Genomic DNA, 59,987 nt, shown 5'->3' with positions numbered 1-59,987 from the left:
CCTAGCTATTTAATTTTCTGTGTGGCTCTCATAAATGGGATTACTGTATATTTTTTTCACATTGTTTACTGTTAGCATAAAGAAATGTCACTAAATTTTACATGTTGACTTTGTATCCTGCAACTTTACTAAATTTGATTATCAGTTCTAATAGTTTTCTTGTGGTGTCTTTTGCTTTTTCCCAATATAAGATTGCATCATCTGCAAACAAGAATAATTTGACTTTTTTTTCCAACTTGGATGCCTTTGATATTTTTCTTTTGTCTGATTTCTCTAGCTAGGACTTCCACTAATATGTTGACTAACTATGGGGAAAGTGGGCATCCTCATCTTGTTCCAGATCTTAGAACAAAAGCTTTCTGTCTTTTCCCATTCAGTATGTACTAGTCGTGGGTCTGTCATATATGCTTTTTATTATGTTGAGGTATGTTTCTTCTATTCCCGGTTTTTTGAGAGTCTTTAGCATGAAGGGATGTTAAATTTTATCAAATGCTTTTCAGCATCAATTAAATGATCATATTGTTTTTATTCTTCATTCTGTTGATACAATGTGTTACACTGATTGATTTGCATATGTTGAACCATTTTTGCATCTCATGAATAAATGACTTGATCATGATGGACAACATTTGTAATGTACTGTTGAATTCAGTTTGCTAGGATTTTGTTGAAGATTTTTGCATCAATGTTTATCAGTGATATTGCTCTGTAGATTTTTTTTTGTATGAATCTTTGATTGGCTCTGGTATCAAGATAATACTGGCTTCCTAGAATGACTTTGGAAGTATTCCCTCTTCTTCTATTTTTTGGAACAGTTTGAGTAGGACTGGTATTACTTCATCTTTAAATGTTTAGTAATATTCAGCAGTGAAGACATCAGGTCCTGAGCTTTTCTTTATGGGAAAACTTTTTATCATGACATTGATCTTATTACCTGTTACTGATCTGTTCAGGTTTTGGATTTTCTCCTAATTCCATCTTGGTAGGTTGTTTGTATCTAGGAATTTTTCCATTTCTTTTAGATTTTTAAATTTATTGGCATATAGTTGGTCATAGTAGTCACTAATGATCTCTTGAATTTCTTAAGTATCAATTGTAATGTTTCCTTTTTCATTTCTGACTTTATCTATTTGGATCTTATCTCTCTTTTTTTGTTCATCTGGTTAAAGGTTTGCCAATTTTGTTTAAGTTTAAAAAAAAACAACTTTTTGTTTCATTGATTAATTTTGTAAATGTGTAAATTTTGTAATTTTGTAAATTTTATTTTATTTATTTCTGCCTCAATATTTACCATTTCTTTTCTTCTATTAATTTTGTGTTTGGTTTTCTCTTTTTTAGTTCTTTAAGATGTATTGTTAGATTGTTTATTTCAAGTTTTTCTCTTTTTTGATGTAGGTGCTTAATAGCTACAAACTTTCCTCTTAGTACTGCTTTTACTCTATCCCATAGGTTTCTGTATAATGTGTTTCCATTAACATTTCCTTCAAAAATTTTTGAATTTCCTCCTTAATTTGCTCATTGACCCACTGGTCATTAGGGAGCATATTGTTTAATTTACACATCTATTTGTATAATTTTCTAAATTCCTCTTGTTATTAATTTCTAGTTTTGTTCCATTGTGGTCAGAGAAGAGGCTTATTTTTTCAATTTTTTGACAACATTTTAAGGCTTGTTTTGGTACATAACATGTGGTCTATTCTTGGAGGAGACTGTATTAAACAAACTTATGGCACATAAGGAACACAATATGCAAACCTGAATGGGAGATGGAATTCAGTGAGCATAAGGAGCTATATATCATTAGGATTATATACATTGCTAGATAACTAATGGCAATGCTTGTGCAAAGGTATGTCCTGTAGAGATATTATCATATTTATTTTAAATTGGTCAGTATAATTATTTCTAAGCTGTTTTATAAGGAAAAATTAAGTTTTTGTCAAGACTCCAGTTACACAACGTTTAACCCTCATGTTTTAAGGACTCTGATAACTCACAGAGAATGTTCACACTCATTATTTCACTTTTGATTCTCTCAATTACCTTCACCTATGGTAAAATCATCCCCATTTTAAAGAAGAGGAAATCAAGACTCAGGGACTTATCATCTTAGCCAGGAACATGGTGTCTGCAAGTTGTAGAGCAGAGGCTAGTACCCATAACCTTTGCACCTCAAAAGCTTCTCTCTAAGTAAATTGTTCAGTTCAACATTCATGATGGAGTACTGTGATACACTGTTTCATTATTTTCTCTAAACAGCAACTTTCAAAATAAACATTGAGTTAATCATTGCAGCACCAGTTGATTAAAAATGGGGTGAAGAAAGTTTGATTTGGTAACTTTTTGAACTTGCATGAACCCAGGTCTTGGTGAACTTTTATACTAGAACAAAGATAAGCAGCAATTTGATGCCCGATTCACATTGCTCTAAATTCTGAAAGAAACACACTCCTTTATTATGGTTAAAATGAAAACTGGCTCTCTTTAGATCATCAGCTTTTTTCCCTAAGAGATGCAGGTGTCTACTCTCCTCCTCCTTCCTATCATAAGACTCCCGCCTGTATCATTTTATAAAATGAGAGAATTACAGATAACTGGAGATAGAAGGAACCTCAGTGACCCACCCTTCTAATTCCCTACTTTATCTTTAGGAGTAAGGAATGCATGTCTCAGTGAGGCGAAGTGTTACCTATGAATGAGAATAAGACATTGTTTTCAAATCCAGGTTTCCAATTCCCTGTTCAGTGACTTTTCACATCAGTAAGATTTTCCATCACTGCCTAAATGAATGGACAAGATGTCATTAGCGCAAAGTGCTCCACCAAAAGAATCATCAACCTTGCTTGACAAGAGTTGTTTGTTTCTTTGTTTAAATTTTTTTTTAAGTTCCAGGATACATGTGCAGAATGCACAGGTGTGTTACATATGGGTAAACATGTGCCATAGTAGTTTACTGCATCTATCAACCCATAACCTATGTATTAAGCCGCACGTGCGTTAGTTTTATTCTGATGCTCTCCCTCTCCCCACCGCCCCTGACAGGCTTCAGTGTGTGTTGTTCACCTTTCTGTGTCCACATGTTCACATTTTTCAGCTCCCACTTATGAGTGAGAACATGTGTATTTGTTTTTCTGTTCCTGTGTTAGTATGCTGAGGTTAATGGCTTCCAGCTTCATGCATGTCCCTGTAAAGGACATGATCTCTTTGCTTTTTGTGGTTGCCTAGTATTCCATGATATATATGTACCACATTTTATTTATCCACCCTATCATTGATGGGCATTTGGGTTGATTCCATGTTTTTGCTATTGTGAATAGTGCTGCAATAAACATATGTGGGCATATATCTTTATAATAGAATGATTTATATTCCTTCAGGTATGTGCCCAGTAATGGGATTGCTGGGTCAAATAGTACTTGTGGTTGTAGCTCCTTAAGGAATTACCACACTGTCTTCCACAATAGTTGAACTAAATTACCTTTCCGTCAACAGTGTATTTTTCCACAGCCTCACTAGCATCTGTTGTTTCTTGACTTGATATGAGTGGCATGAGGTGGTATCTCATTGTGGTTTTGATTTGTATTTCTCTAATGATCACCAATGTTGAACCTTTTTTCACATGTTTGTTGGTTGTATAAATGTCTTCTTTTAGGAAGTGTCTGTTTATGTCCTTTGACCGCTTTTTCATGGGGTTATTTTTTTTTCTTGTAAATTTGTTTAAGTTCCTTGTAAATTCTGGATATTAGACCTTTGCCAGTTGAGTATATTGCAAAATTTTTCTCCCATTCTGTAGGTTGCCTTTTGCTGTTCAGAAGCTCTTTACTTTAATTAGATTCCCTTTGTCAATTTTTACTTTTGTTGCAATTGCTTTTGGTGATTTCATTATAAAATATTTCTCCATACATATGTCCTAAATGGCGTTACCTAAATTTTTTTCTAGTGTTTTTGAAGTTTTGAGTTTTACATTTAAGTCTTTAATCCATCTTGAGTTAATTTTTGTATAGGGTGTAAAAAAGGAATCCAATTTCAATTTTCTGCATATGGCTAGCCAGTTCTCTCAGCACCATTTATTAAATATGGAATGCTTTTCCCATTGCTTGCTTTCATCAGGTTTGTTGAAGATCAGATGGTTGTAGATGTGTGGTCTTATTTCTAAGATCTCTATTCTGTTACATTGGTCTATATGTCTGTTTTAGCACCAGTGCCATGCTATTTTGGTTACTATAGGCTTGTAATGTAGTTTGAAGTCAGGTAGTGTGTGATGCCTTCAGCTTTGTTCTTTTTGTTTAGGATTGTCTTGGTTATACAGGCTCTTTTTTGGTTCCATATGTATTTTATATTAGATTTTTCTAATTTTGTGAAGAATGTCAATAATAGTTTGATGGGAATAGCATTACATCTATAAATCATTGTGAGCAGTATGAACATTTTCATGACATTGATTCTTCCTATCCATGAAAACAAAATGTTTTTCTGTTTCTTTCTATCTTATTTCCTCGAGCAGTGGTTTGTAGTTCTCCTTGAAGAGGCATTTCGTATACCCTGTTAGCTCTATTTTTAGGTATTTTATTCTCTTTGTAGTAATTGTGAATGGGAGTTCATTCATGATTTGGCTCACTGCTTGTCTACTGTTGGTGTATGAGAATGCTTTTGATTTTTGCACATTGATTTTGTATAATGAACTTTGCTGAAGTTACTTATCAGCTTAAGGAGATTTTGGACTGAGTCATGGAGGATTAGGTTGTTCAATTTACATGTAGTTGTGTGGTCTTGAGTACTAATTTGGTTGCACTGTGGTCTGAGAAACTGTTAGAATTTCAGTTCTTTTGCATTTGCTGAGGAGTGTTTTACTTCAATTATATGATCAATTTTAGAGTAAGTGCCATGTGACACTGAGAACAATGTATATTCTGTTGTTTTGGGGTGGAGAGTTCTGTAGATACCTATCAGGCCCACTTGATCCAGAGCTCAGTTCAAGTCCTAAATATTCTTGTTAATTTTCTGTCTCAATATGTCTAATATTGACAGTGGGGAATTAAAGTCTCCCACTTTTATTGTGTGGGAATCTAAGCCTCTTTGTGGGTCTCTAAGAACTTGTTTTGTGAATCTGGTTGCTCCTGTATTGGGTGCATATATATTTAGGATAATTATCTTTTCTTGTTTAATTAATCCATTTAAGATTATGTAATGCCCTTCTTTGTCTTTTTCTCTTCATTGGTTTAAAGTCTGTTTTGTCAGAAACTAGGATTACAACCCCTGCTTTTTTCCTGCTTTCCATTTGCTTTGTAAATTTTTCTCCATCTTTTTATTTTGAGCCTGTATGTGTTTTTGCATGTGAGATGGGTCTCTTGAATACAGCACACCAATGAGTCTCGATTCTTTTTCCAGTTTGCCAGTCTGTGTCTTTTAATTGGGGCATTTACCCCATTTACATTTAAGGTTAATATTGTTATGTGTGAGTTTGATCCTGTCATCATGATTCTAGCTGGTTATTTTGCACACTAGTTAATGCAGTTTCTTTATAGTGTAATTGGTCTTTGTATTTCAGTGTGTTTTTGCAGTGGCTGGTACCGGTTTTTTCTTTCCATGTTTAGTGCTTACTTCAGGAGCTCTTGCAAGGTAGGCTTGGTAGTGATGAATTTCCTCAGCATTTGCTGTCTGAAGAGGATTTTATTTCTCCTTTGCTTATAAAGCTTAGTTTGACTGGATATGATATTCTGGGTTGAAAATTCTTTTATTTAAGAATGTTGCATATTGGCCCCCACTCTCTTCTGGTTTGTGGGGTTTCTGCTGAGATGCCCACTATTAGTCTGATGGGCTTTCCTTTGTAGGTGACCTGGGCTTTCTCTCTGGCTGCACTTAACATTTTTTCATTCATTTCAATCTTGGAGAATCTGGTAATTATGTATCTTGGGGCTGATTTCTCATGGAGTATCTTACTGTGGTCCCCTGTATTTCCTGAATTTGAATGTTTACCTCTCTTGCTAGGTTGGGGAGCTTCTCTTGGATGATATCCTGAAGTGTGTTTTTTAACTTGGTTCCATTCTCCCCATCTCTTTTAGGTATTCCAATCTGTTGTAGGTTCAGTCTTTTTACATAGTCCCATAGTTCTTGGAGGTTTTGTTCATTCCTTTTCATTCTTTTTTCTATAATCTTATCTGTCTGCCTTAATTCATCAAGATAGTCTTCAAGCTCTGATATTCTTTCTTCCATTTGATCAATTCAGCTATTGATACTTGTTTTTGCATTATGAAGTTCTTGTGCTTTATTTTTCAGCTCCATCAGCTCATTTATCTTCCTCTCTAAACTGGTTATTATCATTAACAGCTCCTATAACCTTTTATTGTGGTTCTTAGCTTCTTTGCATTGGCTTAGAACATGCTCCTTTACCTCAGCAAAGTTTGTTACTACACACCTTCTAAAGCCTACTTCTGTTAATTTGTCCATCTCAATCTCCATCCAGATCTGTGCCTTTGCTGGAGAGGTATTTCAATCATTTGGAGAAGAGGTACTCTGGCCTTTTGAGTTTTTGCCATTTTTTCATTGATTCTTTCTCATTTTCATGTGTTTGTCTAGCTTTGATCTTTGAGGCTGTTGACCTTTGGATGAGGTTTTTGTGGGGACTTTTTTGTTGATGCCATTATTGTTGCTTTCTGTTTGTCTTTCTTTCAATAGTTAGGTCCCTTTTCTGTAAGGCTGAAGCAGTTTGCTAGGGGTTCATTTCCTGTCATATTCCTCTGGGTCTCCAGTACCTAGTGATGAAACACAAGGAGGCTGGAGAATGGCAAAGATGGGTGCCTGCTCCTTCCTCTGGTATGTCTGACCTCAAGGGGCACCAACCTGATGTCAGTAGGCACACTCCTGTATAGGGTGTCTGATGATCCCTGTTGTGGGGTTCACCCAGTTGGGGTGAGTGGGAACCAGGACCTGTTTAATGAAGCACTTTGGTTGTCCCTTGGTGGAGTGGGTGTGCTGTGCTATGGGGAAACCCACTCATCTGGGCTGATTCCTTCTCATCTCATGCAGATTCTTCAGAGCTAGGAGGGGGAAATAGTAAGTATACTGGTCTGTGGAAACCATAGCCACCACTCCTTTTAGAGACTCAGGCCCAGGGATATCAGAGCTATGTCCCTAAATCCCTGGCTTCAGTTGCTGGAGTTCCTGCAGGGAAGCCCTGCCCACTGAGGAGGGATGGGTCAGGGTCCAGCCAAAAAGGCAGTCTGGCTAAGATTTTCCACAGCTGGTGTGCTTCATTGTGAGGAAATACTTTTTTGGAGCCAAGCCATTCAGTCTCCCCAGCTCCAGCAGGAAAAAAAACACGGCCTGAGCTATGGTGATGGCTGCTGCAATTCCCCCCAAGGAGTTCAGTGTCTTAGGCAGCTAGCAGCCACAGTTATGGCTGCCATGTCTTCCCCAGGGAACTCAGTTTTCTTAGACAGTCAGCAGTTGCAGTGATGGCTGCCAACCCTCCCCGAGGGAGCTCAAATGTATTAGACAACAGGCAGCTGTAGTGATGATGGCTGCCCCTCCTTCTGGGAACTTGGTAATCTTAGGCAGGTTCCAGCTGAGTTGCTGTTGAGAATCTGTGTAGCTCTGTGGTTGAGACCCAAGGCCCTGGTAGTGTGGGATCAAAAGTGGGGTCTTCTGAACTGTGGGTTATACAGACCAATGGAAAAAGCACTGTTTCACAGGCTTGGTAGCTTGCTCACTAACCACTTCCCTTGGTTGGGAGTGGGAGTTCCCCTTGCCCCATGTAGCTCTCAGGTGGGGCAACCCACCACCCTGCTTTTCCTGGCTCTCTATGGGTCATGTCAACTGCTTAGTCAATTCTGATGATAGAACTTGGATGCCTTGGTTGCAGATGCAAGATTCTCATGCTGTTTTTGTTCCTCTGGTTGGGAGCCTCTGACTGCCACTGCTTCTATTTGGACATCTTGGCTCCACCCCCTGTCAAGTTGTTTATTTTTAAATAGCAATTTCCATTGAAGAATAATATACATAGAGATTGTTGTACATGTCCTAAATATATAGCTCAATGAATTATCACAAAGTGAATATGTCTGTTTAGCCAACCAACATGCCAAGAAAAAAAATCCCAGGACCACAGACACTCCCTTATACTTCCTGTTAACACTTATGATTGCATCATGAAATTTTTGTGTGTTTAGTTCAGCTCTATCAGGTCATGTTGGTTTTTTTTTTTTTTTTTTTTTTTAATAGTGGATATTTTGTCCATCAGTTTCTGTATTATTTTATTGTAATCCTTATATTCTTTGGATTGGGTTATCCTGAACCTCAATGATCTTTATTCCTATCCATACTATAAATTCTATATATGTCATTTCAGCCATTTCAGCCTGGTTAAGAACCCTTGCTGGGAATTAGTGTGGTTATTTGGAGAAAAAAGACAATCTGGCTTTTTGAATTTCTGGAGTTTTTGCACTGGTTCTTTCTCATCTGTGTGGGCTGGTATTCCTTTAACTGCAGTGTAAACTGAGCACAGTCAGTAGACTTCTTTTCTGAATGTTTTAACAGGGCCAAGGCTTTGTGCAGGGCCTTATTTGCAGCTGAAAATTTGTCCTTGGTTTCACAGGGGGTATTTTAGCAAAGTATTTTTGGTATTGAAGTTTTGGGCTGTGACCCCTTGGTGCAACTTAAGTGTGATGGTCAGTAAGCAGATTCTTGCTTGGCCACATGGCTTCTCTATTTCCTCATGATTGCAGCCATGCTCCCTCTCACTGCTCTGAAAGTGTGGGCTTCTCTCCCAATTGAGAGTTTGATATGACAGCAACAATTTTTTTGAGAAAAACACATATTCCCCCATTGACTTGCCATTAGGGAATAATTTTAAGTCTAGGTTATCTTTTATAATTTGTGATATGATTGGGAGAAATATGTTATTTTGTGGCTAAAGTAACTTTAGTGTTAACCTTGGCTAAATCTCTCCTGCAATTATTAATTCTTTCAAGACTTTCACAGACCATCTAGAAAATGCTTCAACTTTCTCACTTGTCCTAAACATGCCTCTTTTTAAACAACCAGTTATTCTCTTTAGGACAAGAATTTACCCTAAAAGATCATTTCTTATATAAAATCTCTTTTCTTTTTAACCTTCTTTGCATAGCTAGGGTGTGACCAAACTCAATAAATATTCTAGCAAACTCAGTGATAGTAAAACTTTCATGCTTCCTTTTTGTTGGTAACTATTATCTCTGCTATAATGATAATAATTAAGCAAAATACTACAGCAATAGAAACTGTCTGATTTTCCAGTTAGAAGGTGCTACAGTATATAGTCCCCCTGCAAATAGTAGAGTGAGTATAGCAATTTCTGAAAGTGTGGTGTAGTAGATAAATTGCATTTAAAATTTTACTCACCAAGACATAGCATTTCCCTTTGGATGTGTATGAAGTTACAAATGCAATTCCACTAATAATTAAAAATCTCCCTGCAAGTATGTATGAAAAAATGTTTTAATACCTGGCAGTGACTCTCATGAGGAAAAGGAGAAATGACTAAATATATCTGGTAAGGTAAACATGGAACTAAGTAGGATGAGTAGCCCTTACGCATTTACTTATCTTTTATGATTTTCAGCTTGAAATCTCCTATTTCTTCACATTAATATACAGCACATTCCTTTAGGTTATCAGGGGTTGCTCTCTCAGCTTTCCAGGCTTTGACTTCAGTATGATGTATCCAGGAGCTGATATCTGTAGCTTTTACTGTTGAGGGGATTGAAAGAAAAGCAATTCAGGGCCCTTCCTAGATTAGGCATAGGGAAGTAGAGAGGGAAGGGAGAGCTTTTACCAATACCAAATCTTCTGGGTTAAATAAAGGTGGTCCTATTTCTTGCGGTTGGGCTTCTGCTAGTTGAGTTAATTTTCACAGTAGAGCCATGGGAAGAATAGTGACCCAATGAAGGTGGGTTTCATGGGACAGTTTCCCGAGGTGTCTTTTGATGATATCACTTGTCTTCTCTAACTTTCCTGAGGACTGAGGTCTCCAAGCACAATGGAGATTATACTGTATGTCTAGTGTCTTTAAGATGCCCTGTATGACTGCTGCCTTAAATGAGGTGCTGTTGTCACTTGGAGGTACTTAAGTGGACAGAACAGGGAATAATTTCATTAATTAACACTTGTATTACCTCAGAGGATTTTTCTCTGTGGTATGGAAGTGCTTCTACCTAGTTAGTGGAAATATCTACCAACACCAGGAGGTATTGGATGCCTTTCATTTTTGGCATGTGGGTGAAGTCTATTTGCCAGTACTCCCCTGGGTAGTTTCCCATCCTTTGGGTTTGAGAAGGAAGGAGCCATCTGTCAAGGGAATTATTTTTAAGACAAACTTCACAACCATTAACATCCTGTTTGACTGTTCTTAATAAGCTCTTTCCTGGAAACAATCTCTGGACACACTGATCAATTTTATCCTCTCCCAAGTGAAAAGCTTGGTGAAGGAGTTTAGGGATTTTCCATTGGCTGGGGGCTGGCAGGGCTGGCAAGTGGAGCTTGCCATCCTCTGATTGTAGCCATTCTGAGGACTGGAGAGTGCACCCTAATGAAGTGCCCCATTCCATTTTTTCCAGGGCAGTACTGAGGTTTAATTTATTATGAAGCCTCCTCAGATTAAAGGGTCTTGAAGTGTGCTGATATCCTGAGGCTTCCTTGCTACTGACTTGGCTGCCTGATCAGCTAACATGTCTCCAGAGGTTACTATATCTACTCCTTTCTTATGTCCCTTACAATGCATCACTGTAAGCTCTTGTGGAAGGAAAACTGTTAATTTCCTGTTGGTATTTTATAGAAAATCTATTGGCAGTACAAAAGTGTCCTTCCTTCCAAATGACAGCATGAGCATGGAGAACTAAGAAAGCATACTTGATGTCAGTGTAAATGTTAACTACCTTTCCCTTGCTTAATTCAAATGCTCTTGTAAGGGCTATCAGTTCAACTAGTTGAGTGCTTAGGCCTGAAGCAAGACGCACTTTCAATAACATAATTCAGAGTGATTGTTGCATATCCCACCCTATGAACTCCATGCTCCACAAAGGAGTTTCCATCTATAAAGAAGGTTCAGTCTGGATTTTCTAGGAAAGTTTCTCTGAGATCCTCCCTGGCTGCATAGGTCTGTACCACAACTTGTTCAAGTCATGCTCAGGTTCCCCTGTTTCCTCAGGGAAAAAAGTGGCTGGGTCTAGGCAAAAGCAAGTTTTTACCTGGATGGTGGAACTCTCTAACAAGACAGCTTGATATTTAAGGAGCTGGCTATCTGTTAGCCAAAGGTTCCCCTGGAGGACAGTAATCCTGCCACATTATGTGGGGTGTAAACAGTGAAATCCTTTCCCAGGGTTAATTTAGAGGCTTCTGGGACCAGTAGGGCCACCATGGCAATATCTCAGAGGCATGCTGGCTATCCTTTAGCCACCAAATTAAATTCCTCACTCAGATAAACCTCTGGCTGTTGAGCTGGTCCTCAGGCATGCATTAAAACTCCCAGGGTCATTCCCTTCCTTTCTGATACATACGGAATGAAGGCCCTATGAAAAGACTGAGGACAGATGCCTTAAGCAAGCCTTGTTGTAACTGGTTACAGGCCTTTTGAGCTTTGGGTTCCCAGTTTAAGAGATGAGTTTTAGCCACTTGAGTTTCTTTTATGAGGTGATATAGAGGACAAGCTATCTCACCATACCCAGGTATCCATAGCCTGCAAAATCCTATAATGCCCAAAAATCTTCTTAATTGCTTTAGGGTTTTGAGGAGGGAAAAGGAATAAATAAGGCTTAATCCTTTCTTCCCCTAATGCTCTGGTCCCTTCAGACAGCACTACACACAAGTACTTCACTGAGATTTTTCAAAGCTGGGCCTTAGATTTTGAAACCTTATATCCTCTGTCAGCTAATAAATTAAGAAGAACTTCAGTGATTTTCTTAGAAGCTTCCTCAGTTGGGGCACAGAGCGGTATATCATCTACGTGTTGCAAGACCCTGAACTGAGGATGGAAAACCTCAGAGAGGTCTTTTGATAGAGCCTGTCTAAACAAAAGAGGATTATCTCAAAATACCTAAGCAGCACTGTCCATGTTAACTGGGCAATTTGGTCAGAGGGATCTTCAAAGACAAGCAGGTATTGAGTCAGGATGTGATGGTATACAGAAAAAGGTCTTTTTTAAATCTAGGACTGGAAATCATTTAGTTCCCTCAAGTATTTGGGTCAGCACGGTATAGGGATTAGGTACTACTGGATAAATTGGGACTACCACCTCATGAATGAGGCAGAGGCCTGAAGTAGTCTCCATTCCTCATTGGGATTTTGCCTTCCTAATATTGGGGTGTTGCAGGGGCGTTACAGTGTTTGAAAAGGTCCTGCATCTTCAGGTTATTAATAATGGCTTCTAGCCCTTTCCTAGCCTCTGGCTTTAGGGGGTATTATCTTTGGTTGGGAAAATAAGTGGGATCCTTAAGATGGATCTGGACTGAACTCGCGGTTACTGCTCAACCTACTCTTCCTTGGGTTGCTCACACTTCTGGATTGATATTAGCTTCCACCAGGGGGAGACAAAGAGTTTGTCCTGGAGCTATAAGGATGCTGGCACCCATGTGAACCAAAATGTCTCTACCTAATAAAGGAGTGGGACTTTCAGGTCTGATTGAAAAGTCATGTGTAAATAATAGGTTCCTCCCAACTGCAACTAAGGGGTTGAGAAAAAATATAGATTAGAGTTTTTTCTGAGATGCCCCTCACAGTTATGGGAAGATGGGAAGCCTGGATTAGAAAGGAGAAGAGAGAGGCTTGCTCTAGTGTCCAGAAGGAGGTGTACTTTTCTTCCTTCAATTTCCAGAATCACCTGGTGCTCCTGTGCTGTAGTGGCAGTTTGAGCTCCTGGAGCCAGAGGTTTGAGCCCCAGGACACATCAGCCCAGTGAGATTGGTTCTGAACCCAGCGACCTTTATCTCAAGGGACAATCCAATTTCCAGTGATCCTTGTCACATTCTGGACAGGGTCATGGTGGTTTCTTCTTGCTGCCTGGGCACTCCTTAAAGTGCCCTGACTTGCTGCACTGATAGCCACTAATGGATGCACCTCAGGGATTCTGGACTTTGAAAGTGTCCAAAGCAGTTACTAGAGCCTCTTTTCTTCTCTTTCACTTCCTCTCTTTCTCCTGGACCTCCTCCTGGTCCCTATAATAAAAAACCTCCTCAGGAGGTTCTTCAAGGTGCTATCTGATCCTATAACCTGCCTCTGTAGTTTCGTTCTAATATCAGGAGATTCCTGTATAATAAACTTGTCCTTTAGGATGAGCTGTGCATCAACTGAATTGGGGGTTAAGGAGGTGTGTTTTATTAGTGCCTCTCTGTCTTTCCATAAAGGCTGTGGGATTGTCATCTGGCTTTTGGTCTATCATGGACAGTTCAGAGTAATTAAGATCTTTGGTCCTAATTCTTTGTAGGCCCTCCAATATGCACATTAGAAACTGTTTTCTTTTTCATTCATCTGTGGTGTCACTGAAGTTCCAATTAGGGTTGTCAAGACATATTGCCTCTCTTCTTATTGGGAATGGTTTTTCCCCTATTTCTTCACCTTCCCTATTCTCTCTTTTCCTTTTTGGCCTACTATAGAAGACATACTGCTAATCTCCTAATTTCTCTGCTGCCTGCAGAGCTTCCTGCTTTTCGCTGTGGTTAGGGTTTGGCTTAGGAGCAGCATAACATCCCTCCATGAGAGGTCAAACACCTGAGTTAAGTTTTGGAAAGCTTCTATATACCTAACAGTGTCACAAAAAATCTGCCTAAGTCTCCCTTTATTTGCCTAAGGTCCTGCAATAAGAAGGCAGCTTGAACCCTCATGACATCACTTCTGCTGGGCATTTCCTGTAGGCATAAGTGTGAAGATGAGGAAATGGGGAATTTTGAAGATGGTGGGGGTGGAGGAGCTGGTGATGCAGTATGAGGTTGCCCCAGGTAAGGGGGTTGGAAGGGTTATAACACCTAATAGCTGCCTCAGATGATTTCTCCATGATATGGTTTGGCTGTGTCCCCACCCAAATCTCATCTCGAATTCCCAGGTGTTATGAGAGGGACCTGGTGAAAGGTAATTGAATCATAGGGTCAGGTGTTTCCTGTGATGTTCTTGTGATGGTGAATAAGTCTCATGAGATCTGATGGTTTTAAAAATGGGAGTTTCCCTGCACAAGCCTTTTTGGCCTGTTGCTCCTCCTAGCCTTCTTCCATGATTATGAGGCCTCCCTAGCCACGTGGAACTGTAATTCCATTAAAGCCTCTTTTTCTTCCCAGTCTCAACTATGTCTTTATCAGCAGTGTGAAAACGAACTAACACAGTAAATTGGTACCAGTAGAGTGGGGCACTATAGAAAATATACCCCAAAATGTGAAAGTAACTTTGAAACTGAGTAACAGGCAGAGGTTGGAACAGTTTGGAGGACTCAGAAGAAGATAGGAAAATGTGGGAAAGTTTGAAACTTCCAGAGGCTTGTTGAATGGCTTTAACAAAAATGCTGATAGTGATATGAACAATAAGGTCCAGGCTGAGGTAGTCTCAGATGGAGATAAACTTGTTGGGAACTGGAACAAAGGTGACTCTTGTTATGTTTTAGCAAAGGGACTGGCATCTTTTTGCCCCTATCTTAGATATTTATGAAATTTTGAACTTGAGAGAGATAATTTAAGTTGCCTGGCAGAAGAAATTTCTAAGCAGCAAAGCATTCAAGAGGTGACTTGGGTGCTGTTAAAGGCATTCAGTTTTAAAAGGAAACAGAACATAAAACTTCAGAAAATTTGCAGCCTAACAATGCAATAGAAAAGAAAATCCCATTTTCTGAGGAGAAATCCAATCCAGCTGCATAAATTTGCATAAGTAATGAGGAGCCAAAAGTTAATCCCCAAGACAATGGGGAAAATGTCTCTAGGGCATTTCAGAGGTCTTCACAGCAGTGCTTCTCAACGCAAGTCCAGAGTCCCAGAAAGAAAAAGTGGTTTTTTGGGCTGGGCTTCAGTTCCCCATGCTGTGTCCAGCTTAGGGACTGGTGCCCTGCCTCCTGGCCACTCCAGTCATGACTGAATGGGGCCAATAAAGAGCTCAAGCTGTGGCTTCAGAGTGTAAACCTCAAGCCTTGTCAGCTTCCACATTGTGTTGAGCCTGCCAGTGCACAGAAGTCAAGAACTGGGGTTTGGGAACCTCCACCTAAATTTCAGAAAATGTATGGAAATGCTTGGATGTCCAGGCAGAATTTTGCTGCAGAGATGGAGCTGTCATGGAGAACCTCTGCTAGGGCAGTGCAGAAGAATAATGTAGGGTTGGAGCCCACACACAGAATCCCTACTGGGGCACCACCTAGTGGAGCTGTGAGAAGAGGTCTACTTTCCTCCAGACCCTAGAGTGGTAGATCCACCAACAGCTTGCACCGTGCACCTGGAAAATTCACAGTCACTCAACTTCAGCCCATTAAAACAGCCAGAAAGGAGACTTTACTCTGCAAAGCCACATGGGTGAAGTTGACCAGACATTGTGAACCCACTTCTTGCATCAGTGTGACCTGGATGCGAGACATGGAGTCAAAGGAGATCATTTTGGAGCTTTAAGATTTGACTGCCCCACTGGATTTCAGACTTCCATGGGGCCTGAAGCCCATTTTTTTTTGGCCAATGTTTCCCATTTGGAATGACTGTATTTATGCAATGCCTCTACCCCCATTGTATCTAGGAGGTAATTAACTTGCTTTCAATTTTACAGGCTCATAGGCAGAAGGGACTTGCCTTGTTTTGGATGAGACTTCAGACTTTAGACTTGTACTTTTGAGTTAATGTTAAAATGAGTTAAGACTCTGGGAGACTGTTGGGAAGGCATCACTGGTTTTGAAATGTTAGGACATGAGATTTGGGAGGGACCAGCAGTGGAATTATATGGTTTGGCTGTGTCCCCACCCAAATCTCATCTTGAATTCCCACATATTGTGGGAGGCACCTGGTGAGAGGTAATTGAATCATGGGGGCAGGTCTTTCCTGTGCTGTTCTTGTGATAGTGAATAAGGGTCATGAGATCTGATAGTTTTAAAAAGAGGAATTTCCATGCGTAACTTCTCTTTGCCTGATACCATCCATGTAAGATGTGACTTGCTCCTCCTTGCCTTCCACCAGGATTGTGAGGTCTCCCAAGCCACTTGAAGCTGTGAGTCCAATTAAACCTCTTTCTTTTGTAAATTGCCTAATCTTGGGTATGTCTTTATCAGCAGTGTGAAAACAGACTAATACACCCTGGAAGTTGCTTTTCTAGTCTTGGGGAATCATTCCCTTTGGGCCTTCCTGATATGATTGCTAGAAGGACTGGGTGAATTGTGCAATGCTTGCAAAGGTCTGGGTTTTTCTCACAGGGCAAAGAAATCCTGTATATAATGGACCTTGGGCCATTTTCCCTCCCACCTGGAGAAAATATCTAATTGTTGGATAATATTTAAATTAAAGGTCCTTTCCACAGGTCAGGCTGTTTCAAGTGGATAAGAAGGCCACACCTTTGTGGAAAAAAAAAATCCACTTTTCTTTATATCTCAGGGTAAAAGGAGTCCCAGTGTTTTGGAATGTACTCCAGAGGAGTACAGGCCAAAGATGATCTGTTACTCATCTAGAAATGAAAGCATGAAAAAGATGTCCCTTTATTCTCCTTCCTATTGGTGTGACCCAGGGTGGAGGGGAAGACAGTGGTGGCATGTCCCACCTACTGCTTTTCCTCCTTGGCTCCTGGGTCCCGGCACCTTATTTTAAAGTGCTGCCCATGGCTGCATGCTTGCAACCCTGCAGCCATTTAAAAATACAGGACCAGAGGAACTAAGCAATTAAAATTAGTCATGCTTACCCATGTGACTCTAGTCCTCTGATTGTGATTTCCTAGACTTATGTGACCTGTGTGGCTCCCAGAAAGATGGATCTCAGGAAAAATTATAATATTTGCATTTGAGCAAGGCTCCTTTAATGGATAGTGCATGTTAGATTGAACTCTATATCCTGCTATTATGGCCCATGCTAAAGCGTTTACGCTTAGAGAATGGTTCCGATTAACTTCCGAACTTAAAATCCCCTTACTATTTAAGTACCATTCTAATTGGAGGCAGAATAGGTGCCTTAAAAGAACATAGGGACAAAATGACAGTTTTCTAGCTGATGGGATAGTATCAAAACTAAAATTTGTCTTTGGAGGACATTTTAGTCCTAATTGTTGACAGTTGAGTTTTCCTGTTCACAGAAGGAGCATGAAGCCTGGTCTCTTGTTGAGGGGCACAAAAAGGGACAAGAATTGGGAGGCTAGAGTGTTTCAGCAGAGGACCAACCATGTGCCTCATGGAGAGAATTCCCATTCCACTAGGTGGCACTGTTGACCTTGAAATTCCATGTGATCTCTAAGAGAACAGAGTGACTTTGACATGTCATGTGCTCTCCATACCAAGGGCAGAGAGTGAACTTCAAATGCCATGTGTTTTCCAGACAAGGGTAGAAAGTTACCTGGAAATATCATATGCTCTCCAGACCAAGGGCAGAGAGTGACCTCACTGTGATGAGGGACCCTCTGTTCCTAGAAAATTACGATGGCATTCCTTTGAGCTATGCCCTCAATTACTATGACATTTCCTGATCTTACCTAACAGGATTACTTTCCCAAAGTGTAAAATTCCTGTAGCATTGCATACAGAGAGAGGATGTGAGACATGGTGGTTGCAGACAGGAATGGAGGAAATTATAATATGAAAGCTGGAGATCCTGTTGCTGACACTCCCAGGCAGTCAGAGGATGGGGTCAGTCCAAATCGTTTGGATAACACCAGGGAGTAGCTTCAGCCAGAAATCCTCAGCTGCTTCAGGACTTTTTCCAGACTCATGCGATTGCTAGGTCCTCTGTGAAAGAAAACTGGTTCAAACATGGCCAATATGCCTAGCAACATGTGGGTACTGGGGGATTCTAAATGTTTTCCCCAGCAAGCCTCTCCCCCAAGTCTTGTAAAGCTGGCAGCCATGTAATTATTTTGAAATGGCTGAAGGGAGCCCAGTAGTTGGTATGATTTGATTCTAAAATGGAGGCTGAGAGCCTTGAAATGAAAGGACAGAGTTGAGGTTCACTCCTGTATTCAACATTCCAACGAAAGTACCTTGGGATCCTGGACGAGCCCCCAATATGAAGCTTCATTGTTGTCTAAGGTAAATACCTGAGGTTCATCGTCTTGCAACAATAAGTCTAAGGGCATGGACACATACAAGGAGTCAGTTTAGGAGTAGAAGTTTTATTTCCAAAAGAAAGAGAAAGGAGAATGGCTCTCTCTCTTGTGAGAGAGAGGGGCATCCAAATAAGAATTCTGTCCTATGGCAGAGTGAACCAGATTTTATAGACAGGCTTGAGGAAGCAGTGTCTAATTTACATAGGGCCCACAGATTTGTTGGACCAGGTGTGAAGTTTACATAGTGCATGGGGAAGCTGGCCATCCCATCCTAATCATCTTATTATGCAAATGGGATCTTTGCTTGACTAATGCCATGTTCCCTGCTCCTTACTGTACATATGGCTGGCAAAGAGAAGGGAAGATGGAGCTGACATTTTGAACATGCCCAGTCCCAGATAGCTTTTCCTTATTGGCACGACTGATGGCATTCACTGGTGCAAGCTTCCAGCTTGTTTCTCTATGTCTGCAAGTCCATTTTATAGTCTTTTATTTGCTGGAAAACAAAAGTATTTGGGGGCTGCTTTTCATTAAAAGGAAAACCTTACTGAGGCCTGCTGTGCTCTCACTGTCTGCCTAAATAATTTTTTTAAATTTTTTTTTATTTTTGTATTATTATTATACTTTAAGTTCTAGGGTACATGTGCATAACGTGCAGGTTTGTTACATATGTATACTTGTGTCATGTTGCTGTGCTGCACCCATCAACTCATCAGCACCCATCAACTCGTCATTTACATCAGGTATAACTCCCAATGCAATCCCTCCCCGCTCCCCCCTCCCCATGATAGGCCCCGGTGTGTGATGTTCCCCTTCCCGAGTCCAAGTGATCTCATTGTTCAGTTCCCACCTATGAGTGAGAACATGTGGTGTTTGGTTTTCTGTTCTTGTGATAGTTTGCTAAGAATGATGGTTTCCAGCTGCATCCATGTCCCTACAAAGGACACAAACTCATCCTTTTTTATGGCTGCATAGTATTCCATGGTGTATATGTGCCACATTTTCTTAATCCAGTCTGTCACTGATGGACATTTAGGTTGATTCCAAGTCTTTGCTATTGTGAATAGTGCCGCAATAAACATACGTGTGCATATGTCTTTATAGCAGCATGATTTATAATCCTTTGGGTATATACCCAGTAATGGGATGGCTGGGTCATATGGTATATCTAGTTCTAGATCCTTGAGGAATCGCCATACTGTTTTCCATAATGGTTGAACTAGTTTACAATCCCACCAACAGTGTAAAAGTGTTCCTATTTCTCCACATCCTCTCCAGCACCTGTTGTTTCCTGACTTTTTAATGATCGCCATTCTAACTGGTGTGAGATGGTATCTCATTGTGGTTTTGATTTGCATTTCTCTGATGGCCAGTGATGATGAGCATTTTTTCATGTGTCTCTAAATAATTTTTTGACTCATCTATCACTAACATATGTTGCATCTTGGAGAAGTTTCCATATACATTGAAAAAAATGTATTTTGTTACTTGTGTGGAGTGCTTTGCATGTGTTTGTTAGATTCCAACTGATTATAGTATTGTTCAAGTACTGTATTTTCTTATTGAAGTCCTGTCTGGTTTTCTTTTCTTCACCATTAAACAATATTTTTTCTTTGCTGGATACAGTATTATAGACTGGCAGTTATTTCCTTGTAGCATTTAGATTGTATCACTCTATCATCTTCTGAATTTCATTGCTTTTATTTAGAAGTTAGCAATAGTATTGCTACTTTGAAAGGTAATGCTCTTTGTTCTCTTTCAATTTTTAGGACCTTTCTTTAATATTTATTTTATAGTTTTTTTACTACTTTCTCCCTTAACATGTTTTCTTATATCTTGTTTCAGACTCGTAGTTCTCCTCCAATATGTAACTCAATATCTTTAGTCTGCTCTGAAAAATCACAGGTGCTTATCTGTTCAATAGCTTCTTTTCCATTCTATCTAATCTCTCCTTGGGAAGTCTAATTTCACCCTAAGCTCTATAAACTTCATTGCCTTTTCTCTATATTTTTTCTTAAGATGGTGTGTTGTTTTCTCATATATTTTCCAATTTATGAATTATGTAGCTATGAAATATCTGGTGTTAAACCCATTCATTAAGCAATTCACTGTAGTTAGTGTATTCTTAGTTGCAAAATTTTCATTTAATATTTTAAAATATTTTATATTGTTATACTGGTATTATTTATCTTTGAATTTATTTCTATAAATATATAGTAATATTTACTATTATACCACTTTCAGAGAACTCAGCTTCCCAAGAAGCTAGGGCATGCATCACTATACTTGGTATGCCATTTTTTTTTTTGGCATATCTAGTTCTTTCATGTTTTCTTTTGCACTGTTGAAATATAAAATAAATGCAGTTAAGAGCAATGATATTAAGTGTAAACATTAATGAATATTTACACATGTATAAACCTTCATAAACACCATTTACATCAAGATCCAGAACACTTCTAACATACCACATGCTCCATTATGCCTGTTACAAGGACTTTTGTCATTTTGTCAATGAGGCTTATATTCTACCAATGTAAAAAAATGGAGGATTTCTGGCAAAATGGCTGAATAGGAACAGCTCCAGTCTGCAGCTCCCAGCAAGACTGACACAGAAGGCAGGTGATTTTTGCATTTCCAACTAAGGTACCTGAGTCAGCTCATTGGGACTGGTTGGATAGTGGGTGCAGCCCATGGAGGGTGAGCAGAAGCAGGGTGGGGCATCGCCTCACCCTTGAAGTGCAAAAGGTTGGGGAATTCCCACCCCTACCCAAGGGAAGCCATGAGGGACTGTGCCTTGAGGAATGATGCACTCTGGCCCAGACACCGTGTTTTCCCCATGGTCTTCACAACCCCCAGGCCAGGAGATATCCTCCAGTGCCTACACCACCAGGACCCTGGATTTCAAGCACAAAAATGGGCAGTCATTTGGGCAGACACTGAGCTAGCTGCACTTTTTTTTCATAACCTAGTGGCACCTGGAATGCTATTGAGACAGAACCGTTCATTACCCTGGAAAGGGGACTGAAGCCAGGGAGCCAAGTGGTATGGCTTGGTGGGTCCCACCTGCACAGAGGCTAGCAAGCAAAGATCCACTGGCATGAAATTCTCGCTGTAGGCACAGCAGTCTGAGGTTGACCTGGGAAGCTCAAATTTGGTGTGGGGAGGGATGTCTGCCATTGTTGAAGCATGTGTAGGCAGTTTTACCCTCACAGTGTAAATAAAGCCACTGGGAAGTTGGAAATGGGAAGAGCCCACCACAGCTCAGCAAGTCCACTGTGGCCAGACTGCCTCTCTAGATTCCTTCTCTCTGGGCAGGGCATCTCTGAAATAAAGGCAGCAGTCACAGTCAGGGGCTTATAGATAAAACCCCCATCTCCCCAGGACAGTACCTGGGGGAAAGGGTGGCTGTGGGCACAGCTTCAGCAGAGTTCAATATCCCCACCTGACAGCTCTGAAGAGAGAAGCGGATGACATAGCACAGCTCTTGAGCTCTGCTAAGGGTCAGACTGCCTCCTCAAGTGGTTCACTGACCCCCATGTATCCTGACTGGAACACACCTCCCAGTAGGGGCTGACAGACACCTCATACAGGAGAGCTCTGGCTGGCATCTGGCAGGTGTCCCTCTGGAATAAAGCTTTCAGAGGAAAGAACAGGCAGCAATCTTTGCTGTTCTGCAGCCACTGCTGGTGATACCCAGGAAAACAGGATCTGGAGTGGACCTCCAGCAAACACCAGCAAACCTGCAGCAGAGAGGCCTGTTAGAAGGAATACTAACAAACAGAAAGGAATCGCATGTTCAATCAGAGACCCCATCTGACGGTCAGTAACATCAAAGACCAAAGGTAGAGAAATCCACAAAGATGGGGAGAACCCAGTGCAAAAAGGCTGAAAATTCCAAAAACAAGAATGCCTCGTTTCTTCAAAAGGATCATAACTCCTCGCCAGCAAGGGAACAAAACTGGATGGAGAATGAGTTTGATGAACTGACGGAGGTAGGCTTCAGAAGGTGGGTAATAACAAACTCCTCTCAGCTAAAGGAGCATGTTCTCACCCAATGCAAGGAAGCTAAGAACCTTGAAAAAAGGTTAGACAAAATGCTAACTAGAATAACCAGGTTAGAGAAGAACATAAATGACCTGATGGGGCTGAAAAACACAGCACAAGAACTTCATGAAGCATATGCAAGTATCAATACCCAAATTGATCAAGTGGAAGAAAAGATATCAGAGAATGATTATCAACTTAATGAAATAAAACGAGAAGACAAGGTTAGAGGAAAAAAAAAAAACAAAAAGGAATGAAGAAAGCCTCCAAGAAATATGAGACTATGTGAAAACACCAAATCTACATTTCACTGGTGTACCTGAAAGTGATGGGGAGAATGAAACCAAATTGGAAAACACTCTTCAAGATATTATCCAGGATAATTTCCCCAACCTAGCAGGAAAGGCCAACATTCAAATTCAGGAAACACAGAGAACACAACAAAGATACTCCTTGAGAAAAGCAACCCTAAGACACATAATTGTCAGATTCACCAAGGTTGAAATGAAAGAAAAAATGTTAAGGACAGCCAGAGAGAAAGGCTGGGTTACCCACAAAGGGAAGCCCAGGAGACTTATAGTGGATCTCTCTGCAGAAACCCTACAAGCCAGAAGAGACTGGGGGCTAATATTTAACATTCTTAAAGAAAATAATTTTCAACCCAGAATTTCATACATGGCCAAACTAAGCTTCATAAGTAAAGGAGAAATAAAATTCTTTACAGACAAGCAAATGCTGAGAGATTTTGTCATCACCAGGCCTGCCTTACAAGTGCCTCCTGAAGGAAACACTAAACGTGGAAAGGAACAACAGGTACCTGCAACTGCAAAAACATAACAAATTGTAAAGACCATTGACACTATGAAGAAACTGCATCAACTAATGGGCAGAATATCCAGCTTGCATCATAATGACATGATCTAATTCACACATAACAATATTAACCTTAAATAGAAACAGTCTAAATGCCCCCAGTTAAAAGACACAGGCTGGCAAATTGGATAAAGAGTCAAGACCCATCTGTGTGCTGTATTCAGGAGACCCATCTCATGTGAAAAAGACACACATAGGCTAAAAATAAAGGGATGGGTGAATATTTACTAAGCAAATGGAAAGAAAAAACAAACAAACAAAAAAAACAGGGGTTGCAATCCTAGTCCCTGATAAAACAGACTTTAAACCAACAAAGATCAAAAGAGACAAAGAAGGGAATTACATAATGCTAAAGGGATTAATGCAACATGAAGAGTTAACTATTCTAAATAGATATGCACCCAACACAGGAGCACCCAGATTGATAAAGCAAGTTCTTAGAGACCTACAAAGAAACATAGACTCCCACACAATAACAGTGTGAGACTTTAACACCATACTGTCAGTATTAGACAGATCAACAAGACAAAAAATTAACAAGGATATTCAGGGCTTGAACTTAGCTCTGGACCAACTAGACTTAATAGACATCTACAGAACTCTCCACCCCAAATAAACAGAATATACATTCTTCTCAGCACCTCATTGCACTTTTTCTAAAACTGACCACATAATGGGAAGTAAAACACTCCTCAGCAAATGCAAAAGAACGGAAATCATAACATTCTCTTAGACCACAGTGAAATCAAATTAGAACTCAGAATTAAGAAACTCACTCAAAATTGCACAACCACATGGAAACTGAACAACCTGCTCCTGAATGACTATTGGGGGGTAAGTAACGAAATTAAGGCAGAAATAAAGATGTTCTTTCAAATCAATCAAAACAAGGACACAATGTACCAGAATCTCTGGGACACATTTCAAGCAGTGTGTAGAGGGAAATTTATAGCAGTAAATGTCCACAAAAGAAAGCAGGAAAGATCTAAAATTGACATCCTAACATCACAATTAGCAGAACTAGAGAAGCAACAGCAAAGAAATTCCAAAAGTTAGCAGAAGACAATAAATAACTAAGATCAGAGCAGAACTGAAGGAGATAGAGGCATGAAAAACCCTCCAAAAAATCAATGAATCCAGAACCTGGTTTTTTGAGATCAACAAAATAGATAGACCACTAGCCAGAGTAATAAAGAAGAAAAGAAAGAAGAATCAAATAGACACTATAAAAAATGATAAAGGGGATATCACCGCTGATCCCACAGAAATACAAACTACTAGCAAAGAATACTATAAACACCTCTACATGAATAAACTAGAAAATCTAGAAGAAATGGATGAATTCTTGGACACATACACCCTCCCAGTCTAAACCAGGAAGAAGTCAAATCCCTGAACAGACAAAAAATAAGTTGTGAAATCAAGGCAGTAATTAATAACTTTTCAACTAAAAAAAGTCCAGGAACAGACCAATTCACAGCCGAATTCTACCAGAAACACAAAGATGAGCTGATACCATTCCTTCTGAAACTATTCCAAACAGTAGAAAAAGAGGGAAACCTTCCTAACTCATTTTATGAGGCCAGCATTATCCTGATATCAAAACGTGGCAGAGAAACAAGAAAAAAAGAAGTTTTCAGGACAATATCCCTGATGAGCATCAATGAGAAAATCCTCAATAAAATACTGGCAAACCAAATCCAGCAGCACATCAAAAAGCTTATCCACCGTGATCAAGTCTGCTTCATACCTGGGATGCAAGGCTGGTTCAACATACACAATTCAATAAATGTAATGCATCACATAAACAGAACCAATGACAAAAACCACATGGTTATCTCAATAGATGTAAAAAAGTCCTTTGACAAGATTCAACACCTCTTCATGCTAAAAACTCTCAATAAATTAGGCATTGATGGAACATATTTCAAAATAATAAGAGCTATTTATGACAAACCCACAGTCAATATGTCAATATCATATTAATTGGGCAAAAACTGGGAGCATTCCCTTTGAAAACCAGCACAAGACAAGGATGCCCTCTCTCACCACTCCTATTCAACACAGTTTTGGAAGTTCTGGCCAGGGCAATCAGGTAAATGAAAGAAATAAAGGATATTCAAATAGGAAGAGAGGAAGTCAAATCATCTCTGTTTGCAGATGACATGATTGTGTATTTAGAAAACCCCATCATCTCAGCCCCAAATCTCCTTAAGCTGATAAGCAACTTCAGCAAATTCTCAGGATAAAAAAATCAATGTGCAGAAATTACAAGCATTCCTACACACCAATAACAGACAGAGGGTCAAATCATGAGTGAACTCCCATTCACAATTGCTACAAAGATAATTAAATACCTAGGAATACAACTTATAAGAGATGTGAAGGACTTCTTCAAGAAGACAAAGCAAATGGAAAAACATTCTATGCTCATGGATAGGAAGAATCAATATCGTGAAAATGGCCAAACCACCCAAAGTAATTAATTGATTCAATGCTATTCCCATCAAGCAACAATTGACCTTCTTCACAGAATTGGGAAAAACTAGTTTAAATTCCATATGAAATTTATGTCTTGGCCCGCATAGTCAAGACAATCCTAAGCAAAATGAACAAAGCTGGAGGCATCACGCTACCTGGCTTCAAACTATACTACAAGGCTACAGTAACCAAAACAGCATGATACTGGTACCAATACAGATACATAGACCAATGGAACAGAACAGAGACCTCACAAATAATACCACACATCTACAACCATCTGATCTTTGACAAACCTGACAAAAACAAGCATTGGAAAAGGATACCCTATTTAATAAGTAGTGTTGGGAAAACTGGCTAGCCATATGCAGAAAACTGAAACTGGACCCCTTCCATACATCTTATATAAAAATTAACTCAAGATGGATAAAACACTTAAACTTAAGACCTAAAACCATAAAAACCCCAGAAGAAAACCTAGGCAATACCACTCAGGACATAGGCATGGGCAAGGACTTCATGACAAAACACCAAAATCAATGGCAACAAAAGCCAAAATTGACAAATGGAGTCTAATAAAACTAAAGAGCTTCTTTATAGCAAAAGAAACTATCATCAGAGTGAATAGGCAACTTACCCAATGGGAGAGTGAACAGGCAACTTACCTAATTTTTTCAATATATCCATCTGACAAAGGGCTAATATCCAGAATCTACAAGGAACTTAAACAAATTTACAAGGAAAAAACAAACAACCCATTAAAAATAGGTGAAAGATGTGAACAGAGACTTCTCAAAAGAAGACATTTATGCAGCCAACAAACATATGAAAAAAAGCTCATCATCACTGGTCATAGAAATACCATTTGACCCAGTAATCTCATTACTGGGTTTATACCCAAAGGATTATAAATCATTCTCCTATAAAGACACACACACACACATATGTATGTTTATTGGGGCACTATTCACAATAGCAAAGACTTGGAACCAACCCAAATGCCCATCAATGATAGACTGGATAAAGAAAAAGTGTCACATATTGCCATGGAATACTATGCAGCCACAAAAAAAGATGAGTTCATGTACTTTGCAGGGACATGGATGAAGCTGGAAGCCATCATTCTCAGCAAACTAACACAGGAACAGAAAACCAAACACCACATGTTCTCACTCATAAGTGGGAGTTGAACAATGAGAACACATGAACACAGGGAGGGGAACAAAACACACAGGGAGGGCTAGGGGAGGGAGAGCTTTAGGAGAAATACTTAATATAGATGACGGGTTGATGGGTGCAGCAAACCACCATGGCATGTGTATACCTATATAACAAACCTGTACATTCTGCACATGTACCCCAGAACTTAAAGCATAATTTTAAAATAAAAACCCTAGAAGAAAATATAGGCAATACCATTGAAGACATAGGTACAGGCAAAGATTTCATGATGAAATCTCCAAAAGCAATTACAACAAAAGCAGAAATTGACAACTGGGATTTAATGCAACTTAAGAGCTTCCACACAGCAAATGGAACCATCATCAGAGTGAACAGACAACCTACAGAAGGGGAGACAATTTTTGCAATCTATTTGACAAAGATCTTATATCCAGAAGCCACATGTAACTTAAACAAATTTAAAACGCAAACAACACTGTTAAAAAGTGGTGAAGAACATGAACAGACATTTCTTAAAATATGATACACATGTGGCCAACAAATATGTGAAGAAAAGTTCCTTAATAATAAATGTGTTATTAGAGAAATGCAAATCAAAACCACAATGATATACATGACATACCATGTCATGCCAGTCAGAACGGCTATTATTAAAAAGTCAAAAATCAACAGATGCTGGCAAGGTTGTGGAGAAAAACGAAAACTTTTACACTCTTGGTGGGAGTGTAAATTAGTTTCACAGTGGTTGCATTGTGAAAGACAGTGTTGTGATTTTTCAAAGACCTAGAGGCAGAAATATCATTTGACCTAGCAATCCCATTAGTAGATATATATATATATAATTCTATTATATATCAAAGGAATATATATCATTCTATTATAAAGATATATGCATGTATATGTTTATTGCAGCACTACTCACAATAGCAAAGATATGGAATCAACCTAAATGCCCATCAATGGTAAACTGGATAAAGAAAATGTGATGCATATACACCATGGAATACTATGCAGCCAGAAAAAGGAATGAGATCATGTCCTCTGCAGGGGCACAGATGGAGTTGGAAGGCATCATCCTTAGCAAACTAATGCAGGAACAGAAAACAAAATACCACATGTTCTCACTTATAAGTATTAGCTGGATGATGAGAACACATGGACACATAGAGGGAAACAACCCACGCTGGGGCCTCCCAGAGCAGGGAGCCAGGGGAGGCAGAGCTTCAAGAGGAATAACTAATGGATGTTGGGCTTAATACCTAGGTGATGCAATGATCTTTGCAGCAAACTACTATGGCACATGTTTACTTATGTAACAAACCTGCATATCCTGTACATGTACCCCAGAACTTAAAATAAAAGTTGAAAAAAAAAAAGAATTTGCAGACGTACTGAGATCAGGGAATTGAGATCAGGATATCTGAAATCATCTGCCCACCACTGCCCCTAGTGACTCATTTTGGTGGGCGAGGGAGGAGCTATGGGGATGGACAGAAAGTGGGGCTTTTTAAATTAAAGTGGGGCTTTTAAAATTATAGTTTGATGATGAAATGGGGAGGCAGATTGTTCTGATCATGGTCAAGTAGTTTGATCAGACTCACCTTCCCATGGATAGCTCTGTCTAAACTGGAGAAATTACTCACAGGAAAACAGTTCATTGAAGTCAGAGTCATCCACATCAAGTAGATTCTGGAGGTGATGCCTATAAAAAGGAATTGCAAGGAGTAAGGTATTTGAGGGCACAGCTTTTCACCAGCACATGCTCTATGAATGGTTTCTTTTACACTCTTTTGCATCTTCATTTTAATATAATTTTCAGGGTAGCTTTGTTCAATAAACACTAAGTATTCTGATTCTATTTTAATGTCTGGATAATATAAGTAGTGCTTTTTTTCAGACATGAATGACATTTTATTAACTGTGGTAACATATACGTAACATAAAATTAAATATATTAATCATTTAGGGTATATATTTTAGCACCTGTAATTACATTCAAATTATTATGTAACCAACATCACTGTCTCAAGAACTCTTTTCATCTTGCAAAACTGAACTTTGTATCATTAAACAGTAACTACCCGTCCTCAATTTCCTCCTATCCCTAACAACCACCCATATAACGACCCATAGAAAATTTCTGTATCTATGAACTTGTGTATTCTGAGTACCTTAGATAAGCCAGTCACACAGTATTTTGTATGATTGTGATTGTCTTATTTCACTTTGCATGAATATCTTTAAATTTCATTCATGGTATAGCATGTGTCAAAATTTACTTTCTTTTAAGGATGAATAATCTTCCATTGTATATTTGCACCATATTACTTCCTCAATGGTCACTTGTGATGTTTCTACTTTTTGGATATTGTGAATAGTGCTGCTATGAACATGGGTGCAGATATAGCTCTATGATAAGTTACTTTCATTTCTTTCGGATATGTATCCAGAAGTAGAATTGCTAAATGACACGGTAATTCTCTTTAAAATTTTAAATTCTTTTAAACAAAATACTTATTTGATTACCTAAGAAATTCTGCCAAAAGCAAGAGAGCTGTGAACACCTGAACTATCACAGAATCCTTTCACCACCTCCCACTAATCCAGGGACACCAAGGTTCAGTTTGTCATCATCAGTGGGTTCTGCTATGGAATGCTTTAGAATCACAAGAGTTTACCACTAATCCAGACCTCCAGCAGGATGAAGTTTCTCCAAGTACCCAAATCTCTTCTTGCTTGGAAAATTCTGAGGGCCCTGCAGACACCTTGGCCAGTCGGAAAACACCACACTGCACAGATCACTCAGTTGGGTTCCACTAGGCGTCAATCCTGTGCCAGCTGAACATGAAACATGTATTGTATTGAAAGAAAATAATCAATAAAGAATAAACACAATAAGAGTTAACAGCACACAACATGGATGAATCTTGAGGACATTATGATAAATGAAATAAACCAGTTACCAAAAGAGAAATACTGTATGATTTCACTTACATGAGGAACTTAGAATAGTTAAAATCATAGAGATAGAAAGTAAAATGATTGCTAGAAGCTGGGGGACAGGGAAATGGGAGTTATTATTCAATGGGTATAAAGTTTCAGTTTTATAAGATAAAAAAAGTTACAGAGATGAATGAGCATGGTGGTTGAATAACATTAGAAATTAGAATATATTTAATACCACTGCCCTTGTATTAGTCCAATTTCACATTGCTATAAAGAAATACCAGAGACTGGGTAATTTACAAACAAAAAAGATTTAATTAGCTAAGTTCCATATGGCTGAGGAGGCTGCAGGAAATGTACAATCATGGCAGAAGGCGAAAGGGAAGCAAGGACCTTCTTCACATGGTCGCAGGAGAGAGAAGTGCAAACGGGGGAAATGCCAGATGCTTATAAAGCCATTAGACCTCATGAGAACTCACTCCCGATCATGTAACTGCATGGGAGAAACCGCCCCCATGATCCAATCACCTCCTTCCCTCTACATGTGGGGATTACAATTCAACATGAGATTTGGATGGGGAAACACAGCCAAACCATAAAAACACTGTACACTTAAAAATGTTTAAGATAGTGAATTTTATTTATGTGTATTTTATCTTAGCACAAAATTGGGAGGAAAAAGAGTTAATAGCAAAGTGATTAGCAACTCCACTTTTCAGTCAGATAGCATTGGTTCCATTCTGGTCTCTGCACTTAAAATCTGTCTGACCTTGAGCAAGACTCATAACAAAACATCATCTCAGTTATTTGGTGATAAAATGGGTATAACTGTAGTGTGGTAGGCTGAATAATAACCTCATCTCCTCACAAAATATCCTAATCCTAGCAACCTGTGTACCTATAAATGTATTACTTTACATGGTAAAAGAAACACTCCAAATGTATTATGCTAAGGATATTACATGGGCAAATTACACTAGATTATCCAAGTGGGCCCAATGTAATCACATTGATCCTTCTAAGAGGGAAATAAGAGGATAAGAGTGGATAGTAGAAGATGTGATACCCCAAGCAAAAGACTCATGAGATGAGGAATGTTGGCAGCCTCTAGAAGCAAAAAAAAAAAAAGAAAAGGCGGGGAAATAAATTCTCTCCTAGAACCTTCAGAAGGAAACAGCCTTACTCAACACCTTGATCTTAGCCCAGTGAAACTGATATTGGACCTTCAAACTTCAGAACTGTAAGAAAGTCATTTGCATTATTTTAAACCACTAAGTTCGTTCTAATTTGTTATAGTACTCATGGAAACTAACACAAATTTTACATACCTCCTAGGTTTATAAGAAAGATTAACACAAAACATGCAAAATTCCAAAAAGAAATGTAAAGGGAACCAAAAGTTGACTGATGGGGAAAGGTGGTGATGGAGGGAAGATTACAAATTTCAGTAAGGTACTCAATGTATGCCTCATTGAGAAGTTGGCCTTCTGTATAAATGTACAAGAGTGCCTGTTTGTCCACACCTTGACCAATGCTTACATGAACATATTTTCATTTTCCACTCAAGAAAGTTTAAAAGATATATAATATATACTTTTTTGTTTTTAAGATATTTTCATGTTTAATAACCATTTCCATTTTCTTTTCCAATGTGTTCATTAGAATCATTTTTCCATGTTTTTATTATATTGGGGTGGTTCGTGGTATATTGTTTAGTAGAAAAACATCAAGTTGTAGAAAATATGTGTAGTATGAGCCCAATTTTATAAAGAACCACACTTAATAGCATATGTATTTGTGTGTATATAATATATACAATGAGTGAATATATATTTATGCAGTCATATGTGTATAGATACATATATACATATATGTACACCAGTACACTTACATAATAGCTTAAAATGCATGACAAAGTGACTTCCTCTGGAAGATAAGCTCACAAAGAGTAATCACTGATGTCCATTCTCATTTCATAAACTTGAAGATAGAAGGAATGGGAATGGATGACTAGAATTTGATGTGTGTTAGATGTTCAATTGTGTATATTTTGGAGATAAAATGAGGCTAATCACTTCAGGGCCATAGAATCAAATTATCATCACATTAATGATAAGTGTGAAACAATGAGGTATAGATTAGAAAAATAATATAATCTACTGAGGCTTTGCAGAGATTTTGTTCTTGTTTGGGGAGAGAAGAATAACATTCAGAACACATGAGTAGCAATTTGAGAGCATATATTTATACTTAATTCTAAGTTGGAAACATGAAGTAAAAATAATATTTCAAATTTGTATTTAGTGTGGACAGTAACACCTAAGTAAGGGCATGAGTTCTGACACTTAATGTTCATTCCTATCTATCACTTATCCTTTTAATATTTCCCTAAAGGTTAGTTTTGCTCTTTGACAGACCTTCTTTCTCAAATCCAAACCTTGAGAAACTCTAGATAACATGCAGCCAAGAAAGCTTCCCCACCCTCTTTCCCTTTGTCTCTCTCTATGCTTATCATTATGAGGGACAGCATGGCTGATACTCTGTTTCATTTCTTTCTTGCATTATGGACAAAAGAGGAAAAATCTGAGAATAAGCTAGCAATTAGTAACACTTTTCATTTAGAATATTCACAGAAGAAATGAATCTGAATTATGATATGGTAATCATTTTTCTCTGTTTTATAACGAAAACATTAAAAACTCAGCACAAATTATTAGTATGTGTGGCAGTCAATAAAAGTAATACAGAATATTAATAATAGCAGATATATTTATGCAATGACCCAAGCAAGTCTCCTTAATGAAGATCGGATGTTCAATGCATCTTCAGGGAATGGGAAAATGTGATTAGAGGTCAGAAAAGATATCCCTAATACTGGAACTCTCCCGGATTTTAAAAAAATAAAAAAAGACTTGCAGGTGACAAAAGATCAGTAGCCAGGTGACTTAACCTTCTTCAGACAGGAGTGAAGCAGATCTGGTATGAAGGTAGCATAGAAACAAGTCCTTTGGCAGTGGGAGTGGCATTGAGGGCCTTTAAATCAGTAAGAGATTTCAGGTTAAAGTTCTGTAAAATGGTAGTCAGGAATAAAAATAGCTCCATGCGGGCAAGTCCTTCTCCAACACAAATCCGTTTTCCTGAAAATAATAAACAGAGATTGTAGTTACTCCTTGTGTGTAACTGTGACTATGACAATCTGTTTATGACTTGCACAAATAGAATATGTAGTAAATATCTGATAAATGATTGAGTGGATAGATAGATAAACGGAAGGATGGATGGATGGATGAGTGGGTGAATGCATGAAACAGATGGATGTATGGATGTTTGTATGGACAAATGAATAAAGAATGAACATACTTGCTATCTTTCTAGCTTCTGATCTTAATAGGCACCCTCCATTCAGCAAATATTCATTGAGTGTCAGCTCCATAACAAGCACTTCATTAGGCATTCCCACATTATAACAGCTGTTTTGATATTTTGAGTTTCCATCAGTCTTTATAGAAACACTTGTTTCCTGTTCCAAGCCTGATATTCCATGATCTTTCCTCCAACCCTTCACACCCTCTACTCTCAGCTTTAGCCATACACACACTTTATCAATCCGCAACGCACCATGAAGTTCAAGTTTTACATCATATTGTTCCTTTTGGTCAAGGTGTACCTTTGTTATGCTGCACTCAGAACATAGGTCAAATTTCATTTCCTCTTTACACTCTTTACAATCCCCTCAAGTAATAATATCTTACACTGTCTCGGTTTCCACAATGCCATATTAATGTTTTCATTGAAGCATGGATCGCATATAATCATTATTCCCTATTTATTTATTTTTCTATTGTGCAAAAATGTGAATTCTTGAAGAGAGGTCTCTGACCTTGCCGACTTGTTATCTACAGAGACTCACCACACAAAATGCAGGTGTGAAAATTCAGCATCCAAGATACATGATCATGATTGGAGGAAGTGCAAGATGGTCTGGAATCACAGCAAAGTATCCTACTATATTCCCAATGTTTCTGTAAACCCACGGTTGTTTGGCAAAGGTTCTGACATCCTTTATTTAGAGCAAATGTCTTGCCCTGTCGTTTATTACCTCCTTGAAAATGCCAGCTGGGTGCTGCGGCTCATGCCTGTAGTTCCAGCACTTTGGGAGGCAGAGGCGGGTGGAACACTTGAGGCCAGGAGTTCAAGGCCAGCCTGGCCAACATGGTGAAACCCTGTCTCTACTAAAACTACAAAAAAATTAGCCAGGCATGGTGGCATGCACCTGCAGTCCCAGCTATTTAGGAGGCTAAGGCATAAGAATTGCCTGAACACAGGAGGTGGAGGTTGCAATGAGCTGAGATTGCACCACTGCACTCCAGTCTGAGTGACAAAGTGAGACTCTGTCACACAAAAAAAGTAAAAAGGAAAAGGAAAATGCCATACCTTCTCTTACATTTTCTCTGTCTCCTTTGAGGCAGCTCAGACATCATTTCTGTTATTAGAATGTTGCTTAGCTCATTTTATGCCTCACTGTGAGGCATGAGGAGCAAAAAGCATGCAGGTTCTCCCTCTATTGTCTATCCCCCAGAAGCTTGCGATTTCCTCTCTCATAGCCCTAGTTCTACTGAAGTACAATGATCTGCTTCCCTAACTTGGCAGTGAGACTCTTTATAGTCCATTCTGTGCTTATGGTTATTTCTTGTATCCTCAGAGTTCAGCCTATGGGGTGAGGGACACCATGTGGAAGATAGTCAGTGGAGTTGTAGACTTAGATATCTTCCTCATGGCAGGTGATGAAAGTCTAAATGAGTCTCACCTCCTATGTGGAGCTCTTGGGTACCTCAGTGATGTATCTAGTGACAGAATTCAACCAAACTACACTTCAGTGTTCTCAACTGGGAAGAAAGGGGTTAACTCCCCAAAGCCCCACTAATCTATCCCAATAATGAAGTTGTATTATGAGGGTGGAGCACACAAGGATTGGAAGTCGTGCTCCTGATCATGGACAAAGAGCAATTCTACCAGCCCCAGAGTAGATGCCACATATGTTCCAATAGATTCCCCCAAATTACCTTGTTCCCTAAAGTACAGATGGGAATGAATTTCCATTACCTGCTGAGAAGGGCATGAAGTTTTCACTTTTCTTAAAGTTGCCACTCTCATCCAGAAAGTGGCCAGGGTCAAACACCTCTGGGTTGGGGAATTCTTTGTCATCGTAAAGCACTGAAGTCAGTGATGGCACTATGTTTGTGCCCTGGAAGTAACAGAACAGATAATATGAGTTATAAAGAAGTCCAGAATTGAAAAGAAATAGTGGACATCACATAGTCCAATAGCATTTACCTTTAGATGAGGAAACTAAGGTCTACCCAGACACAGTAATAAACAGAAATGGGTTTAAGGCCAGTGGCAGAATGTTGTTAAAGGGCTTCCCAATCATATCTGAAAATTTAAGTACTTGGGCACTTGGGTGCAAGCTTCTGAATTTGTTCTCCCTATCATCAAGCTTGGGCAAAGGTGTGTATCCTCACTTCCTGCTCTAGTTCATCACTTCAGTTTTCACACATCTCATATGTTGAGTATGATTTAAAATGGGAGTCTCTGTTGATGCTGGAAATTTCCAGAGTATCTGTTAATAGGACTTCTGTAAGTAAATATTTAATCTACTTTAAAATTATATCTTCTAGGATGACAGCAATAAATACAGTAAGAAGTAAACACCATTGAGGGTTTATCATTAACATGAAGTTTGTTTGTCTTTATTCAAAAATATGCAGAAGCTATTCATTCCAGATTAACTCTAACTTAAATCCACAGAAGGGACAATGAAATTTTAAAAATCATTATTTTTTAACAATTCAGGTCAGAATCATCAGGTCAGGCAAGGATCATCAATTAAAGCTAAAACTACTGGGTGTGAGATTTTGGAAGCAGTATTTTCACACAGTCTTAAAGTACTGTCACAGATTTTTATTAATGACCTACAAAAAAAGCAGAACCTCTGCAATAAAGAGCTCTAGCCATCACCACCTTATTAAACGAGAGACTTAGAATAACCTACAATGGCATATGTAATATTATATGCCCCCACCTGACCAATAACATTCAGTGGGATATTATGTAATTTTCTTGCCAAAATCACAACCAGAATCTAGCTCTATGAAACAGTCACACAAAGCCACCTGAGGAACAGGCTGCTGGTTAAATGATTACTGGCTGAGACTCTTCAAAAAGTCAAGATACTGAAAGGAAACAAAGAAGGGAAAGGGACTGTTCTTGATTACAAGAGATTACAAACATGTGATAGCTGAATTATGTGCTGTTCCTTGCCTGGATAGCAAATTTCAAAAGAAAAAAAGCCATAAAATAGTCTAGAAAAGTTGATAAATTTAAATACAGGCTGTATATTAATTAATATAATGTTATTATATTAATAACTCCTGTTTGTGAATACTGTTATTATTATGTAGAATAAAATTTTTGTTCTTGGGACATATATGCTGAAGTATTGAGGTATAGATAGATCCTAATATTGAGAAATGGAAGTCTCTCTTGGTTGTGTGCTTTAGTGAACACAGAGACAATTCAAGTCCGAACCGTTATAACAAATTGGTGATTAGAGCAAGCGCCAAAACTTCCTAGTAAGTTGCCAATTCTCTTTTCCAGACAAGCTTACCAATATCATTGTTTTTCCCATGAAAAGACAACTTTTAGTTATATTATTTTTAATTTAATGATAATAATAAGTGGAATAGAGTAAGCTTATGGCATTGTAACTATAAACCAATACAGAAACTATATGATAGAAGGCATTACAGAGCTAAAAAGACAAAATTTTGTCCCAAGGTTCCAGTGATAGTAGACCCTCAGAGAGCTAAGCTAATATCTGCAGTGAATTTTCAACTGTGTTCACATCAGTTCTGAATCAGGACAGGAGGTAAGTTATTCTGACTGCCTATGGGAGAGGAATGAATCTACTCTGGAAGAAGATAAACATCCACTGAAATTCTGCATTTCTTCATATATAATATCTGGTAGTTAGCCATAAGTTTTAAGTATTTCAAGGGTACAACTGAGTGATCACAAAAAGAAAGTGGAAGAAAGGGAAGACAACAAAAACAGACCCACATTACGGAATCATTTTCAAGAAGTTTTATGCACCCAACATTACCTTGATTTTAAAACCCTGAAAAGAAAATTTTGAGGGAGAAGAACTGGAGACCAACTCTCTTGTAAATAAAAATACAGAAGTCCTGAACAGTATGTAGAAGATTAAATCCAATTGCTCATGTATACTTATGTATATTTAGTGAGGATAGTGAGGCCAATATATAAAATCATACAAACACATTCAGGGAATCAATTTCATAAAATTGTACACATGTTCATCACAAAAATGTATACACAAATAAGACAAGAGGGAAAACTTCCCTAATCTGATAAGGAATATCTACCAAAATCTACTGAAAGCACCATTCTCAATAGTGAAACATTAAACCTCCACCCCTCCCTGCAGATCAGAAATGAAACAAGGATGACTTCTATCATCAATTCTGTTCAACACTATTCTGTTCTGTTTAACACTATTCTGAATATCCTAGCCAGTGCAATAATGCAATAAAGATAAATTAAGGACACAAGAATTGGAAAATAGTAAATAAATAAAATAAATATTAACCCAGGTAGCAGAATAAGGTACATGGAAATTCCAAATGCATCTGCAGACAAAAAACGATTAGTAGTTTGTGATGATTAGTAAATTTAGCAAAGGTGCTAGATATAATGTCATCAGAATGATAAAATATATTTCCAAATACTGGGTACAAAGAAATGAAAAAGGCACTTTATTTATAAAAACAACAAAACATTATTTATCTAGGAAAAATTCAGCAGAAGAGTTGCAAGTCAGTGCACTGAAAACAAAACATTACTGAGAAAATAGAAGAAAGCCAATAAATTGAGAGCATAATCATATTCATGAATTGAAAGTTTCAACACATTAAGATGGTCTTTCCAAATTGAACTGTAGATTTAATGTAATCCTGATAAAAATCCCAAAAGAGTGTTTGGGAAATTGACACCAATATTTTCAACAATTATTTGAAAGTATAAACACAGAGTAGCCCAAACAATATTAAAGATATATATTATACAATTTTATAAATCTTTATAGTCCCAAAAGAAATAGCAGAAAGTCCATCAAGCCACCACATGTATAAGCTTTGTACTTCTCTCATCTTGTGTTGGTAGAGGATTGGAACCACACTGGGAATTTGAGAATTTCAAAAGCACAGAAGTACGATGTAGGAGAAACAAGCTTACCTTAGGGATGAGGTAGTTTCTGAATTTAATGTCAGAGGTCACTGTATGAAGCAAGCCATTGGGGATAAGGTCAATGTATCTCTGGATCTCATGCAATACAGCATCCATGTAAGGCATGTGGCTTCTGTCCTGCATGCAGGGGCTCCTGTGTCTGCCAATTACACGGTCAATCTCTTCCTGGACTTTAGCTGATAAGACACAAGTAAGAGCTGATGAAAAAAGAAGATATGTGGCACATTTGTCATAGCAGTGAATGGCTCATAAACCACCAGATAGGGGTCCCAACAGCATTACAAACATGATTACATGCCCAGAACCATATAGAGAATTGCCAGAGTATGGATACATACCAGTCTCCTACAAAGTAAGCATCACAATGCATAAGCACGCTCCTATAAATTAGTATACATGACAATTCATAAAAACATAGTAAGTTATTTCAAAAATAAACAACATAAGTCAAGAAATTACAGTGCTCACAAAAAGAAAAACAGAAATTCAGTATTACATGTATACCAACATAATATATGGGGTTCAAAATTAAACTAATTTTGAACAGTTTAATTTTGAACAATTCAAATTGAATTTGAAATTCAAACAATTTGGTTTGAATTTTGAAGAATTCAAAACTGTAATTTTGAATGAATTTATATATATATATATATATATATATATATATATATATATATATATATATGTGTGTGTTTTTGTGTGTTTGTGTAGGAAGGAGGTGTGCAATTAGCTGTGGTACTCTCTTCATTCTTACACTTCCCAAATGTGGCCACTCTGAGCATGCTAGCACTTTCTTCTGAAATTTATATTTATATTTCTAAATAATGACTGTCTGTTTCTATTGTTTTCCTTAACAATTTTTAGACAATATTTAATGGTTTACTGGTATGGGAGATAATAATTTTCATCTCTGTCTTCACCCCATATATAGACACACATCCACAAACTGATATATACACACACACATATATACACATAAACACACACACAATTCTCCTCCCTCTATTTACCAGAATACCTTAGGCCATAATTTCTGGTTATATCACTATTCGTTCTTTACATATTTCTACTACATATTTACTCTTTCTTGGTAAGACAATGATAATATGATTACATTTTGTACTTGGTACTTTCTTGGATTTAACAGTGTCTTTTTACATAAATCATAGTTTTCCATTTTCAAGTTAGAATTGTTTCCAAATGCTCAAGCAGATGTTTCAAACTCCTAGTAATAATTTACAAATCATAGAGAAACCTCAGACTATTGCTCTCCTCTCTTTGGTCCTTGATGTCTCCTCCCACACCTGTGTTATCCACCTGGTCCATTCTGAAGTGCTTGTTTTCTAGGCCTGGTGCCCAGCAGCCTCCCTGACACTCTCATTCTCCTACATGAGATTTCCTAATTCCTGGAGATCATGACTTCTGACATGGTTTCTGACATTTGGATGGAACATAACCTCTATTACTAAAAAAAGGGTAAAGTTTGTGGCAAACATTCAAGTCTCAAAATAGCCTTTTTCTATTAATATACAAGGTAATATTTATGCTTGAGAATTCTGATACTGTCTGAATGCTAATCATTTATATATGACCTGATATATCTCTCTGAAAGGTTTTGATTTTCCCTTTAATCCTGGTGTTCTGAAATTCCATGACCCTCTGTCTTGGAGTGGATGTTTTTGTTTCATTCCCTCTAGTGAACATTTGTGGATGAGGTGATATTCAGATACTAAAATACAGAGGTCTTTCCTAGAACTTTGTATTTGGAGAGTTGTTTCCTCTCTGAAGAATACATCTGGCTGATAAATTTCAAGAAGGAAGAGGGTGAACAATTTGAGTCCCTGAATTCAAGGAGGAAACCCTTTCTGTACCTTTCTTTTGAGCCCTACACCTCACACTTTCCTGTCGCTGCCTAGCGTCCCTGAGTACAGAGCTTATTAGGCTCAGTTACTCTAGAGAACGAGCCTCCCTTTTCCTGTGGGGGAACATCAGTTACCTGAAAAAAGGAGCTGTGGAGGAAACCTGGGTGAGAGAGCCTCCTTTTTCAACCTCATTCCCTACCTTTTCTGACCCTCGATACCTCTTATACTGAACCCTATGGTATTGTAGTGACACAGATTAGTGTTTCCTTGTGATAAATTGTCCTCTTCTAACATTTATCAGTTAACTTCTGATATTGAAGTTAAGTTACAACTTCATCCTCTGTGCTGAGTTCATTATCACCCCTCTAACTGCTCTCTGTGTTTCAGGAATTTGTCAAAGACTAGTTGGCTCTTGCCTGTTCTTCTCACTTTTTATTAAAAGGCTAATTCTGATTTCTAATTAGGCTATTGAAATTTCAGTGACATCCTGACACAGGAGAAAAAGTATGTTATCTACTGCAAAACCGAAACTCTTTAAATCTAAATTCTAAAGAAAGGTGGAATTTATTCTAGAGGTAAATTCTAAATTCTAAATAAAAGTTGTTTGCAAAAGATAAAATTATTAACCCTCCTTCAAAAAATTCCTATTTTGGCAAACACCAGTTTTATGAAACATACTTCTGGAATAATAAAATTCCTTAAGTGCATCCTCTGCCTAAATGAAAATACCTTTCTTTTTTTTTTAATTTTTATTATTTATTTATTTTTTTTTTTTAATTTTTTTTTTTTTGAGATGGAGTTTTGCTCTTGTTGCCCAGGCTGGAGTGCAACAGCACGATCTTGGCTCACTGCAACCTCCACCTCCCAGGTTCAAGTGATTCCTCTGTCTCAGTGTCCCGAATAGCTCGGATTACAGACATGTGCCACCATGCCCAGCTAATTTTGTATTTTTAGTAGAGACGGGGTTTCTAGTCTCAAACTCCCAACCTCAAGTGATCCGCTCACCTCAGCCTCCCAAAGTTCTGGGATTACAAGCATGAGCCACTGCACCCGGCCCAGAACACCTTTTTTATTAGTCTAACTTTTTAGATTACTTCCTAGACTGAAATTTACCTCAGGAAGTCTCACTAAAATGATAGGATTTCCACTTTTGCTTCAGGAAAGAGAGTTTTCATTTTCCTACCCTAGCATTAGAGCATGGAATTAAAAAAAGAATGAGAAAAGGGTATCTTCAATAATGTACCTACTGTTCAAAGTGGACTTCTGTAATAAAACCAACATTCAGTCTCAGGCCAACTTATGCTGGCTCTGCTTACCACAAATTACCTCCACTGAAATCCTGACACCACCAGAGCTCTATTGCTTTTGCTACTGCCACACTATTTTACTGCTCTCAGTCTCCTCCTCCATTGTGCAAAGATGTCTTTCTTAATTATGTCATTAAATTTAGACTGATTACAGCTAGTGACAGAGAAGTTTAAAAAATGAAGCTTCTTTAAGAGAAACAGGGTGGAGGACACTGGCACCATCTTCTCAGCATTGTTCTGAAACTCACTTTGTTCATCATCTGTGGTCCTACCTGTGACCTCTGGGTGCTTCAGAAGGAGCAGGAGTCCATATCTCAGAGTGGTGCTTGTTGTGTGTGTTCCAGCAACAAACAGGTCAAATACAGTGCTAACCAAGTTTTCAACAGTGAATTCAGACTGTTGGTTGTCCTTTTCCTAGAAATAATTTCATGCAATTATCTGAAAAATTATGTGCCAGCATATTTAATTACACTGGATTTTTTGAAACTCATGTTATAAAATTAGACAAAAAAAGAGACTGGAGAGTACAGTATTAGACAAAACAATGGTATGGTATGGTATGGTATGGTATGGTATGGTATGGTATGGTATATGGTATGGCAGAAACAGTGTATCAGTTGACCCAAACTTCATTTCCTGCCCTGTTTTCCCAGCTTGCCCATGAATTCCATTCATGAAACTCTTTGCTGCTTAGGTTAGCCACACATCATATTATTTTTCCAAATATATATATGCAGAAGCATTTTGGTGCACTGTCTTTGTACAATTTGTGTTATATAACAGAATATTACAGACTAGGAACTTTATAAAGAAAATGAATTTGTTTCTCATGGTTCTGAAGCCTGGGAAGGTCAGGAGCATTGCACTGGCCTCTGGCAATGGCCTTCATGCTGTGTCATTACATGGCAAAAGGTAGAAAGGCATGGAAGGGTAAGTGAGTGAGCCAGAGAAGGCCAAACAATTTTATTAGGCTCCACCTAATAAACTGGCATTCAGTTTTTACACATGAACTTGAGGGGATACATTCAAACCATAGTATGAGTCTTCTATTTACTCCTTCTTACTCAAGAGACAGATGTGAAGGAGGTGTTAGGATAAACATCGTCTTGGGACATGACTACTTAATCATAAAAATGAAGGCTTCTTATATGATTTGGATCTGCATTCCTACCCAAATGTCATGTTGAATTGTAATCCCCAATGTTGAAGGTAGGACCTGGTGGGAAGTGATTGGATCATGGAGGCAGATTTCTCGCTTGGTACTATGTCACAATAGTGAGTGAGTTGACATAAGATCTGGTTGTTTAAAAGTGTGTAGCACCTCCCCTTTTTCTCTCTGTTCCAGCTATGTAAGACATGCCTGCTTCCCCTTCACCTTCTGCCATAATTGTAAGCTTCCTGAGGCCTCCCCAGAAGCCAAGCAGATGCTGCCATGCTTCCTGTACAATCTATGAAACCATAAGTCTGTTAAAACTCTTCTCTTTATAAATGATCCAGTATCGGATATTTCTTTATAGCAATGCAAGAATGGGTTAATACAGCTTCAATACTAAATATGGTGAAAATAATATAAAACACTTGGCTCTATGATGCTTCAGGAATACCATATTATTTCTAGTTTGACCCACCATAAAACTATTTGTATTTGAGATAAAGAAATCCACTGTTTAGTTAAACCATAATTTACTATTTTTTCTTATTAGTAAATGGATATAATTTTAGTTAATAGAAATAGGTAATTTAGGTCCATATCATGGAAGGTGTTACAAGCCTGAATCACGAGTTTGCAATTGTCTTCTTCTGTCAAAAATTTACATAGGCTCAATATTGCCTAGAGACTCATTATGAAGCTAAAATTGTGTGTAAACACTAATGTGATGACAAAACCTAGAATGAAATATAGTGAAAGGGACACAATTCACAAAGACAAGATTAGGACAGCAAAATTATAATCCAGATAGAAGGCAACCTGCAACTTTTTCTAGGGAACAAGTTCAGAAACGAATAGGAATATAAAAAGTGAAGAGAAATGGCAATCATTAAGACAGAGATTTGAGGCACCACCTGCCCGTAAAGGGTAAAGAAGAAGAGAGTAGGGATAATGCAGATAGATGCCAAGGCTAAGGGACTAACTGAATGAAGTGCTCATTAGTTGAAAGTCAAGATAGAGAAAGTAATTGGCAAAGATAAGTAGTTTCTTTTAGGACTGAGATGATATGACACAGAATTGACAATAAGGAGGCAGTCTTTAATATTGAGTACAGGGAATCATAAATATACCAATATATTATTTTCTAACCAATCCCTAGGCCAGCCTTAATTTGATAATATTTTTATAATCTACAGGTGACATGTGACATGTCCAATATTATGTAATAAACACCATTAAGATAAAACAAATACTCTCAAAACCTATACTTGCTAGACAAAGATAGTCATCTCCCTTGGTACCAACAGCTTCACGGTTTTCTAAACTCAGGAAGGTAAAGTTACTTTTAAGTCAGGGCCAGGCAGAGTGGCTTACGCCTGTAATCACAGCATTTTAGGAGGCTGAGGCAGGTGGATCACTCAAGTTCAGGAGTTCAAGATCAGCCTGGCCAATATGGTGAAACCCCATTTCTACATTTTTTTTAAATACCCAGGCATGGTGGCAGGCACCTGTAATCCCAGCTACTCAGGAGGCTGAGGAAGTGTAATCACTTGAACCCAAGAGGCAGAAGCTGCAGGGAACCAAGATCATACCACTGCACTCCAGCCTGGCAACAGAGCCAGATTGTGTCTCAAAAAAAATTACTTTTAGTAAGAAAAGCATTATGCTTATAGACTAATATTAATATGTCAATTCTGTTGAAGTGAATTTGAGATTTTCAGGTAATATGCACATAGCCTATAATAATTAAGCTAGACTATACAAAACAATGTTTGAAGAAATTAAGAAAATCTAAATACATGGAAGGATATTTATTTCATAGATTGAAATGCTAATATTCTTATGGTGGCATTACTGGGGTAATGTCACAATTATTGGGAAGTTCAGGAATCAATGGCTGCACTAAAGCAACCATTGACCCTGCATAATCTGTCTGAAGAAATTATTTTGGGACTCTAAAGCCTAGTCAAACAATTGTAGCACCCAGGGAAGTAAGGGATAAAGAAAGCAACTGGTAAGTTTCAGTAAATTTGGCATCTTTCATAGAGGCTAACATCCCTTATAGCTGTTACATGGCAATTTGGGGAACAGTGTACTGTGTGGCCGGTGCAGTTTCTTGGTTCCAAACTGGACAATAGAAACGTTTTCCTTCAAAAATCGGGGTTGTATCGTTTGATTGTTGATGAAATAGTACAGAGGCTGGCCAATGTTTCAATCCCCACGGGCTCAAGCGACTTCCCCAGTCACATTACATGTGATGAATTAAAGAGAAAAAACTTTTCTCTTTTATTTTCTGTCCTTTTGATGCTTAATCCAGGGACTTAAGAAAACCTTTGTCAGATCATTACCTGACTGTAGAAATAACAGTACAATGACTTAAGTGATCACATAAGACAAAAAATACAGTCTTTGCAATAATAGTTTGGAAAAGTCACTAAACAAATTGATGACTGAAGCATTCATCAAGCAACATCAGCAATGGCTAGACGATGAAAACATCTTATTTTCAGGTTTAATGCCTTACAATATGTGAAATGTCTACTTCTCAACAAAAATTACGTAGCATATAAAGAATCAAGTAATATAGTGCATTAGCAACTAAAAAAGGAATTTGACAGAAACCATCCCAGAGGAAGCCCAGACATTGGACTTACTAAAAAACCTTTAAATATCTTACATTTCCTCAGAGAGCTGAAGAAAATGATGTACAAGGAATGATATAACAGAAATTTTCAGGGAAACTACTACAAAAGAAACAAAATATACCAGGAAAGAAGTCAAGAAGGAATCAAAAGTTTTAGTAGATAAAAAATGATCAGACAAAAATAGGGCAATATTGTGGGAATTGAGGGAAAAATAAAGATATAAAACAAATTTAAAATAGCATTATAGCAGAAGTAATCCTTTGATGTAGCTTATCACTTTCATTGTAAATGGAAATACTAAGGGCACATAACATGGACTGAATTTGCCATTTAAAATACAGGTCTGGAAGGAATGGACTCTTTAATAGAAAGCTATATGCTGTCTATAAGAGGCTCACCTTATACCAAAAGAAACAATAATCCTGAAAGCAAAATATAGAAAACTATTTTCCATGCAAATTTTGGCTGAAGCAAGATGGAATGGCTATATTAATACCACAAAAAGATTTTATGCTAAAATTCTTAAGATAAGCAAATAAAGGTATTTTCTGTTGGAATCAAGGATGAATTCATCACAAAGATATAAAATTATTAATGTGTGTGCACCAATCAATACACGTCCAAAATATGTGACACAAAATTTGGCAGCATTGAAGGGACAAATAGATTTCACACAAAAATAGTGAGAAATTTCAGTACCAAATTTTCACTAATAAAACATCTAGACAAAAGATTAATGGGAAACAGAAGACTTGAACAACACTAGATATTACTATACCTGACAAACATATAGAGAATATTTTATTCAACAACAGTAGTATATACAACTTCTCAAGTGCAACTTTCTCCAGGTAGAGAATAAACACTTTTGAATAATTTTTAAGACCAAAATCATACAAAATATCTTCTCAAGCCACAACATAATGGACTTAGAAATCAGTAACAGGAAGAAAATTAAACATCAAACAACATGGTGTTTAACAACCAGTGTGTTAAAGAAAAAAATTATTAGGGAAATTAGAAAATATTGAGAGATAAAATAAACACTAAATTATCAAAATAATGATACACAACAAAAGAAGTTCTTGGAAGAGAATTTACAGCAGTAGACATCTACATTTAAAAAGAAACAAGTGCTTGAATCAACATAACTTTACAACCTAGGAACTAGCAAAAGAATATCAAACTAAACTCAAAGACAATAAATGGAAGCAGAGATAAATGAAAAAAGAGAATTAAGTCCAATAGATTCTGGCAATACAACAAACAATGACACCAAATATTGGTTCTCTGAAAAGATCAACAAAATTGACAAATGTCTAGCAAGACAGACTAAATAAAAAGAAAAAGATAAGACACCAATAACTAAACTCAAAAATGAGAGCAGGGACATTACCACTAAAGCCTCTCTTTATTTAGGTCATCTAATTTATTGGTGTACAATTGTTTATAGTAATCTTTTATAATCCTTATTATTTCTTATTTACCCTTCTATGGATTACAAATCCTCTCACAGTTTGATATCCGCCAGCTTCTTATTACTTTCTCTTTGTGTATGTTGTAGATCCGTTCAATGATCTCTCTGATAGGTTCCATTACTCTCCCCTTATTCCATCTGGGCTATGATTATTCACCTGTAATTTTGGTTCTCCCTTCTGCAGAGAATCGGTCACTGACATCTGTTGTCAGCCAACTGGAGAAGCACTCTGATGCCTCAAGCTGTGGACAGATCTGTGGGATGTGTAGTGGCCTGGGCTCTGTTCTTAGCTCCAGAGAAGAGCAATGTTGGGCAGAGCAGGACCAAGCTGACCTGTCCCCTGGTCCCCTAGCAGCAGGTGCAAGCACAACCTCTGATGAGGTTGGCAGAGGACTAATAGACACTCTGTGAGGTTTCCTTGGTAATAAATAGCCTTAGTGTGGTGGTTTTCTCAGATGTCAGCTGTAGTAGTAATGTACTAGGCATGTGAACAGGCTCAAGACTTCCTGTCCAGCTGGGGTGATGTGAATAATGTTGTTAGCTGAGGTCACACAAAACATTTTTCCTTCCCAAAAGCTGTGCTATTGTGTCAGCAGATGTTGTAATGGGCTGTGTGTATTGGCCTCTGGCCAGTAGGTGGTACTTACAAAAGACAGCCAGCATCAGTGGTAGCTATGAGATTTGTAGTTGGCTTATGTTACCCAGGGGAACATGTAGAAGAATGAAATTGAATGCCTATCTCTTACCATAAACAAAAATTAACTCAAGATGGATTAAAATCTCAAATCTAAGACTTGAGACCATAAAAATTCTGGATGAAAACCTATGAAAAATTCTTCCAGACATTGGCCTAGGCTAATAATTTAAGCAATTTCAACAATAACAACAATTGACAATGGGACTTAATTAACTAAAAGAACTTCCACACAGCAAAAGCAACTATGAGCAGAATAACTAGACAACTTGTAGAATAGAAAAAAAATCTGCAAACTATACCTCCAACAAAAATCTAATATCCAAAATCTACAAGGAACTCAAGCAAATCAACAAGAAAAAAACAAATAATCCCAAGAAAAAGTAGACAGGCAAGTCACAGCAGCTCACTCCTATCATCCCAGAATGTTGGGATGCCAAGGCAGAAGGAGCACGTGAGCCCAGGAGTTCGAGACCAGCCTGGGCAATATGGTGAACCTTTATATCTACAAAGAGAAAAAAGAAAAAATTTAGTGGGACATAGTGGCACATGGCTGTAGTCTGAGCTGCTCAGGAAGCTGAGGGAGTGGAAGGATCATTTGAGCCCCAAAGACTGAGGCTGCAGTGAGCTGTGAGCAAACCACTGTACTTCAGCCTGGGCAACAGAGTATACCCTGTCTCAGAAAAAAAAAAAAAAAGAAAGAAAGAAAGAAAAAAAAACTGGGCAAATGGCATGAACAGATATTTCTCAATAGAAGATATACAAATGGCAAACAAACATATTAATTTTTTTGAAGTTCAACATCACCAGTAACCAGGGAAATGCAAATTAAAATGACAATGAGGTACATTTACCCTAGTCAGAATGACCATTATTAAAAAGTCAAAAAAACAATAGACGTTGGTGTAGGTACAGAGAAAAGGAACACTTATACACTACTGGTGGGAATGTAAATTAGTATAACCTCTATGGAAAACAGTATAGAAATTTCTCAGACAACCAAAAGTAGATCTATTATTCAATCCAGGAGGAACCCCACTCTTGGTTATCTGCCCAAAGGAAAAGAAGTCATTATATCAAAAAGACACCTGCACATGCCTGTTTATTGCAACACAATTTACAATTGCAAAGATATGGAGTAAATTTAAGTGCCCATTAACTTAAGAGTGAATGAAAAAATAAGACATATTATAAGTGAGAACATGCAGTATTTGATTTTTCATTCTTGAGTTACTTCACTTGGTATAACAGCCTCCAATTCCATCCAAGTTGCCACAAAAGACATTATTTTATTCTTTTTATGGTAGAGTGGTAGCATGAATGAACTATGCAGTTATCATGCTATGTGAAAAAGTCCAGTCACAAAAGACAAATACCGTATGATTTGATTTTTATGAAGTACCTAAAACAGTTAAATTCATAGACACAGAAAACAGAATGTTTTGGTTTGTTAGAATGGTTGCTAGGGGCTGGGAGGAGGGAGAAATTGTACATTGGGTATAGAGTTTCTATTTTGCAAGATGAAGTAATTCTGGAAATAGAGGTGATGGTTGTAAAACAATGTGAATGTACTTAATGTCCCTAAATTATGCATTTAAAATGTCTGATATAGCAACCTGTATGTTATGCATATTTTGACACACTTTTTAAAAATGTTTAAGGCTTATACATCATGATAAAGTAGAATCTATACCAGAAATGCAAGAGTGGTTCAACAAGAAAATCATCACTTTAATACATCACATTATTAGCATGAAAGGAAAAAAACAATAATATGATTATCTCAAGAGAAGCAGAAAAAGCATAGGACAAAATTCAACACTCTTCAGGATAAAATCACCCAAAAACTATGAACACAAGGAAAATTCATTATCATAATAAAATATATTTATAAAAACTCCAAAGGTACTTCATACTAAATTGTGAAAGTCTAAAAGCTTATGCCCTAAAATCAGGGAGGAAAAAAAAATGTATACACTTTCACCACTACTATTCAGCGTAGTACTTAAAGTCCAAACCAGAACAATTAGGCAAGCAAAAGATATAAAAGGCATTTAGATAACAAAGGAAGATGTAAAACTATTTCTATTTAAAGATAACAGGATTCTATATAAAGATAAGTCCATACAATCCACACAAAAAAACTAGAGCTAATAAGTTGTATTAGTCCATTCTCATGCTGCTAATAAAAACATATCTGAGACTTGGTAATTTATAAAGAAAAGAGGTTTAATTGGCTAGGGATGCCTCAGGAAACTTACAGTCATGGTGGAAGGGAAAGCAAGAGAATATGTTTATGTCCTCCTTCCCAAGGCAGCAGGAAGGAGAAGAATGAGAGCTGAGCAAAAGGGGGAAACCCCTTATAACACCGTGAGATCTCAAGAGAACTTACTCACTATCATGGAAATATCATGGGGGAAACTGCTCCCGTGATTCAGTTACCTCCTTCCAGGTCCCTCCCACCACATGCGGGGAATATGGGAACTATAATTCAAGATGAGATTTGGGTGAGGACACAGACAAACCATATCATAAATGTTTTAGGCAAAATCTCAGAGTATAAGATCAATGCAAAACTCAGCTGTGCCCCAGCAATGAACAATCTGAAAATGAAATCAAGGAAATAATTACATTTGCAATAGCATGCAAAGGAATGAAAGCTCTAAAAATCTATAAACAAGGAGGTGAAAGATTCTCACACTGAAAATAATCAAACATTGCCTAAAACAATATAAAAATATCTAAATAATAAAAAAACTCACACTCTAGGGTTGAAAGACGTAAGATTGTTAAGATGGCAATGCTCCCCAAAGTAATGTAAAGATTCAGTGTAATCACTATTAAAATTCTAATGGCCTGTTTTGCAGAAATGGGAAAACCAATCCAGAATTTATATGCAACTAACAGGGAGTGGAATCAATTTCCAACTTGAAAACTTAGAAACAAAGCTATATTAGTGAAAGCAGTGTGGTACTGGCATAAGGAAAGACAACATTAATGGCATAAAATTTAAATCCCAAAATAAATGTAAACATCTAAAAGGTAAAATCCCAAACATAAATGTAAAAATGAAAACAGTGTGGTACTGGCACAAGGAAAGAGAAGAACAATGGAATAAAATTTAAATCCCAAACATAACTGTAAACATCAATAGCCAGTTCATTTTCAACAAGCATCCCAAGACCATTCAATCTAAAGGGAGAGTTTCTTCAACAAACAGTGCTGCAACAATTCGATAACCAAATGCAAAAGAATGAAGTTAGACTCCTACCTCATTCCATATGCAAAATATAACTGAAAGTGGATGAAAAACTCAAATATGAGTTAAAACTATAAAATTCTTAGAATAAAATATAGGGGTAAATATTAATGCCTTCAGATTTGGCAATGAATTCATAGATTTGACACTAAAGCAACAAAAGATTAAATAGATAAACTGGACTTTAGAAAAGTAAAATGTTTTTGTACATCAAATCAAAAAATAGAGAAAAAAGGAAACAAACTAAATAAAATAATAAAAATAAAATGTTTGTACATCAAAGAACATAATTAATAATGTGAAATCACAACCTACAGAATGGAAGAAACATATTTTTCATATCATACATAGGGATTTAATGTTCAGAATGCACAAATAATTCTTACAGTTCAACAATAAAATGATAAGCAACTCAATTAAAGAATGCACAAAGGATTTGAATAACATTTCTATAAAGGACATATGAAAATAGGAAAAAATATATGAAAAGATGTTCATTTTCATTGGTCATTAAGTATATATAAGTCAAAATCACAATGAAATTCCACTTTGCACTGACACAAAATATTGTAAAATTAAAAAATATTAACAGATGGAAAAATAGGAACCCTCAAATATTGCCAGTGGGATTGTAAAATGGTGCATTCAGTTTAGAAATGTTAATTGCTTCTCAAAAAATTAGACATAAAATTACCATATGACCCAGAATTAACACTCCTAGGACTATACCCAAGGAAAATGAAAGGATGTCCATGAAGAAACTTATAACAAATATACATAGCAGCATTATTTATAAAAGCCATAAGATGAAAATAACACAAATATACACCAACAGATGAATAATAAACAAATTGTTGTTATGTGTACATGTATAATGGAATATTATTTAGCCACAAAAAAACAAAAATGCTGACACATGCTACAACTTTTTGGAGCCTCCATGTCATTATGGTAAGTGAAAGAAGTCAGAAACAAAGGTCACATATGCTAGCAATAGGGAAATCCATAGAGACAGAAAGCAGATTACTACTTACTACATGATGAGGTGGGAATGAGATGTGATCATTTAATGACTATGGTATATTTTTACAGAGTGATAAGTTTTGAAAGTAAAGAGAGCTGTTAATTGCACAACATCGTGATTACATTAAATACCAATAAAGTATACACTTTAAATTGGATAATATATGGATTGTGAATTCCACCTCAATCTTTAAATTCATTGAATCAATCTACAAATTTAATGCAATTCTTGTCAAAATCCCAACTGAATTCTTTAGGGAAATGAACAAGCTTATCTTAAAATTCATGTGGAGACTCAACGAACCCAAAATAAACCAAATAGTCTTCAAAAGAACAAACTTAGCCGGGTGTGGTGGCACATGCCTGTAATCCCAGCACTTTGGGAAGCAGAGGCAGGTCAATCACAAGGTCAAGAGATCGAGACCATCCTGGCCAACGTGGTGAAATCCTGTTTCTACTAAAAATACAAATATTCGCTGGGCGTGGTGGTGTGCACCTGTAGTCCCAGCTACTCGGGAGGCTGAGGCGGGAGAAGCACTTGAACCTGGGAGTCAGAAGTTGCAGTGAGCCAGGATTATGCCACTGCACTCCAGGCTGGCAATAGAGCGAGACTCCATCTCAAAAGAAAAGTAAAAATACAAATAAAAATTTTAAAAAAATAAAAGAACAAACTTTGAGGACTCTCATTTCTTGATTTTAAAACTTGATGATACTATGGTATCAAGCTTTTGCATTTAAGATGTAACTATAGTAATTTATCTATAGTAATTCAGTATAGTAGTTCAGCTATAGTAATTAAGATTTCAAAATGATGTATTACCGGCATAAGGACAGAAATAGATCAATTGGGAAGAATTGGGAGCCCACAAACAAACCTTCCCCTTTATAATCAATTGGTGTTTGGTAAGATTGCCAAGACAATTCAGTAGGAACAAAAAGAGTTTGTTCAATAAACAGTGCAGTGACAACAGGATTCATGCTTACAGGTTACCTCAGAGACACCAACCTCCAACTCCTTATTGGTGCAAATTCACTTTAGGTTGCACCAAATTCGGGTTTCTCTGTTCCATCCACCTACTCTTTCTTACCATATACCTCTCCACAAACTACTCAACCCATCTGAAACCTCTCCCCTGTTCCTTACTGTGAATAATTTAAGGTATATTTCAATCTATGGGACATTCAGGAAGTCCACCTTGGTTAAGCCATTCTTTTCCATTCTCACATACATTATGTGTAATGATAATGCCCATATTCAATTTATGGTAATATTTTATATTTGCTACCTCATTTGTAATTGCTTCCCTTTGGCTGCAGTGTCCATTCTATTCTCCTCTGGTAGATTATTTTTATTTGAAGAAGAATGTCAATGTATTCTAGCCATTTGATAATCTTATGTTTTCCATGATGTTTACTGCAGACACATAAATACTATATATTCTTAAAATGCTAATCAAGCATTATGGGTCTGACCATTTAAACATTCCTAATAATTAGAGAAGGATTTAATGAAGCACGAAATGGAAAAGAAATCAAAATGCTGATCTGTTACAAACATCTTACCTGCTCCATTTTAATCAGGAAGCAATCAATAAAGTCCCGAGGATTGTTAATGTCCAGTGATTCTTGGTGTTCTTTTACTTTCTCCAAAATATAACTTTTTGTAAAAGCACCATTTTTAAGGAATTTGTTGTGAGTCCCTGGGAAGTAATCGATGAGAAAAGGAAAAATATTGCAAACCTAAAAAAAAAATGATTAAATATAAACACATCATAAAGACATATGTACCATATACCAAGTCCTGATTAGAAAGTATAGCTATAAATATAAATAATATATGGTATAGATCTTAATGGGTAAATTTTTATTGTGAATGTACAGCAGTTCTCTCTACTCACAGAAAGATTTGAGGGAGAAAATTCTGACCAGAGAATAGAAAATGAGAGTTATTTTCTATATAATACATTATTTGTATTGAATAAAAGTATCTTTATGTCAATTTTCTCATTTTTACAACAATTCTTGCCTACAACCTTGAAATATAAGACGGTATAAAGTACTATGATTCACATTTTGTAGATGACACCAATGTTAAGGGAGTTTGGTCAACGTGACTGGAGCACAAAGATAGTCCCTGCTATTTTCATTTCTACATAGCAGCCTCAAAAATGGAACAAGTATTTTAGAAATTGGAGGCGCTCAAAGATACCTTGAATCCCAACTGTACACCTAAGCAGTTAAGTGACTTCCGTACGATCACACAACTATTATTCAGGCAGAGCCTAGGGCATGCTAGCTCAGCACAGGGTAAAACTGGGATGTTTGTTTCTGGTTCATACACTATAAAGCCAATTATTTTGTCATTCCTAATCCAGTTACCTCATCAGCCAGGATCCCAAATGGAGCACCAAACACCCCTGCCCTACTCAGTGTTTTCTGGTAGCTTCTAGGGTCACCTATATCTATCTATCTATCTATATATACACACACATATATATACACATACACATATATACACACACACACACACACACACACATATATATATATATATATATATATATTTTTTTTTTTTTTCTTGAGACAGAGTCTCGCTCTGTTGCCCAGGCTGGAGTGCAGTGGTGCAATCTCGGCTCACTGCAAGCTCTCCCTCCTGGGCTCACACCATTCTCCTGCCTCAGCCTCCTCCTGAGTAGTTAGCACGACAGGCGCCCGCCACTGCGCCCGGCTAATTTTTGTATTTTTAGTAGAGACGGGGTTTCACCTTGTTAGCCAGATGGTCTTGATTTCCTGACCTCGCGATCCGCCTGCCTCGGCCTCCCAAAATGCTGGTATTACAGGCATGAGCCACCGCGCCTGGCTTATTCTTTCTTCTTGAAGGAGATATTCCCTTCCCAAATTAGGATATTTCTGCCAAGTAGTATGGTGAAGAGGTCTCTAAGTGTGAACTGGAGGACGAAACTAGTGAGTAATGGAAGCCTTCAGAAAGGGCCCAGATGTCCATGGAATGACATGGGCATGTTTTTGGGCGGTCATCAAAGTACAGAAACACGGCTTTGGGGTTTAGTAGGAAAGCCACGAGTCGGGAAGCTAACAGACTTGAAAGCCAGGCCAATATTCAGGCATTAAGTTTCTTTGTGTGAAATGAAAGGCTCAGTCATCTTTCCCAGATGTTTACTTGAGGACTGTGGTGTTCAAACATGCACTTCAAGGATTAGTTCACACAGAATTTTGGACTTAAAAGAAAAGAGAGTGATTTTTTGGGAAGATAAAATCCTGGCCTCACCTGGATCCATGGGGTGCTTGCAATCCTGAAGTTCTCGTTGAATCTTTCCATTAAGGTAAGAAAATTCTTATCTTCATACTGAAATCGATTTTGGAAAACGATGGAGCAGATCACATTGCAGGGAGCACAGCCCAGGATGAAAGTGGGATCACAGGGTGAGGCTAAAGGATTGGAAACAACTTTAAAATTCAATTAAAATATAAATAATTTTAAAATATGCATTTGTTAAGATGTAAAGGAAATTTAGAAATTGTAAGCAATTCCTGACAAATTCCTCTTGCACCCCAAAAATAAAAATCAGCATGTGTGAAATCAGCGCATCAGTTTTACCTGAAATCTGAGTGGAGCATAACAACCTAGATCGTTAAAGACTGGCATTTCATATGTGGCAATTCACACCCACTGCCTTTATTTAAACCCTTATAACCCAAGGTGTCTGCTATTTTGGAATTAAAAGAAGACGTTCTAAAAACTCTAATTGCATTTTTCAAGCAGAATCACATCTGTCTGGAAAGCCTGTGGACAATAAAGCACAAAGGGAGAGAAAAGTTGAGGACCTAGAAACTTTTAATACATAATAAATAGCTAAAAGAATTGTGTTACATTAGTAAAGAGGAACTAAAGTTAGGGAGACTGTGGGTGAATTCACGTAGTTAAAGAAAAAAAAATGTAAAAAGCAGAATATGTCCATGTTATACGAGAAGAAAAACTAATATAAATGAACTATAAACATGAAAGTGATTTTCTTATCCAAAAAATAAAATGAAAACTTTTTATTTCAATATAAATCCCAGTAAGGCAAACAAAAAGTAAAAGTAAACTGATAATGGAGACTTTTTATTTCTTATTTCAATGTTTAAAACAATGAATTTCATTTCTTAGGAACTATTGTTTATTATTCCCAGTCATGCTCCAAATTTAATTCATTTGGACAAAACCACTCTTGAAGATTCTGGGACATTGTTCCATATAGCCATCAAGATAAGCATGTTTTAATAAATTTTTAAATTTTCACCATATGTTAGAGTAAGTATATCATTTTATGGGTAAATAAATTATAAGAAAGGTTTTCTTTTTTAGTAGGGGGGGTTCTCTAAGTGAAATTGTTGTAATCAAGTGATGAATAAACTTTATATGTAAGGAGTTCCCAAATTCACATCTATATATCCTAAATAAGGTGAAGTAAATTGAAAGTGTTCTAAATAAATGGAAGGACATTAAACAACAGGAAACCTGTTGAGTTAGCTGCTTTCAAGCTGGGTTCCTGTAAACATAACAGTGTTCTAAGCTTTCAGAAAAAGTTTTATTGTAGCTGAGGGCATGGAGGGTAATTTCAGAAGCCTTGAGGATTGTATGTGTGCATGTGTTTATGTGTTTACTGAGGTAAAATTTGATTTTCAGTCTTTCCATTCACTGCGCTTAGAAGAGATAATTTTTTAAAAGTTAATTTGGAATCCTAGCTGATATTCAGATTCACTGTGACAAGCCCTTCATAGGTAAGTAGAGTTGGCACGGGGAAGAAAGGAATTACCATAAATGTCCAAGCTAAAATCCAATAAACAAGAGGAAAAGATAAGCAAAACTGAAAGCAGAGCCTAATTACATTTAAGAAAAACAGAATAGTTATTCACAATAGTTAAACAGATCATTTATAAATTGGTATTTATATATTTTGCTGAAACATACCATAGCATATGCTTACTCAAAATTTATAAATTGCTATAATAAGTAATGGTTAATAAAAAATAATTAATCCTGATATTTTCCAAATAATACCGTATTTCCTGAGAAATAACAACTGAGAACTGCACTGAGATACAATTAAACAGGCAAAACCATACATAGTATCACCACTGGTCAAAACTATAGGCATGGACCTGGGAGAAATCCCCAGACATGTCAGTGAGTTTGACCATATGAATAAAGTTCAGTTAAATGAAAGCACATGTCACTTGGTTCACGTTCCATAAGGGTGTGATGGGGTAATTCCCACCATGTTCACTAGCCAAGTATTTTCTGGTGAAATGTTCTGAAAGCTGGAACCCAGGTTTATGCTAGAGGGGAAACATTGCTGTTTAATGCTTTTCAAAAATGAACTGAAGACCTGCATTTATGATTTCTAATTTGAAAACAAGGAAACAAAATTGAGGAGAAAACAGGATTAAATGACCTTTTATACCCACACTGTGTGCATTATCATGCCCGTACACCCACAAAGACACACACAAGCTCCCTTTTCTCTCTGCTTTAAACCTCCCTCCACCACTCGGGGGCTGACAACCAGGATGCTCAATGAAGATCTGACCATCCTTGAAATGTACCAAGGACATCCTTAGTAAAGAGAGCTGACTGTTAAGGTCAGTGATGCAGAGTAGAGTCACTCACCGTTGGTTTTTCTCAACTCCTCCACAATACAGCGGGCTTCCTTTTGAACGCAGTCCTCAATGCTTCTCTTACCCATCCCAAAATTTCGCAAGGTCAAAAGAGAGAAACGCCGCATCTCTTTCCATCTCTTTCCAGTGCTGAAAATGATTCCTAACAAAAAAAGAACAGAAACTAGGAGGGGATTCTCAGGTAAAGAAGATGAAGATGAAACTCAACAGCCATGCAGATGGGCTAAGCTCTGCCTTCAAGTCTCTGCTTTTCATCCTCCTAACCCTAATTACCAATGCTGACACAGGCACCTGCACACCTACCATGCCCTTTGTGACTTCTTTCAATTAGTGGCAAAGCACCTCTCCCGGAAAACTCCTCTCCATGATCAATCAGGGCTTCCTTCAGAGCTTCATATCCATGCAAAACCACAGTGGGCTTTAGGCCAAAATACACAGTGAACACAGGGCCGTAGAGTTTTGAGAACTGGGAAAGGAGATGCAAATAGCAGCAAAATAAGTGGCTGTTTGGTTCAAATATTATGTATGATTCAGACTGATATTATCATTGTATAGTTTAATGTTTATATTTATTACACACAGATTTGATATTTCTGAATTTTATACATAAATGTGATAGTGATTGTTATAGCTGCCATTTTAGATGGCCTGTGACATGCCGTGTAATGACCCAGGCAATTGGTACACAAGTCACGGTTCATCCTCACTTTAACACATTCAGCACATTTATTCGCCCTGTTTTATAAATAAAGAAACGGAGGTCAGGAGAACTCCAAATTCATTTTCAGAGTCCCACAGGTAGTCTATAGAAGCTCCAAACTGGAACTTCTGCTAATTTAAACTCTGATTCCTGAGCAATTTATCAGTCCCCCGTGTCCACCTTGAGACCAATACCCAGCTGACAATTTTAGTGTCACCTGGAAGGCTCCAACAGTAAGGATTCTGACTCAGCAGTCCTGTGATGAACACTAGTAATCCATATTTTATAAAGCACTCCAGGTGATTCTAATGCCAAGTCAAGTTTCTAACTGCTGCTACTGCCAATACAGAAAAAGTAAGCACCACGGAGACAGAAACAGGACATTCAGCATCTGCTGGAAGAACAATGTCTTCCATCCTCCAGCAACCTTAGCCACAGATGGCAGCTTTATGCAGAATTCAAAAGAACTCTGTTGCCACCAATTGGTCCCTGACTGAATATGTCTTTCTTTCATCTACTTATGTTGATCCTGAACCCATAGCTGTTGCCTTCACATTAAGCATTAATTTATTCTTCAGAGAACTTCAATTTTCATAGCAATTCTGAATAAAACACATGATTAATAGAATAGATGACTTATTGGATGACAACTTTAAACTCATACACTTTCCTTACAATTTACCTTCAGCCAAAAATTAGAGCAAAGTGGTATGAAGCAAAAAAGAGAACCATCACTCCAAACTTTTTCCACTATATTGATTTGATTCTACCGTATACTGACCAAAATGTTTCTCCACTCACAAAATTCATTAACTCATCCCACTATTTCCCACAATGACAGAATGGAAAAGACAAGAGAAATATCAAAGTTTGCAGGGAGTATTTTGCTTTACAGTGATCCATTTTAATAGTGCGGTACCAGGAATATATTTTATTTAAAAATAGAAGTCAAAGAACTTACCCTTTTCAAGTCACTGGAGGAATATAAAGCATACTTACATTGCTGAAAGATTTGCTGATATTCCTAATATCTAACTGTAGGATATTTCCAATAATAGGGAGAGGAGTGGGGCCAGGAGGGAGCTTCCCTCTCCCAGAACTCTGTCTCCAGAGTGAAAGGAGAAGCAAACAGGAGAGACAGAGCACCAGGACCACAAAAGGATCCATTGAAGCCTTCTCTTCTTACTAAGACAACTGGCAGCTTGCACTGCAAGGCTTTTATATCTCTCCCTGCTAATTCAGGCATGCCTCGTTAACATGTAAGGTGACCAATCACCTAGATACACATTATGCTATTTTCTGAATGGACTTTGGCTCATTGAGCAATTAAAAATATTTTTTAGTCTTGTTGTCTTTTTCTTTCCAGTGTCCACCTAGGACACTGTGGTTTCATTGCATTGGATTGGAGTCAAGGTAGTGATAATTAAAAACATAAAAGACCCTGGTTGTTTCAATGTGCAAAGATGATGGAGAAACACTGAAGTCATTTAGACTGGATGCTAGAAAATCACTCAAAAGTCAGTATTCTCACATTAATAACCAGTTGGGAATTTATGACTTTGAGAGAAATCAGTGAATAGAATACTATGCCTCATATAAAGAAAAATGTATCTTAATGCTACTTCAAATAATAGGAAACTTTGATAATGAAAGCCTTTCAGATATTTAATATAATTGACTAAAAATACATCACTCTAAATCATTAAAAAGTCAGGAAACAACAGGTGCTGGAGAGGATGTGGAGAAATAGGAACAATTTTTGCACTGTTGGTGGGATTGTAAACTAGTTCAACCATTGTGGAAAACAGTATGGCAATTTCTCAAGGATCTAGAACTAGAAATACCATATGACCCAGCCATCCCATTAATGGGTACATACTCAAAGGATTATAAATCATGCTGCTATAAAGATACATGCACACGTTATGTTTATTGTGGCACTATTCACAATAGCAAAGACATGGAATCAACCCAAATGTCCATCAGTGTCAGCCTGGATTAAGAAAATGTGGCACATATACACCATGGAATACTATGCAGCCTTAAAAAAGGATGAGTTTGTGTCCTTTGTAGGGACATGGATGTAGCTGGAAACCATCATTCTCAGCAAACTATCGC

General features: G+C 37.6%; 1 protein-coding gene across 1 annotated transcript; it reads right to left on the bottom strand.

The window, feature by feature from the left end:
* Positions 1 to 30,365: 30,365 nt before the first annotated feature.
* LOC101023648 (cytochrome P450 2C20-like) lies at positions 30,366 to 59,076 on the bottom strand. Its single transcript, XM_009215006.4, has 9 exons — positions 58,869 to 59,076; positions 57,473 to 57,635; positions 57,162 to 57,311; positions 54,777 to 54,937; positions 53,054 to 53,230; positions 41,515 to 41,656; positions 38,062 to 38,249; positions 34,852 to 34,993; positions 30,366 to 32,885 (listed from the first exon to the last, which is right to left on the bottom strand). The coding sequence occupies exons 1-9, from the start codon at positions 59,034 to 59,036 to the stop codon at positions 32,704 to 32,706; spliced, it is 1,473 nt and encodes a 490-aa protein (XP_009213270.2). The 5' UTR covers positions 59,037 to 59,076; the 3' UTR covers positions 30,366 to 32,703.
* Positions 59,077 to 59,987: the final 911 nt, after the last annotated feature.

Source organism: Papio anubis, chromosome 11, assembly GCF_008728515.1.
Source record: "Papio anubis isolate 15944 chromosome 11, Panubis1.0, whole genome shotgun sequence".
In the NCBI taxonomy this organism is placed as follows: domain Eukaryota; kingdom Metazoa; phylum Chordata; class Mammalia; order Primates; family Cercopithecidae; genus Papio; species Papio anubis.
This window is presented reverse-complemented; position numbering and strand designations above follow the sequence as displayed.

Excerpts from the sequence above, each read along its gene's own strand:
- LOC101023648 (XM_009215006.4), bottom strand. The coding sequence starts at position 59,036 with ATGGATCCTTTTGTGGTCCTGGTGCTCTGTCTCTCCTGTTTGCTTCTC. Across the intron at positions 54,938-57,161 it reads GGAGTTGAGAAAAACCAACG|CCTCACCCTGTGATCCCACT; the intron begins GTGAGTGACTCT and ends CCAATCCTTTAG. Across the intron at positions 38,250-41,514 it reads GAAGCACCCAGAGGTCACAG|CTAAAGTCCAGGAAGAGATT; the intron begins GTAGGACCACAG and ends GTGTCTTATCAG.